This window comes from Nelumbo lutea, chromosome 1, assembly GCF_056320005.1.
Source record: "Nelumbo lutea isolate HS-2025 chromosome 1, American lotus-T2T, whole genome shotgun sequence".
In the NCBI taxonomy this organism is placed as follows: Eukaryota; Viridiplantae; Streptophyta; class Magnoliopsida; order Proteales; family Nelumbonaceae; genus Nelumbo; species Nelumbo lutea.
Window position 1 is genome coordinate 65190901 of NC_142684.1, and position 72089 is coordinate 65262989.

Genomic DNA, 72089 nt, shown 5'->3' on the forward strand with positions numbered 1-72089 from the left:
ACAAGTCTCTCTATGGCCTCAAGCAAGCCTCTGGAATGTGGTTTGAGAAATTCACATTGTCACTGTCATCCTTGGGTTACAAGCAATCACCATCTGATCATTTTTTCTTCACACTTAAGTTGGGATGCTCCTTTGTTGTTGTTTTGGTATATGTTAATGATGTCATCATTGCAGGAAATGACACCACTCACATTTTCACTCTTAAGCAACACCTAGATAATCTGTTTCGGATCAAAGATTTGGGCCCACTTAATTTTTTTTCTTGGACTAGAGGTATCTAGATCAAGTGCTGGCATCTTTCTCAATCAACAGAAGTATGCTCTTGACATCATCCGATACACAAATATGATGGATTGAAAATCTTCTTCTACACCCATGGAACCTCAAAGGCATTTCACCGACACCTCCAGTCTAGCATATTCAAATCCAGCCCAATATCGTCATTTGATAGGTCGCCTTATCTACTTAATAGCAACACGACCAAACATTTGTTTTGCTTTCAACTATTTAAGTCGATTCATGGAAGACCCCAAACAAAAACATTTTGATGCAGCTTTGCGAGTGTACGCTACATCAAAGGCACTGTGACCTATGGCATTTTCTTTCAACCTCCAGTCCTCTCTAATTCCATGGATTTTGTGATTTTGACTGGGCCAGTTTCCCCTTGACTTGTCGCTCCACCACAGGCTATTTGACTTGACTTGGAAATTTTCCTCTATCATGGAAATCAAAGAAGCAATACACTGTTTCTCGCTCCTCTGCCCAAGCAGAGTATAGAGCCATGGCCATTACTTCTTTTGAGTTAGTGTAGTTAAAGAGGATTCTTACTGAACTATAAGTCAATCTCTCCACACCTCCTACTCTTCACTGTAACAGCAAAGCCGCATTACACATTGTTGCCAACCGTCTTCTATGAGTGCACCAAATACATTGAAATTGATTGTCACTTTATCCGTGATCTCATCCAACGGGGCGAATTGACAACCACTCATATTTCTAGCACCTCACAGCCAACAAATCTCTTCACCAAAGCTCTCCACAGGTTGTTTTTTTTCTCTTTTGTCCAAGTTGGGCATCCAGGCTGCTCCAACTTGAGAGGGGAGTATTAGAAAACCAATCGAGAGCTGTAATCTGCCACGTGGCCACGTGGGCAAATTCGGTGACTCATCACCTCTCTCTCTCTATATATATATCTCTGTACATGTAAACTATACACAAGAATAAGAAATTTTTGGTAACTATATATAAGACGGTTTAGATATTCGTCCAAAACAATAAGATTCCTTACTTCACAACCAAGGCTGTCTCATTGAATGTCCGGCTCTAATAATATTCAAAAGCTCTAACGAATTTTCTACAAGTGACCTGGGGTTGCTGTAGGTCCCAGATAAGTTTTGTGTTGGGGAAAAATAGCTCTGCCATACCATCCTTATTGGATTTAAAAATCAAAAAACATGTATGTGCTGCTATGTAGCAGAGATCAAAAGTGACAACTTTTGCCAGTGAAAAAAAAGGGACGAACCCTGTCTTACTTTGAAAACATTTTTACAAGAGAATTTACTGATTCCGGGTATAGGTCACACAAATTGTTGTACTTTTACCTATCACGATGATCAGGCACCTTATAGGAACACTACTATTTACAGAACACAGAAGAACCACAAAAAAAAAAAAAAAATCTTGCTTCTGGATGTAAATCTACCCCATCCCTAGAAGTTGCTAAGTTTTGTTATGGAGATTAGTTAGTAAAGCTTTATCCTTGTGGATATATGGGCCCGGCAAATAGGACATGATAACAAGTCTCTTCCACAATCATAGCATGTCTGCAGAAAAAAGAGCAGCCAATGATAAGCAATCAAAAACTTGCAACGAAGTGCTAAATTCTGCAGCAGCCCTACCTGATGGCCACATCCAAAAGCAAGGTCCTTAGCATTCCAGAAGCATACAGGACAAGTCTGTCAAGCAAAGAAGTGACAATCAGAAGTTAAAACAAAGAGTTAGTTATATGATCCATAGCTCTAAAGCCAGCTAAACAGCTAAAGCTAATTCAGTAAACACAAATGAGTTTCATGTTTTTGAAGAAACATGTAAATTTGTATGCAAGAAACAGTTTTTCGGCAAGGATAAATTTTCATTTGTGTAGTCGGCAAACATTGCCAAGGACTATTACCCAATTATAGCCCTGTTTATCTGGGATATTGGGACGGATAGACTGGATACAGACCTCACTTTGGCTTTTCTTTTCCCTCCAAAAATGGCCATCTTCAGACTCAAAACTGTATTCTCATTCTTGCATCCTGATATTTTACCACTGCACCAAGCAATGTGACCCCTATATGGGCACAAATTGCTGAACCGTTTTAAATCTTGTGTCATCTCTGTGCTTGCTTGTTTTTATGCTTTGGTGGCTTTTTGGTTTCTAATTTAACATCAGTAGTCTTAAACATCACAGATCAGGTCACAGTGTCAGGGACTTTGATGAGTTCACATGCAAGTTTCAGTTCAATAGCTGATTCCTATATGGCCAAAACAAATTCTTTGAAAATCCAAACCTCTAAGTCACTTTTATCTGAAGTATTTTGCAGTATGGAAAAACCTTTTGTACACTTGTATAAGCCTACACACCTGGTTGTTGCGTTGACTTGCAACGTTACGTGAAGGATATTCTTCCGGAGGAGTACAAGTGCTGTTATATCCAGTACCATCTGCTGGAGTATAGGCATTGTTGTGATATCCAGTACCATACTCAAAGCTGCTCGATTGTGAGTACCTAGAACTGGAATTTCCAGAATTGTAACCAACAATTGGAGGAGGTATAGGAATCCTCTCTTGGATCCCTTTCCTGCGACTGCACAAAGACAGAGAAATGAATCACTTGTTTGTCAATTGGAATCTAAGTCCAGTCCTACCAAAAGTAGAAAATGGATTCAGTAACTATACCCCAGGAGCTGGAGCTCTAATGTTGCTTTGTACTGTGAAGGTATTTCCATCAGGGCAGACACAGCAAACTCTGTTTCCTTTTTGCTGGCAGGAATATTTCTTGACATGAGCTCTGTGAAGTTCACAAACTGCACAGAACAATCATAATCATGTAATGGCCCATGGAAATTGAATTAAATGAGTCATAAGTATTCCTAGACTCCTAGTTTAGATTTATCACCTGAAAGTTGTCAAATGCTCGAGCAGGAATATTGTCGTCAAACTGTCGCATCATGTACCAGGGTCCATCACCAACACCCACCAAAACAATTGACAGCGGGTAGTCACTACAAACAGGAGAAGTAGGCAATCATAAGGAATCCCAGATTATCTTAGATTATACAAAACTCTGCATGAATGTTGCATAAGATTACCTTGCTTTGACGATTGCATTAATTGTATCATGTTCCTGTGGACTCAATTGGCCAATTTCTGTATCAATGCTCCTTGTAACCTGAGGCACCATATTTATTATCATCAAGATCATCAATTATGAAAATTCATTGACAAACAAAATATAAACCAACAGCATTGCAAAAGCAGAAATTAAAATCTTCTCAAGTTATCCAAAAGTGACTTCAAATATCTAGGAAAATGACTCTAGGAGAAACTCCAGTAATCCTACTTTGTAATTCATAATTGAAAAATAGCATAGGGCAGACAAATGGCACAATGCCTGACCTGTCCATCCGCAATGATCATAAGAACATGATACTGCCCACCACTATTATCCACAATTTCAATTGCAGTCTCAATTATTGGAGCAAAGGATGTTGGCCCTATTGAAAAGAAGAGTAGAAGTCTTGATCAGAATATTTGACATCAAATGAACAAGAAAGAAAGTTGAAAGAAATTTACACCAACCTGCCAAGCGAAGCCGTGGAACTAATTCCCTATAACGTGTCAGTGCTTCCTCAAAGCCATTACAGGGCCTATTGTCTGGATAAAAGCTGAAAACTTCTTGGTCATGGGTTGATGCTGCAAGACGGGCATGATTGCTGCTCAGATCCAATAAAATCAAATAATAGTTAACTATAATAGTAGGTGAGATGCATAAATCTGTCATTTATGTTACAGTGAGCCCTAACCATCTCCAAAGCCAAAACAAGGAATAAGGTTGTCCTCATCAAAAGCTGAAAGAGTCCTTCCAATGATAGATATTGCCTGTTCATAGGGGTTTGGAGAGTCTCCCAGGTGATGCAGGCTCCTACGGTTGAACGATCTTGCACCTGTCCATTCATTGCTCTTTGTGAAATCAATTCCAACAATGAGATTGGAAGATTCCAGACCAGATTGGGCAAGAGCATCTGTCACCTAAAACAAAAAAAAAAAAAAAAAAAAGAGGGGAAAAATTTTAATCTAATGTAAAATATCAGAGAAATGGGAAAACTATTGGATGGTATAATCTTTGTTGCTAAAACTCCCAGAAAGAACCATTTTCAATGCACGAAACACAACAGTTTGAACATTATATCATGTAATGTGCTCAGTTTGTAAAAATGACTAATAAGAATAAAATAATGTGTTGTGCTCTTTTTGGCTTTTCTCCTTTTGTTCATTATATATTTATAGCAGGAGCAAACATGTATGTACCACAATACCCAGATATATGTAGAGTGTCATGTTGTGCCAGAGTCAGAGACTTCAATTTTCATTGTTAATTCTGTCTGATGCATTGCCAAGACCTGCTCTTGCCATATCAGGGCATCATAGAAACAAGATGCCACAATCAAATAAATTTCAATCTTTTTAGGTGAAAGTTTAAGACTCTTTTTGCTAAATGAGCTGCAATGGTAGCAAGAAGAAATAAAAGACTTGGTTGTACACATAAGGGCTACATAAATGAATAAGGCCAACTTTTAGTTTATCAACATTCACATGGTTCCAGCTTTTATTGAATTCAAGATTCAAAAGAGTTCTTATGGTTGTTAAACGCAATAGGAACAGATGATGTAGAAGAATCACTGTACCTGTTCAATGGAATTGTAATTGTCAGGAATCCTTGTATACCTTTTCTGTAGTCGACTTCTTACATCACGCTCAACATAGTTGCTAGAATAGGAGGGATAATAAGGTGAAGCATTAGGAATTGGCGGAGGCCCATAATCATACGAGGAAGGGTAGCGGCCACCCCTTCTGGACTGTTTGCCTCCCATTTAACACCAAGGAACCTTTTAATTCTGCCTTTCAGCTATGTAGCACTGATCAAACCTTCCATTCACGACCAAACCTGAAGATAGATTGACCTCAATTCATTAATTTTTCTGCAATAGCAAACCTCGAACAAAGAACATGAGAATGAAAATGATTCTCTTATGTAATTCAAAGTTCAATTTCTAAACAATTCCCCCCCCCCCCCTGCCCATAACCTTCCATTCACGACCAAACCTGAAGATAGATTGACCTCAATTCATTAATTTTTCTGCAATAGCAAACCTCGAACAAAGAACATGAGAATGAAAATGATTCTCTTATGTAATTCAAAGTTCAATTTCTAAACAATTCCCCCCCCCCCCCCCCTGCCCATAACCTTCCATTCACGACCAAACCTGAAGATAGATTGACCTCAATTCATTAATTTTTCTGCAATAGCAAACCTCGAACAAAGAACATGAGAATGAAAATGATTCTCTTATGTAATTCAAAGTTCAATTTCTAAACAATTCCCCCCCCCCCCTGCCCATAGAACAGAAGCCAATTAAGCCAATCAATAATAGAGAGATTCCATTAAAAAGAGAACATCATAGACATGGAGAAAATACTAGTCAAATTCTCTGAATCACATTGAAGTGTAGTGCTCCAGAACCAAGGATTAAAGCCCAATACAACATTAAACAAATCTATAATGATATTCCAAGGCAAAAGAAAAAAAAAGCAGATTCCAATACTTAGAATCTTCCAATCCAATCTATTCCAAACAAAAGGAGACTAAGAAAAAAAATCTAAATAAGAAAACAGAGGGTTTAATATATAAAAATAAGTAAGTAATTACCATTAACAGAGAGCAGCAGAAAGCGGAAAAACCGTTCAAGGATCTGATGCGATACTTACGAAAACTAAGACGAAGTGCTTCCAACTAAAACCAAGAGGGAAGATACAAGGAAAAAAAAATTCATGGGAGGGAGTGTTCGAGGTTATTCCCGTGATAGCAGGGTGGACACTGACTTGTATAGCTCTCACCTAAAAAAGTATTAATTTGAATAGAAACGATTCTGCGAAATTACTTCGAAATGAAAGTATTTTCACTTATTTATTTTTTCCTTCTAGAGTCTTGACCCCACACAACCAAACACCAAGCCCCGAGAGGAATTTTCAGTGGAAGGAAGAAACAAAGAAAACTGGCAGCTGTCGAATTGTCTGAAACTTTGATTGAAAGACTTCTTTTTTCTTTTCCATTGTTCTCTCTCTCATAAATTAACAATGGCACTTTTTTGTCAAATTGGATTAATAATCTCATACCAAAACAAAAAAAAAAAAGCGATTAATTTATTAAAATAAGTCGAGCAAACACTACAAATGAGGTATGGGTAATGGGTTGAAAGCCAGATCAATCAATTCATAAAAGAAATATAACGTGGGAACGAGTCAAGAGAGTCGAGACTGACGACCACCGATTATCTTCTCCTCCTCTTCATGGAGATTGATTGAATGGATTATGATTATATACTCAAAATGATTATGTTATCTATAATAAAAAAAATGATTATGTTGTACTAAAAATGTTAAGTTAATTTGGTTACAAACTAAAACAAGTCCTAGATTTTTTATTTTTTATTTATTTTTTTGGTGGGGGAAAGAAAACTTAAAACTTCATTACTAAAAGAGTGCTAGGACGATGCTAATCAGATGATGATTATTATCTACAAGATCACCGAAAAATTGGTTTTGGGTAGTCCGAATTGGCTGCACACAAAATCACGAATGAACGCGAATGCTGGTATGCGTAAGGTGTAACTCATGAGCCCATGTTAAATAGCAAAAAACAGGTAAAAGGTAAAAGATAAAGGGGTGATAGCATATAAGGGCAACTTTTGGGTTTAATCTTAATAAAAGTAATATATTTAAAAGATTTTCAAAAATAGGTTAATTTTTTAAAAATAAAATCAATAAAGGGCAAAAATACTGCTCATCTTCTTCTTCTTTCACCAAAGCCGCTGCCCGCCACCACCCGCCACTGCTGTTCACTGCTGCCTGCCACCGCCTCCGCCTCCGGCAACATTGTCGGAGGTGGCCGGAGGCAGAGGTGGCGGCGGCGGCATTGGTGGTTTCTCTGTCCAACGCCGCCACCACCACCTTTGCCTCCAGCCACCTTCAGCAACGTTGCCGGAGGCGGCGGCGAGTGGCAGTGGACAGTGGTGGCGGGCGGCGGCGGACGACAGCTCTAGTGAACAAATGGCAAGAAGAAGAAGATGAACCATGTTTTTGTCCTTTACTGATATTATTTTTAAAAAGTTAAATTACTTTTGAAAAATTTTTAAATATATTACTTTTATTGATATTAAACTCCAAAAGTTGCCCTTTTATGCTAGAAACCTAAAGATAAATGATAAAAAATTGAAGTTATGTGCCTACGTGGGAATGACTCTGAGGTTATTTTAAGGGACAGATGTCAAAAAAGTTTTAAGTACTCGTTTAACGTGCTTACAACATCATTCTCATTTAACGTGATTACAATATCCGTGCCCACCTGATCCGAACTTGTTTCAGTAATTTCATATATGGTTGTAAATACAGAAATACCGGACAGACATGAGACATCCAAATCCCAAATGCTAACTTTTTTCCACTTTTCAAAGGATTTATTATTTATTAATTATAAATTTTATGTACTCTGAACGAAGGAGTGATGCTACAATATGAGTGCAAGTGGTCTGACTGGTCTCAATCTTAACAGACCAAATCAGCCCTCACAACATCCCACACATCCCTGTCGTGTATTTAGAAGATTTCCCAATGATAATCTCAAAAATGATGATCAGGAGATATCCCCCTCTGGCCCTTTCCCCATAGAAAGGAAATAAAATAAAAATCCCCTATAGGTTTTAAAAGTCAAGAGAATGGTAGTTGGTGTTGTGATTTGTTGGTATTACCGGGTGGGTGGCATAGTTAAACAAATAATGACCATGTCAGCTATTTATTTGCTTGGTGTGGTCAATGTTTGACAAAGTCATTGAAAAAATCTAAACAACTAATCCTACTTGTGGGACACTTGTCCTTTCATTAAGAGACTGAATAAGTCTAGGTGATTGGTAAAATCTTGGGTAAGAATTTCCAAATTCCAATGGAAAAATTTTGTATTATTGAGTGCTAAAGGTCGCATTATAAATATGAGCCTCTAGTCTATCAACAAATACATAGAGAAAAAGAACCTCACTTGGACGATTGCCTACTTGGGTCATAAACACATCCTTTGATTTCATGTTAGAAGAATCAAGCAAGTGTCACAACCTGTTTGATTAATAGAACTTGCTACGCCATAATGACACTCTCCATTTAAACCCTCTCTTTTCTTTTCTGTTTTTCCCTAAGAACGAAAGGAGATAGAAGCCTTCCTTTCCTCTTCGAACCTGAGCAGCTACAAGGTGGGCATACTATTCAAATCAGTTGCGAGTTTTTTTCCGCTATAGACACCACCATTCGATCTATAGAAGTGGTCACTTCTTATCCTCAAATCTAACAGATTTGGAAAGAGGCAATTAAACACTATTGCTGATTGACTAAGGCGCTACACTCTATTGATCAATTTTTTTTTTCTCTTCTCACATCTGAAACCGAAGCCAGCATAGATTGATGAAGGGTTATATCCTTCAAGGCTCAAATCATCGGAAACGCAAGGTGTATCGGATAGGTAATTTTAAGAGACATATCAAGATATGTTTTAGAAACATATAGATACGAACGAAAAAATCAAGATACGCATGGATACACTAGAAAATTCAAAAAATCTTTAAAAAATATGAACAATAATAAAAATGAGTTTTATGTGATTATAACTAATTTATTTAAACATAAAAAAATCATTCTTTAATGATTTATATGAAGTATTGGGATATAATTAGTAACCATTGAAAAATAATAGAACTAAAATGTATGTGTATACATACTAATATTTATTAGTTAATATTTTTTTGAAGTCATTTATTAGTTAATATTTAGATGATATTTATTATGCATACAAGTTAATATATTCCCTAATTTTTAATAAATAAATTTAACTTGTATCCATCTTATTATTATATAAATATTAATAATCAAATTTATAGCATTTGTTGGGAAACATCCATCAAGGCAAGAAAGATTACTTTAAGTATAAAAAAACATGTTCTAATAAGTAATTGAGGTTGGCATAATGGTTAATTAATTAGTGTTGCAAAAGCAAATGACTTGGGTTCAAAAACTTCTTACCTTTGGTTTGTGATTTTTAACAAATTATTTGACTTAAATAATATTTAATGATATATTAAATGCTGTAATTAAAGGTAACTTAAATGAGCATTTAATTAAATTATATCATCATTTATTGACGTTTCAAACTTTAAGGCTTAATTAAAATTGATATTAATGAGAGAGAAGATATAAAGTAAATTTAAATTTAAAAAGGAGAAGGAAATTAAATCCAGCTGATACATAATGCATATCAGCCCGTTTTGGGTATGTATCGGCTGATACATACCCGAAACAGACCAATACAAAGCCGGTACGGTCCTGTATCAATTCGATACGGACGAAAAAATACGAAACCATTTAATTAGACATGTTCCGTATTTTGGAACTCCTCCGAAACGATACGTATCAGCCAATACGTTAAGAAATTTAAAACCTTGATGTCCTCAAACTGATATTATTTGCTCCAATGGCTACTCATCGATCATTGTTTCATGCATCTCTCTTTTTCCCATTCGGTGAGTTGTTTCAAGTTATCAATTATTTCTGTGATAAATAAAAATCTAGCGAGGGGCGCCCGTGCTAGCACGAGTGAATAATACAGAGTAATTGGGAGAATGAAAAATAAAGAAAAAGAATAATAAAAATTGTGGTAGTGGGATTGAAGTGAACTAATATATGGAAGATATATATTACATAAAAAGAAAAGAGAAGAAACACAAAATTTATATGTATGAGAACAGACCATTCTAACAAAGTCGTTAACATATAATTCCCAACAAACATACAAATTGTATATGCATCATAAGAGAACTATGTTACAAATTAAGTTATTAAACATATAATTCTCAAAATAACACGCTATTCATCCTGTGAACCAACCAATATTGTTTGTGGAACAATGCCTTTTATCACCTGAAACTATTCTCAAGGGTGTCAACTAATTGCTAATGTCGCAAATAAAACCTTTAACAACCGATATGAAATATGAACAGAAAGGGGTGTCAATGAATTGGATTTAGATGGCATGTACCTGGGTGAGAGTGCAAGCATCCTTGAGAGACGGCTGAAAGCTAACATGTAGATGGCTAATAATGGGTAAAGCTAAAACTTAAACCACCCACTGCAGGTATTTCATCCCGTATATAGGTTGTCAGATTTTATTTTGCATTTCTCTGAAAATTTTTCTTTTATTAATTCATATGTAAAATATTCAATAACTTGGCAATATTTTATTTACTTGATTTGATGCTTCTTTTACCAATTTAGCTCTGTTTTTATTTTGCTTATAACTTTTTTGTCACTATATAATGCTTTTTCTCTTGAACTAGTTTGTTGTCATTTAAGTTGGCTTTTTATTTCATTTAGTATTATGGTTGGCACTTGGCAGGTCAAGAATCTAGCTGAAAGGATGGCCAAATGGTTGAAGGTTGGAGGCTTTATTTTCTTCAGAGAGTCTTGTTTTCATTAATCCAGAGATTGTAAGCGGAAAAACAACCCTACACACCGTTATGAACCAGGATTCTACACAAAGGTGTGCATTTAATTATCCTATCGAGGCCATTTAGTTTTCAGTCCTAAATTATCATATTCTGGTAGAATTTCTAAGATAAATTCATGTTTTTTCTTTTGTATTGTCTATGCTACTTTTTATCCTTTGTTCATGGTTATGGTTGCTTTATATATATAGCTATGGTTGGAATTCAGAAGTTAATATTGATTTTATTCTCTATGTTCTAACTTCCAACCAAGTTACAAGTGTAGCCAGAAAATAATGATGTTTTTCTGTTTCATCTTTGTTGTCATTATGGGACTGTATATAGATTAGAAAACACAAGATCATAACTGGATGGTCTTTCTGACAAAGTTTAGTTTCAAAGAGCAATGTTTTATAAGGATGTTTTACTTATAATTTGACTTGCACTGCAGGTATTTAAAGAATCACACTCGGATGATAGGTCTGGAAACTCATTCGAATTTTCTTTTATTGGATGCAACTGCATTTGAGCATATCTGAGAAACAAGAAGAACCAAAATTAGGCAATGTGTTGAAGAAGTAAGGTATCCATTCATTCAAAGAAAAGATCGAAATGTACAACACATTCAGACAACCATCCCATTACAAACAGGCTTGCAAAATCAAAAAGGAACCTATAAAAGGAACTGTAAATATTCAGTTGTACCACAGACCAAGAGTATGGTTACTCCACAATTCTCTGCCACACTTTATCCTCTTGACATCTTTTGTTTTGGAACATCCTTGAGTTTCTTTCTTGCCAAATCGACCAGAAGTCCCTTACTATCTCTCAAGAGCAAATATGGTTGAATATTGATCAAGACCATCCAACCTTGGATATTTTCAAAAGATAAAAATTAATATCAAAGAGAAAGCCAAAATAGATAATCCCAAAAACATATTATAGATTATGAATTCTGGAAAGAAATTAAAGAACACTAAATCTAATTAATGGGTAATAAAAGGCACCCACAACACAAACCACAACAACAGAGAGAGACCTTGTTACATAAGAGACTTCAGGGCCAAGGAAAGATCATAAAACCTATGGAGAACAAAGACCTGGCACTTATGTGGAAAGATCTTGTTACCTTGGAAAACAGAGAAGATCATTACCCATGTGCTTTGCTTGATGACCCATAAAAGAGATAACTTATAAAATGAATTTCTAGATTTTATATTTCAACCATTGTAAGATTTCATGCTCCTATAAGAACTGAACACTTGTTCTAATCTACAAAAAGAAAAATGAAAAAAAATAATGACTGAATTCTCTATTAAAATGCTAATAATCCAAGTTGTCATTTCTATTACGAAATATTTAGTAATCAGCAATTCTCATCATCCCAAGTTACAATTTCTCTAGGGGGAGTATTGGGTGGTGGGGTTTCTTTGTCATGGTTTTTCCTTTGCTATAAGCCTATAACAAACTAAATAACAAAGTTAAGTATTGGTTTAGATTATAAATATAAAAAAGTTAGGAAAGCATACCCGCCTAAAAGGCATAACTAAGAAAACATAACTCCAAAATGCAGTAGTAGTAAGGTGGTAAAAGGAAGAAAGAGATGCAAAATAAATAAATAACTCCTAGCAAATTAATCGGTAAATATAATTTAACAATGCTAATATGGTGGGTATTAAATCAAATAAAGGAAGATAGAAAATGAGTTAGGGAGAGGCACCTTAGATTGAATTCCTAACTCAATTAAGGTGTTCCAATGGAGCCAAGAAATGTAGATAATCTGCAAAAATATGAAGGTCAAAAAGTGGAAAAATAAATAAATAAATAACTCAGAAAATTAAATATAATGGGTATTTTCAAAGTTTGTATAAACTGTAAAATCGAGGTTGTATCACACCTTTATGACACAACCATAGGTCAACATGAAAGAACAAACTTAAAAATTCTGATCAAACTTGAATTCATAACTCCATTGAGGAGTTTCAATGAAGCCAAGCAACGTAGATAGCCTACAAAAATTGAAGGCAATAAGTTAGTCAGTCATCACATAGAAGAGAACAACGTTCTAGCTTGTTAGCTTGGTGGGTCCCAAGTGGATGTACATGTTGTAGTGCTTGATCTTCCTATCAATCAACAATAGAAGCATTAGGAAAACAAAGTGTGTACCATGTTCATCTAATAGTGTTATGTTATGCCAAGTCTTAGGCGGATGGTGATAGTAGTATCGGTGTCGGCGGTGTATCATATTAGAGTTCTAATTCATTCCCACACAAACTCACATCTGGGTTTGCCTGGGATAACAACGGAGTCTTCATGTCAAGAAACTAAATTTAAGTAGGGTTTGTCTGGGATTCTGATAAGAAATCCTCGTGGGGAATTGAAGAAAACTGCAACTCAGCAACTCTACAAGCAAAGCTATTATACAATTTCTCCATAGTTATTGCTTTCGTCTGTGCCTCAGGAGTGTAAGTTTCTTGTTCTGGGTACTCTTATATTTTCTAGATGCATAGAATTTGGTTTGAAACAGAATTAATGGTTGTTGCTTTTCTGTTGTGTCTATTATGACTTGCCTCATCAACAGCACACCAGTTTTAATGGGTTTATGCTATTTTGGTGTTTCTATTATGACTTGTCTCATCAAACAACAAGTAGAATGTTTTCTTAGGTTATTTAGTATTGTTTTTATTCTCTCTCTCTCTCTCAATTTCTGGATGTAGAGTGTAGAATGAAGAGAGAATGAGTAGGAAACAACAAAACACCTAATCCATCAAGCCATATGTTAACCAAAATAAATCAGAATCCTAGCTAGAAAGTAGAAACATATAATGAAAATAATAAAAGCAGAATAAATAAATATTAAAATGAGGAAAGGAAAACTACTAGCCCCTACCCCTTATAGCCTCTTCAACTTGCAACTTCCTAACGTCACCCACTTCAATTCCATTTGCATGCCCACCTTAGCTGAATGCATGAATAACATCCTAAGATCATACACAAAACAGAGTATATAAAAAAAATTGAAAGGCAGAGGGAACCCAGCTTCATACAGCCATTTCAAGAAATGGAAAAATTGGAAGAAATCTAATCCTTAACAAACCCTTAAGCGAAAATGGGAACATACAAGGCTACCATTTTCATTGGAACCTAAAACAAAAACATCAATCCTAATAGACATGCAACGGTTTCAACTTTCTACCATTAGGTGAAGTCACAGTGAAGACTTGGAGAGAGAGAGAGAGAGAGAGAACCCAAAGTTGATTCCGATGCTGAAGGAGCTGGGAAACACCCCTGCAACAAATTAAAACCCATTGTTACTTGGCTCTAAATTTAAACCAGTTAGCTTGACTAACATTGGCATCACCATATGTTGTAATATTGCTTTACTACATTACTCGCCATCTGGAAAAATTGATTAACAAAAAACAAGTAGGTCGATTATTCATGCATCAGTAGAAGGATATATCAAGTTCAAGGACTAGCCAAAAGGTAAAAAAGCCATTCCAAAATTATGTAAAAACATACTTTTGTATGTTTTAAATGGCTACAAGATAGATGAAGAAGAAACCTATATATTTCATATACGCAAGTGTCAATAGAAAGCTAGTACAATCTAACATGTGATGAAATTATGTAGTAACTAAAAAGAAACAAGCCTAAATGGAGACCCTGAATGGCTACAAGAAAATAAAAGAAAAATGAGAGTAGTATGGTTTGGAATGACTATTTTTGTTCCTTATAAAATAAAAAACAATCATTTCACATCAAAATTGGGTTGTTGAAAAGATTTTTTGCTCACCCACTTAATAAGATCAAGAATGATGTGAAGAGATTTTTTGCATTTTGATTCTAATTGGAATATCTTATTTTCCAATTTAGACAGGAGCTATTTTTTCAAGAAAATTCAGGGAAAAGAAGGCTTCTTTTTTTAAGTGAGGAATGCTTTTTCACGAATTTGTTTGATATTTTTTGCAATGGCTAAGATTAGTAGGGTCTATTTGGTTCGTAGTCGGAATCAGAATCAGAATGGTCCATTCCCATAGTCTATTTGGTCCAGACAGGAATGGGAATGAGAATTGAAACAGCAAGAATGAGATTTCATTTCCTAGGGAGGGGCATGGAATGGCCATTCCCTCAAATGGGGGAATGCCATTCCAGCAGGAATGGAAATGAGATTCCGATTCTGCCCAACCAAATAGTTGGAATTGGAATAGCTCAATCAAGAGTAAAAATGACAACGATCTGTACAACTAGTACCTAATTGGATTACATAGCTTGTTGTACATAGTTTTGTTTGTGGTAGATCCATTTCCATTCTTACATATTTATCAAAGGGATAGTTTTATGTACAATGCAATTTGTCAGATGACTTGTAGGAGGTAGGACTAAAAACCTTGAGCTGACTTGGATGTTTCATTTGTTTTCTAGCTGCAACTATAGCTTTTCAGTGGTTGAACTTCTTTAACAAGACATCAAAGATGTCTGCCAGGTGCTTACATGGTGGTCATGCAAAAGATTACTGGAGGTAAAAACTAACTACCTTTTCTGTATAGGCAATATTGCGGCATAGTAGGAAGAGACTTCGAACTGTAATTGAATCCGAACTATCTTTCCTAATGTCAAAAGAGTTCTAAGATGAAGTGGAATGCTTTGTTTGATCAAATGAAAAGCATATTGACTGAAGAGGGAAAACATTTTGGTGAGTCAAATAGAAAGCAATTGAATTACATTTTTATTTTAGTGATTTAAAAAGGGAATGCATGAGGTACTGATTTTAGGAGACTTAAGTTCTGATTCTCTCCACCTGTCCAGCAAATATACCTATAGCAGTTAAAGTATATCTTTCCCATTTGATGGCCGGAACCAAAATGTGGTGGGGCCCATTTATCATAGTTGAACCCTTTAATCAAACACAAATTCTCAATTTCTTCTCAGACTATCCATTATAAATTAGAAAACAGAGCTGACCTACAAGTGACACCTAATAGAAGAATTTCTACCAATTTCAAACATAAGAAAGGAATAAACTATAAACACCTTGACCTTGCGTTAGTGGCAATTTATGGATTTAATCCCTTGGCCTTTGCAACTCAATAAAATATTAAATACCCAAAGTATTTAATACATAACCAAAAAACTGAAACAATGACTCATGTGAGCTTGATTGGATTTCATGGTCGGCATACTCAGTAGCCAATGAGCTTGAGTAGGATTGTTCATTTGAAGAACATATTCTAGTGAGATTTCATTCATATCTCCAGTCCTTGGATGTGTCATGTTGCAGGAAGCTGACAGACAAGGGACTAAAAGCCATTGCTGAGATTTGTTGCAACTTGAGAAGCTTACATCTTATAGGATGCAGATTCATAACCGATGGGCTATTGCAAACCCTTTCAAAGCACTGTTGTAACCTAGAAGAGCTGGGACTAGAGGGATGCAACAACATAACAAACACTGGATTGACAAGTCTTGTTGATGGGTGTCATTCTATCAAGTTTTTAGATGTCAACAAATGCAGCGATGTTGGGGATGTTGGGGTCTCGAGTGTTTCCGGGGCTTGTTCTTCTTTGAGGACTGTAAAGTTGCTGGGTTGTTATAAAGTTGGAGATGAGTCCATATTTTCATTAGCCCAGTGCTGCGATTGTCACTTCTTGGATTGCCACTTCTTGTCAATGTCTAAAACACTTGCGCATGGATTGGTGTTTGAATCTCTCTGACACTTCTCTGAGTTGCATCTTATCACAGCGTAGAAATCTAGAGTCCCTGACATTAGGTGTTGTGAGGAAGTGAAAGATATGATTTTCTAGGGGTTGGAGAGTGGGAGATTTCAGTGAGGTTTGAACAACTCTAAAGATTTAAGTTGAGGTCATGCCCACGTATTACAAAAAGTAGGCTGCGATCAGGCAAGTTTGTATTTTCTAGAAAGCTGTAAAGTGAACTTTATGGGAAGCAAACATTGGATCATGTACTACAAAAGTATCCAAATGTATCTCTCTAGAACCAAGATCACAATGGTTCAATAGCCATTGAGACCTGTCCAAAGAAGCAAACCTTGGAAGGTGGGTACCTATTTTTGGACTTTTAGTAGTAGGGCAAACATTAGAAGATCAAAAAATTTTAGATATACCAAAGAAAAGATTGATAGCAGAAACGAATTGAAGTTTTCAGATATTGAATTAATAAATAGGGGAAAGCAAACAACAGAAACTTCAATTAAAACAAAGAAAGCAGTTGGATTGTATCTGAGAACAGAACGATATTGTTATGGTGGAGTAGAAGAAGAAGAAGAAAAGAAAGCGAAAGAAAAAGAAGAAAGAGGAGGGAAGAAAATATCTACGTTGAAGAGGAGCATGCACGTTGAGGAAATGGGGGTTTTCTTCGAAGAACCCCTATTATTTTGTCAATCGTGCGCCTCTTGGCACACGTATGATATATCTTAGACGAGCTTTTTGGGGATTTTCGGGCTTGCACAAGCTTTTTGGGCGGCTCATCTTCTCGACTTCTTGTCTTTTTTTGCCAAGCGGAAAAAACTCAAAAATTAGGATTTTAGACTCTGACAGGCCCAGAAGACGCCATTGAAAGATTTGCTAAACACAGCTTTAAACTAGTGTTTTCAACCTATGGCTGACCCGACCGATTGAATCTCTCAAACTGTCATCAGGTCAAGATTTTGGGTTCGATTTTAGTAAAACCTGATGGACGGTCAAAAACCATTTGACCCAAATAGTTGGACCTTTGACTTGTTCAACCTAGTGACTGGGTCTAGGGTTATAAACTAAATGTGTATGTAAACTTCGGAGGCCATAACTTTACACTCCGATGTTCAATTGAGGTGATTATTATTATTATTATTATTATTTTTTATTTTGGATTACTTTTGAGATCTATGTGTTGCAAGGCATCGTATTTTCACCAAAATACATTTTTTTGGCCTCAAATTGAAAATTTTAGTATTTTTATAAATAAAAAACTTAAAACTGAATTAAAAAATCTAAATTGAATATAAAATAATACATATATTACATGTAGAACATAATTATATATTATTTATAGATAAAATACATGTTTATACATACCTATACACATTATATATATATATATATATATATGTCTGGATTTCCGTATGACTGATGTGCTATGGTCTGAGTTGGTCAAATTGGAGACCCATGATCTAGATGCAAAAATGATTCGACCTCTAGGTCAGTTTTTAAAACATTGATTTAAATATGCATATTATAGATAATGGATACTTACATATTTTATTTTATATTATATCATCTATTATATATAGAAATAGGCCCGGTCTTATGTTTCAACTTTCAAGCTTGGAATCTAACTCGGCCTTAAGCCATAGCCCTTACCATAGGTGCAAAACCTGGTCATTATCACCCCTAGGCTTATTGTGAAAAATTCCCTATCCATCAAGGTTTCTCTATCTCCCCCCTTTCACTCTACCGCAAAAAGCCTGCAATGAACCCCACTTTCACTATAAATTTATGTGTTGGTAATGTGGCATGGCCTGACTTGTTTGACTTGAGCGATTGAACTGGTGACACCTGGAGGCAAAAACGGTTCAGCCTCTGGGTCAGTTTTTAAAACATTGAGGTAAACTACTTAAACCTCTCCTATAATTTGACCTGTAGGAAAAGCTCTCTTGACATTTGGTGTAAAATTATTATAATGCCTATATTAATTATTAAATCAATTTAATTAGCTTATCGCCATAGTGCCCAAGGCTCAATTGGACTAAGATTCACTCTGCTCAATCTAAATGTCTAATAACTCCTTTTGACTTCAAATTTACTTGCATCGCATGGGTTCCAACTAATTTATGTTAAATTCATAGAGATGTTTCCATTATATTGCGGGATCCCATCCTTATGCAATGTGTGCACAGTTTTTTGCTTGCAAAAAAATCCTATAACAGCATAGTTTGGGAAGAGTACAAATACAAATACCTTATATATGGCATTTCACATTACATATTTCTATTTTCACTCTTCCTAACCTGAGCCTTATTAGAGCAATTTTCAAAACAAGACAATCAAGCATATTATGAAACAATGCTTGGATTGTTTGTAATGCTATGGGTTATCTCACAAAAACTGCCTTTGTAAAACAGGGTAAAATATAAAATCCTTCTATGTCCTTTTTTATAAAACATATAAACTTTCCTTTTTTTATACACATTAATGCTTAATTTGAAAGTAGTACAAATACAAATGTATACAATGCAAATACATATGAAATAATACAAAATACAAGGTTTTGCACTCTATATATTTGATGGAGGGTGATTTGACCCGACCTCATCATAGAAGGACACGTGGACATGACTCAGCATAAGTGACAACTCAGCGCGACCAGTCCGCCAAGCTCGGTACCAGATGACACTCGGATTACCCCGAACTCTCTCCTAAGGGGGGAGTGCCCCGAGGTCCCTCCAGGTGAGGAGTCCCGAGCTCCTCCCAAGTAAAGGAGCCCCCGAGCTCCACCTCAAGAAGGGAACACCCCGAGCTAAGATTCTTCTAAGGAAGCGTCCCGAGCTAAGGTTTTCCCAAGATAGGAACCTCCCGAGCTTAAGGCACTTCAGGGTGAGCTCGGGAGCCTCCTAAGTTAGAATAAATTTATTCCTGCTCAAACCTAAGTAGGCCACCTCGGGTAGAAGCACCTCGATATGGCACGTGCAGCTCGGCTCAGGGTAGCTCGGTGCAAGGCAGCTTACGAAAAAACGACTTGGCGTATCACAGGAATATCTCATGTCTGACAACCGTACCTGCCAAACCTGGAGCCCTGCACCCACGTCTCTCGCTAGGCGGCGTCGTGCCTGCCAACCCTGAGAGGTGTCCCCCGCTTGGCTGGGCCATACTTTGTAATAGTTACCTGCACAGCCCTGGCAAGTAACGACTGCGGCAGAGAAACAGAGGCGGTTATGCCTGATTTGACAGGCCACCGCTATATAAGAGCTCTAGCCCCCAAAGAACAAAGGTAATTGCAAATTGTGCATCTCCACTCAGCTTATTTCTCTGCAACTCTCTCTTTCTCAGCTCTCCAGCAAGTTCTGACTTAAGCATCGGAGTGTTCCCGCCGGGAGAGCTCCCTAGGAATCCTTCACCTTCTTCCTCGCAGGTATCTTGTCCGGTGCCAGTTAGGAGTGCTCGGATCGTGCACCATCAATTGGCGTCGTCTGTGGGATCCGCTTCAAAAAGCCTTCTTCCACTAAACTCTTCAACTTCAGTATCCATGGCTTCCTCCAGCAACGCCGGGAGCAACTCAGGCGCAAACACTTCCCCTGAACCTCAGCTCCCTATAGTGTGTGTCAGACAGTTCACCCTTCCTCTCTCTGTGGATGGGGTCCCGATGCTGAACGTGCCTCAGATCGTGGCACCGGTGAGCGCTCCGCTCCCCTCCGCGGTAGGCACCACTTTCACTGAGTCCTCTCTTCCCCCAGTAGCTGGACCAAACCAGCTTGAAGATTTGATGCATTGCATGCGAGCCATACAAGCTCAAGTGCAACAAGTCCAACAGCTTCAGTTGTACTAGCAACAAGCTCTACACCATGTCTACCAGCAGCAGTTCCCCCTGTTGCCTCTGAACTAGCCGCCGATTCCACCACAACATCCAGCCTCGCAGTAGACTAAGCCTCGCCGCCGGAATGAACTCCCCTCTAGTCGGGGAGAGACCTTTCGGGCCCAAATCCTCCTAGGAGCTAGATCTTGTCCCATGGCAGGAGGGAGAATCCAGTCACACCCAGCTCTCCGCGTGTGGTCAGGTCGGGAGACTCTCAGCCTCCCAGACCCGCATCACCTCAGCTTTCCGAGTTCGTGGCCCCACTCGTTGAGAACCAATTCGAGGTCCTGGCCGTGAACTCCAAACAAGGACCGATCCACAGTCAACGTTAGCAGTCCGAGCCACTCCTTGCAAGAACCGTTCCTGACAACACAGAAGTGAGCGATACCAATGTAGAGCCCGCAAAGAAGTAACGGAGACATCGTCGAGCTCGTTGAACTGTGACACACCACCTGCCCGAACTCAAAGGAAAAGAAGAGGTAAGCTCGGGCGAAGTGAATACCACTCCGCTCCTCTCTGTACCATCCCCTCTGTCTCTTGAACTCTTGGCTGTCCCAATGCCCAAGGACTTCAAAGTACCTCCCCTGGACAAGTATGACGGATCATTCGACCCGAATGATCACGTGGATGCCTTTTAATCGCAGATGCACTTGGCAAGGGCAAGCGAGTCCTTCATGTGTGTGACCTTCTCTACCATCTTCAAAGGTGTAGCTCGCACATGGTACAGGAATCTCGTGCCCGGGACAATAAAAAGTTGGGCATAGTTGGTGCAGGTCTTCACCTCCCACTTCGTCACCAGCAAAATATGTCCGAGAACCCAAGAAAGTCTCCTCAGTATAGTCCAAAGGGAAGGGGAGTCTATCCACAGCTACATCAAGTGGTTTAATGACGCTTGTCTACAGATACCCGACCTGGACCCCGCAGTGTGACTCACAGCAGCCAAGAGAGGCATAACGCACAAGGAGTTCAAGTGGCATGTAGTTGTCAACCGGCCTAAGACTGTAACCGAGTTCCTCAAGCTCGCGGACCAGTTCATAGGGACGGAGGAGGAGATTAACCAGAAGAATGAAAGTTTGCCTGAAAAGAGGAAAAGAGAAGTTGAGTCCTCAACCCATGGGGACAGCAAGAAGAAGAAAGACCTAGCTCGGGGTGGAAGGCCAGGTCAGCCTTTCCGAGCTCCTCCAGCAGAAAGGACCGACTATACACCTATGAACACAAAACGGGCCGAGATCCCCATGGTGATCAAGGATGCCTCATACGTTAAGTGGCCGCCTCGGCTGAGAGGGGACCCGAGTGTTAGAAATAAAAATTTGTATTGTAATTTTCATAAAGATCACGGTCATAGTACCGAAAGTTGTAAGAACCTCCACGATGCGATAGAAGAACTCATCGTCGCGGATACTTAAGAAATTTTGTACAAAATGATGATAAAATAGGACGACAGGGGGAGCAAGGTAGAGATGCTCCCGAGTCCAGTAGCAGACAAGGCGAGCAGCGGCAGAAGCAGCCCCCTGAAGAGAGGCCAATTCGGGGGACCATACACATGATTACCGGAGGATCGATTGTCGTGGGCTGCACCTCGGTTGCAACTCGGGCCTCAGCTCGTGAGATCGAAAGGGAAGAGCAAAACCCCCCAAAGCGGCCAAGGACAGAGGAACTGTTCTTCTTCACCGAGGATGACGTGCGTGGAGTCCTCTACCCCCACGATGACGTGCTTGTCGTGAAGATAAGGATCAATGATTTCGAGGTGAAGCGTGTCCTCGTCGATTTCGATAGCTCAACAGACATCCTCTTCAAAGCCGCGTTTGACAAGCTTCAGCTCCACGAGAGCAACCTTGAGCCCGCAAGTACTCCCCTGGTGGGCTTCAGCAGAGAGGAAGTCAAGCCCTTGGGGAGAATCACTATACCTGTGGAGGTCGGCACATAGCCTAGCATAGTGAAGCTCAACCACAACTTTTTGGTGGTCGCAACTCCCTCCCCGTACAACGCCATAATAGGTCGGCCCATCATCCATGCTCTACGTGCGGTGGTCCCCACCTATTATTTGGCGATGAAGTTCCCCATAGACTTTGGAGTTGGGGTAGCATGAGGCGATCAGCTCGAGTCTCGCTAATGCTACGTCACCGCTCTCAAAGGAAAAGCCAAGGTGGCAAATGACCTCGAGCTGGAGTGACCTGCGGAGCATTACGAAGAGCAAGCTGCACCTACGAAAGAGACTGTTTCCGTGCCAACTTCAACAAAGGACCCAACTCGGACACTCCAAATTGGCGCTTCAGTCGAGGAGCCTCTATGATCTCAACTGGTAAGTTTCTTACTTAAAAATTTAGATGTTTTTGCATGGTTCGTGGCAGAGATGCCTGGAGTAGACTCTAGCATCATCACTCACAAATTGAACAATGATCTTGTAGTTAGGCCCGTTAGACAGAAGAAACGCAACCTAGCCCCAGAGCGTTGGAGAGTAGTTGACGAGAAGGTCGGGAAGCTCCTCGCAGCCGATTTTATCAGAGAAGTTCATTACCCGAGCTGGGTGGCCAACCCTGTTCTGGTAAAAAAGGCTAATGGTAAATGGCGCATGTGTGTCAATTATACCGACTTGAACTGGGCCTGCCCGAAGGACTGCTTCCCACTCCCCAAGATTGACCGTTTGGTGGATGCGACCTCAGGGCATGAGTTTCTAAGCTTCTTGGACGCTTATTCGGGCTACAACCAGATCAGAATGGACCCTGCTAATGAAGAAAAAATAGTCTTCGTAACCGACCTAGGCCTGTACTACTATAAGGTCATGCCCTTTGGGCTGAAAAATGCCAGGGCTACATTCCAAAGACTTGTAAACAAAATGTTTTGAGCCGTTGATCGACAAGAAAATAGAATGCTATGTAGACGACATGGTCGTCAAAACTCAGTTTTCAAGCAATTTAATAAAAGACTTACTTTCTGTCTTTGAAATCTTGCATAAATTTAACATGAAATTAAACCCGAACAAGTGCGTTTTCAGTGTCACCTCGGGTAAATTCCTAGGTTACATCGTCAACCAATGTGGCATTGAGGCTAACCCTGAAAAAATTAAGGCAATCTTAGATGTGAGACCACCCCAGAAATTGAAGGAGGTTCAGAGGTTGAATGGCCGCATAGCCGCCCTGAGCCGTTTCATGTCCAGATCGGCAGATCGCTGCCTGCCTTTCTTCAAGGCAATTAAAAACAAAGGCTTCGAATGGACCGAAGACTGTCAACTCGCTCTCGACGAGCTCAAAAAGCACCTCGTCCGCATCCCAACCATGACCCGACCCGAGGTGGGAGATACTTTGGAGCTATACCTCTCCGCAAGTGACGAGGTAGTCAGCTCGGTACTAATAAAAGAGGTAGATCGGGTCCAACGGCCTATCTACTATGTTAGCAAAGAGTTGCAGGGAGTAGAGACGAGGTATCCAGAGATCAAAAAGTTGGCGTATGCTCTAGTTGTTGCAGCTCGGAAGCTTCGTCCGTACTTCCAAGCTCATACTATCACTGTTCTTACCAATAAGCCTCTAAGGCAAGTCTTGCTCAAGCCCGAGGTCTCTGGTAGGTTGACGAAGTAGGCCATCGAGCTCAGCGAGTATGACATCCAGTACAAGCCGCGAACTGCCATCAAGGCCCAAGCCTTCGCCGACTTTATTGCAGAATGTACTTTTAGCACCAAAGTCCCCAAGCCAAACGAGCCCGAGCACCGCGAGGGAACAACCAGCGCGGCTTCTCTCCTAGTTAGATTAAACCCGAATTGGGATGAGGAGCCCTGGATCCTCCACGTGGACGGCTTGTCAAATCAACAGGGTAGCGGGGCTGGAATCGTTTTGTACGAGCCAAGCGGTGTGAAACTGGAGTATGCGTTACACTTAGAGTTCGCTACGTCCAACAATGAAGCGGAGTACAAGGCATTAATAGTCAGGCTAGCTCTAGCAAATGAAGTGAAAGCCAAGCACATCATCATCTGTAGTGACTCCCAATTCGTGGTCAACCAAGTCACAGGTGAATATGAAGCTCGCAAGCCAACCATGGTCGCCTACTTAGCCAAAGTAAGGGAGGCTTTGCTCAACTTCCAGTCCCACTTCATCAAGCAAATCTCGAGATCTGAGAATGTTGAGGCCGACGCCCTATCCCAGTTAGCTAGCACAAGTGATAATACCATGAGAACCGTGTACATAGAGAACTTGCCTCGGCCTAGCATTCTCGGGGGGGCAGAGGAGGTCAGACCTGTCGTACAAGCAGAGCCGAGCTGGATCGATCCGCTCACGAGCTTCCTGCTGCACGGGACCCTCCCTGCAGATCGTAATGCTACCAGAAGGGTAGAGCATCAGGTATCCAAATACGTCATGATAGACGAACAGTTGTACCAAAGATCTTACACGTTCCCCTACCTGCGTTGCTTGCGACCTTTCAAGGCTGAGCTCATGCTCCGCGAAACTCATGAGGGCTTGTGCGGTGGACACTTGGGGGTTAGGGCCCTTGCCTAGAAAGCCCTACGGCAGGGATACTATTGGCCAACATTGAAAGCAGATGTGATTGAGTTTGTCAAAAAGTGTGACAAATGTCAGAAGCACACCAACATCCACCACCAGCCCGCTGCCGACCTAAAGTACCTCACCAACCCATGGCCCTTTGCACAATGGGGGATTGATATACTTGGACCATTTCCACCAGCGATAGGACAGAGGAGGTTCTTAGTGGTAGCAGTTGATTTTTTCACTAAGTGGGTGGAGGCCGAACCTCTCACAATGACCACAACGTGGAATGCGCAGAAGTTCTTCTAGAAGAATATAGTTTGTCGTTTCAGACTACCCCGAGTACTCATCTCTGACAACGGCAAGCAGTTCGAGGACATTAAATTCCAGAACTAGTGCAAAGATATAGGAATATAACAAAATTTTACCTCGGTGGCGCACCCTCAAGCGAATGGTTAAGCGGAGGTCACAAACAGAGCCATTCTTCACGGACTTAAGGCACGCCTAGACCGAGCTAAGGGACTGTGGGTAGATGAGCTACCCGGTGTACTATGGGCTTATCAAACCACGGTGAAAACCGCAACAGGCGAGACCCCCTTTAACCTCACGTACGGCACCGAGGTAGTGATCCCCGCTGAAATCAAGGTCCCCACGTTACGCCTGGAAGCATACGGCGATGAGGCAAACAAGGACAAGCTACGCACCAACCTCGACCTACTTGATGAGGTACACGCGGCCTACCAGTAGAGAGTAGCTCGGTACTATAACACCAGGGTCAAGAAGCGGAACCTCCGTGTCGGAGACCTGGTTCTTCGTAAAGTCATGGTACCTGAGCCCAGTGTTGGTAAGCTCGGGCCAAATTGGGAAGGTCCCCACCGAGTAAAAAGAGTGCTTGGGGAAGAAACGTATGAGCTCGAAACCCTAAAAGGGAAGCAGATACCTCGAGCATTGAATATTGTCAACCTAAAGAAATATTACCTGTAATTACCGAACTCCAGAGGAGTAAACTATAAGTCACTCCCCCAGCCTAAGGGCTGAAATGTTGAGCTAAGGACCTCGGTGCCCTGTCGCCTCTTCGGCATGGGCGAACTCTAGAGGAGTGGACTATAAGTCGCTCCCCCAGCCTAAGGGCTAAAGCGCAAAGCTAACAAAAGACCTCGGCACTACATAGGACCTAGTCGCCTTGTTGGCATAGGATAAGTACTTTTAATGCCTAAGGTGCAGGCAGCTCGGGTGTGAACCCTATGATGCATAGCCCACCCTGGCATACAGTAGGTTGCGCCCGTTAAGGACGACCGATGTTTATCTAAGTGGCCCATGTGCAGACAGGTCGGGTATATACCCTACAATGTTGCTCACATCAGCGCAGATCATGCGAAGTTGCCCCTACTAAGTACTGGTTGACAATTCGGGGTGATGATGACCTAAGAATATCCACTTCAGTTACCCTTACTTGTTATCTAGCTCGGTAGCTTAACAATTCAGGGAAACCCAAGATTCCGATTAAAAAGGATAATTGCACAAGAAAGTTAATCGCACAACACTTAGCAAAAAGTATCTTTTCATTGCAAAGATGTATTTCACTACAAAAAGTTCATTACAAAAAGAGGAGAGAAGAAAAGGAAGCTGAGCTCACAAGCTTGGAGTACAAAAACTATTCGGGGCGCTCATCACCCTTGCTCGAAGCCTCAAATGGAGGAACCAGCCTTGTCGCCAGCACCAGCTTTGTTGTTGACACAGGCCTCTTCGTTGTCGAGTGACTCATCATCGCTCTCCGCTTCAGAGTCCGGCTCTCCAGCGGCATCAAGAGCCATCTCCTTGGTGATCCGCGAGGTAGTGATGGCACTCATATTAAGCTGTGGGAACTCGCGCTTGGTTAGCCACCTACTAAGCTTGAGTCCTTTACGGTAGCCCTTCGATCCGGCCTCGATTAGCTCCCCCTCGAACTCCTCCAAGCTCTTGTAATCCGCGACGACCTTAACCTTAGCATCCTCAATGGCCTTGAGAAGAATTTCAGTTCTCTCCTTGACATCGGCCTCGAGGTTCCCCACCTGACGCATCAGACCTGACTTCTCTGACATTAGCGACGCTATAAGTTCTTCCTGAGCTTGCGCCCGGTTCTCCAGTTGGCTAATCTTGTTGTGAGCTAAATCTAGCTTGGCATGAGCCTCGCGAGATGAATTCTCAACAGCTAGAACTTGCTTTAGGTGCTGATCAGACTGATAAGTCAGGGCGTGCACGACAGAGTTCACCTGCCAAGAACATAAATTAGCACCAGCAAAAATCACAAATACAGAAATCAAAGCGGAACAAGACTTACCACCATGCAGTGGGTAGCTGCCCAAGCCCTGCATTGAGAAGGGGTCAGCTTAGCCCAGCTCGCAACTTCCTCAGAGTACACAGCCCCTTTGCTCTTTTGGAGGCTGCATTGTGGAGACTGGATACTCCGAGTTGTCTCCCCGCTCCCCGAAGAAGCAACAGTTGCCGAAGGGGCAGGTCTCGAAGATGTATCAGGTACACAAGGTGGGACCTTCTCAGTCTCCTTCTCGGTCTCCAAATCAATCACCGGAGGCGCACTAGTAGGCTGCTCGGGCTTAGGGATGACGGGCTCTGGAGACTCAGTACGAGCTCTTTTAGTAGCTCGCTTCTTCTTCTTTCCCTTCATCTACCCTAGAAGTTTGTTTGTGCTGAGATGCATGGGGGCTGCAACCAAACTTGGTGTTAGCAACATCAACAAAATAATATACCAACTACCAGAATGACTCTAAGCCAAAGACGACCTACCAGGACTCAAGCCAGCCTACACGAGCTTATCTTCGGTAAGGTAGTCCTTATAGTGGAAGTCGAGCTCCGCCCATGAATGGAGTGTCTCCCTTGTCTTCAGGTCCAACCTAACACCGGAGTCCTGAATGGCAGCCCTCCAATGGGTAGGAAAGGGCCACCCTGCGGGGTTACGAACTATGAAATAACTCCGCTTCCAGGCTGGAATTTTATTGGGTAGCTCGTGTAAAAGCTTATAACCCGGGCAAGGAGACAAGTAATAAGATCGCCTATGCTCGGGAAGGACACAAGAAAAGTTCTTCTTGATGGACAAGATAGAAGAGAAAATTTCGAGGTCGAGGGGCAGACAATACTCATAAAAAAGGGAGATCGTCCCTACTACATTCCAAATTGAGTTCGGGTGTAATTGGTCTATAGTGATGTTGAAGAACTTTAGGACCTCTATAATCAAAGGGTGCAAGGGCAATCGAAGACCAGCCACGAGCTACTCTTCGAAGATTACGATCTCATTATGATCGTGTTCGCAGGGAAAGTTACTCATAGGAAGGCTATAGGTGTACTCATCCGGGAGGTGGTAGCGACCTATCAAAGCCCTAAGTCTATCTACGGACAGCGTCGAGTGACCAACTTGAGCCGAGGTACCCTCCTCGGGCTCATCCAAAAGACTATCAAAACTAAGCTGAGACATAGCTATGAACTGAACTAAAACGAAAGAGAAAAGCTAGAGGACTCACCTAGAAAAACGATCGAACTGAGAAAATGGCAAACTGGGAAACTCGAATATAGGAGCCTAAACGCGACCTCTAAGCGAAGGCTAGTGAACTCGTGGCGAGGAAAAATGTCTCGGGTCCCCCCTATTTATAGCTATTATGTCCGAGAATCAACAGTCGAGATCAAGACAATCCAATGGCTCTCAAGAAAACCGGCTGCACGGCCCCCGAGTTGAAATTAGTTTAGCGTATTTTTTGACATCCGCGGAGTCTATAGATCGCATGACGTCCACGCGTGAACTATACACGATCCGAGTTATCTTTGATTGAGCCGAACGACGAACTGGTCCGACTGGCGAACTCTGACGAGGCAGCCTAGACTTCGGGCCAAATCCACCCATCACGTCGTGAACTCCCCACACTAGGTCAGGACCCCTGGCTCGGGGAGTGGGGGGCAATTGATGGAGGGTGATTTGACCCGACCTCATCATAGGAGGACACATGGACGTGACTCAGCATAAGTGACAACTCAGCGCGACCAGTCCGCCAAGATCCAGCGTGGCAACTCGGTACCAGATGACACTCCGATTACCTCTAACTCTCTCCCAAGGGGGGAGCGCCCCAAGGTCCCTCCAGGTGAGGAGTCCCGAGTTCCTCCCAAGTAAAGGAGCCCCCGAGCTCCTCCTCAATAAGGAGCCCCCCGAGCTCCACCTCAAGAAGGGAACACCCCGAGTTAAGATTCTTCCAAGGAAGTGTCCCGAGCTAAGGTTCTCCCAAGACAGGAATCTCCCGAGCTCGAGGCACTTTAGGGTGAGCTCGGGAGCCTCCTAAGTTAGAATAAATTTATTCCTGCTCAAACCTAAGTAGGCCACCTCAGGTAGAAGCACCTCGATACGGCACCTGCAGCTCGACACAGGGTAGCTCGGTGCAAGGCAGCTCGTGGAATAACAACTCGGCGTATCACAGGAAGATCTCCTGTCTAACAACCGCACCTGCCAAACCTGGAGCCTTGCACCCACGTCTCTCGCCAGGCGGCGTCGTGCTTGCCAACCCTGAGAGGTGTCCCCAGCTTGACAGGGCCGTACTCTGCAATAGTTACCTGTGCAGCCCTGGCAAGTAATGGTTGCGGCAGAGAATCAGAGGTGGTTATGCCTGATTTGACAGGCCACTGCTATATAAGAGCTCCGGCCCCCAAAGAACAAAGGTAATTGCAAATTGTGCATCTCCACGCAGCTTATTTCTCTACAACTCTCTCTTTCTCAGCTCTCCACCAAATTCTGACTTAAGCATCAGAGTGTTCCCGTCAAGAGAACTCTCCGGGAATCCTTCACCTTCTTCCTCGCAAGTATCTTGTCCGACGCTAGCTATGAACGTAGCCTCTGCCAGTTAAGAGTGCTCGGATCACACACCATCAATATTTGTATTTGTACTCCTTCCAAACTGAGCCTAAACATAGTAAAAATTTGGAAGGAGTACAAATACAAATATATAGAATGAAAAATTATATATTTTTACTCCTTCCAAACTTGCCTATACAATTGTAAATACCCTTCTCGAAGAGTATTCTTCTATGGTCCAGCTCTTTTGTCACTGTCAATAAATTCACCAACGTAAGCTTATGTCAGCATAAAACAACGATGATCTGCAAGGATAATCCCATCAAAAAAAGGTCTCTGAGAGGACAAATATCCGTCGCTTCCACTTTGAATGTCATTAACTCGACTGCATTCATTCTTTTCTGTTTTTAAACTGTTATCTTCGTCTCATATCTTCTAAATTAGAGCCACATGCCCATCTCTAGTCGATCCATAAAAATCATAGGAAAGTTCCACCAACTCTATCAAAATAAAACAGAAATCTTCCAAATTTTATTGTTTATTTGCCTTACCGAATAAAGGAAATACTAACAACATGACCAAAATCCTCAAAAACACAAATCCTGCGCCTCAACTCAACTAATTAAAAGCCAAAATGATTCGACTTCAGAAATTAAGTCAAATTTCAGTACGAGGGCAAAGAAAACAGCTTCAAAAATCTTCAATGTTCTTATTAGCTTATCCAACATGAAAGAAGTACAAAAACAAATGTGTACAACGTAAATACATACAAAATAGTGTAAAAGACTTAAACCTCCCTTCAAATTTTTCTTAAATACTGAATCCTCCCCTCACTTTTTAAAATGAACTAATAACTTGTGGACATTTTGATATACATAAAATACCCCTATTTCTTGGTTATCTATATCTGTCTATACTACTATAAAAAATGCAAATACGTTGCATTAGCTTTTGGACTTTTCAGGGAATATAACGTACCCTTATCTCTTGGTTTTAAATTTAAAAATAAATGATGGCAAAAGTGGTACTTTACTTTTTTTCAATGATTCATTGTCTCATTGAGAGTGTAATTTTGTAAGGTTTTTTCTGTCATTTTATTTCTGCCTTGATTTTTCTTCCCTTACATATTTATCTTCTTCAATGGAGAGAGAGAGAGTGTGGCTGAAACATCTTTGGAAATTATACTATCGTCTTCCTCTTATAATAAAACAACCCTGTTTCACAATTTTCACCAATTGGATCTAGAAATAAATTAGATTGACCAATTCAAGCTGATGATTTGATGTTTAAAGGTGGTCATTTACTTAGACATCTTTTTTGTTTCACATATTTACTAAAACCTACTCTCTTTTTTGTATTACTAAAACACTCTATGATTTGCATATGTTTTACTTAATTGATCCTCCATCAAGAACCATTTGTATTTCTATCTAGAAATGGTCACATGACCCCTTAAGGCATGCTGAAGATATGAAGGAGCATTGTGGTCCAAGGTTTTTATTCCAAAAATGGCCCTAATAATTTTCTTATCAACATTTTAGAAAACAAATAAACCCTCTTTCCATATGATAACTTTGTTTGGAAAAGGGGTGGACTACATGTGACAGGAGAGCCTTTAGGGTTTTTTTTTGGAATAAAAAAACCTTGGATCCATGTCCTTTAAGAGGTAAGGTGGACATTGCCAAATGGGGTTACAAAAGGTTCCTCGTGTGGGATTGAATAAGTAAAGTAATTACAAATTATAGGTGTGTTTTAGTAAAATGCAAAGTAGATGGTAGGTTTTAATAAACACATAAAACTATAAGGAGTGTCTAATTAAATGACCCTAAAAAACACTAAAAGAAACCAATGCCTGAAAAATGATTGGAATATTTCCTTGTGGATGGTGGGCCAACAGTTCAATCATTTTGTTCAAACAAGTTGGCCCACAACATTATTAAATTCATTAAATAATAAAACATAAAAATTTAAAAAATCAAAAAATTTATAGAAATAATTGGGTATGTCTATAATAATATCATATATTCATCATAATAAAACAAAATATGTATGATAAATGAAATTAATGTTATTAATAATGGAAATGGATAAAAAAAAAAGAGAATTAATGTCTAACATTTCAATCAAGTCAAATGAGTGGATGGTTCAATTGGTCAAGTTGTTAAGTTGTTGACCTAGCGAATGGCATGTTTTGAAAAAAAAATAGTGATTCAGGTTGAATTGCAACAAATCCACCAATACACCTTGCTTCAATTTTGAGGTGATCATTTTCAACCCGGTCTAACCCAAACATTCCAAGGTTGGGCCTATATTTCAGGTTTAGGCTCATTTGGGCTTGGGTCTGCATAAATCCCACATATTTCTTATTCAGGCTTGGCCCAACCACACATGCAAACATATCTCTATATGTTGTTTTATATATAAATATTATTTTTTATGGAATATAAAAATATTACAATATGACACTTTTAATAAATATTATGACATATAATATAAAATATTATATGATTTATCACCATCTCAAATCGCCACATGCATCACACATGCATATTTACTAGTTGATATAAATATTGCAATAAAAGAAAATAATTAAAGATCCATTTGATTTGCGGTTGTAATTGGAAACAAAATCAAAATTGAAATACCTTGGAATTGGAATTAGAATGGACTATTCCCCCTGAATGTTTGGTTCAAACAGGAATTGGAATAAGAATTGAAAGAAATTCTCATTTCTGACAATGACCACAATGACTCAGCTCATTGGGAGTCTGGATCTCCTACCCACACAAACTCTGCCCACGTTTATTGCAGTCACACATGGAGAACATCTCAACCTCTGCATAGTATTATGCAGGGGGAGATGTTACTAATTCACAGGGTAGTGTGTTGTAGGTAGACTTGGACAGAATTCTTGTGGGCAGGATCTGGATTCCTATTTTGATTGATTGGAATTAATAAGATCTAGTAGAGATTTGAGATATTAAGAAAAATGTTTACCCCTGTTCTTAGACCTTGTTGGTTGGCCCTTCAAGGCTTCAAAAGCCATCAACCCTTCACCCCTTCTCACTCTTGGAAAATATAGATCAGCTTAACCTTAAGCTCGTTAATTGCCAAAAAAACCAGTGAGGGCCCGGGCCTGAGCTGAGCATTCTAAAGTTGGGGCCCGAATATCTCCCATATCCAATTTATGCCCAAATCATTGATTGGTACATGTGATTGACAATGGGGACCAAGGTTTTTAAAATCAAAACAGACAATGATTCTTGGGTAGAATGGTCTGACGGTCCGAACTGAATGGATGGTCTGTTACTGACAAAAAATTATAAAATTTAAAAAACAGCTAAAAAACCGTTGAATGATTCAAACAATTTAAACGTTTGAATCAATAATTTACTGATCAAATCAACAGTTTTTAACCAAAAAGCAGTTCTAAAATAAAACGAAATTAATCAGATAACCAATTCCCAATTTTTTGATCCGATCATCTGATTTGATACAATTTTGAAAACATTGATGAGACTACTAATTGTTGGGCCCTACTACCTAATACATTTTTTTTATCTATGAGAAGATTCAGCGTGGTTGGAATTTTCTTCTCTTTACTTTCTTTCCCATCTTAACTTCAGGTCTTTAGCTCCCCTCCCCAAAAAATTGTGATGCGTGTATTGTTTTTATACCAACCAAAGTGAACACATTAAAATTAGTAACTGCTATCATCCTATCAATAATTGAATTTTTAGTAGATGATCTCCCACGAGGACTACCTCCCAGCAGTGGACACGTGGTATCTCCATTTTTTTTGGAGTATAATGAAAGACAATTCTCGAAACATCTTTAATTTTTGGGTCCCACTTGATAACTTCTTCTCCCATGATGGGTATTCCATGGTCCACAGCCCACTACACATATCTCCACAGCCACTATGTTCAGCTAACCCAATGAAAAAAACAAAAGTCTAACCTTTTCCGAGCTAGACGAAACTAACTTGAATTTTGATGAATTCTCATTGTCAAGCGTTCAACGTAGCACAACTCGATCCCGTCAACAAAAGGCAAAAGCAATATGAATTTGCTTGTTTCTGTCGTAAATTACAAAGACCCCCTACAATGGGGTCTGTGACAAAGATCCCCTGTGCTTTGTTTTGCGACAAAAATCCCTCCGTATTATGACCGTGAGACAAAGACCTCCTTCCGTTACGTTTTTGTTCAAAAATGTCATTACAATATTTTTTAATCCCCATAATACCCTTATAACAACTAGACGAAAAAGACTATTGACCTTTTCCAACCTTCCGATACTATCCTTCCGTTGGAACAACCCCACGTCCAGCAAGTGAAAAGATCTCTGGTTGTTGCTCTCTCTCCTGTGTTGGACAATGCCAAGACAGTGGGACTGATCTCTCTTCCAGGCGCAATGACTGGTCTTATAATGGGAGGCGCGTCTCCTCTGGAGGCCATTCAGCTGGAGATCGTGGTTATGAACATGCTCATCGGGGCATCAACTGTCAGCAGCATTATGTCAACTTACCTCTGTTGGCCCGCCTTTTTCACCAAAACTTACCAGTTGGAGACCAAGGTCTTTGCTTCCGAGTAGGCACCCAGCTGTGTTGCATTTGCATATATAGATGATAGCAGATCTCCTACGAGCAATTTGTTGAATGTGAGCTGATGCATGCAACTGCAGGGAGTTTTTGTTCAGTGACAGAAGCATGATTTTCTACCAACTTGTGATTTTGTGAATGAAATTTGCTGAACTCTTAAATTTCTGTAACCATTTAATGGAGGAAATCCCACAAGGAGTATTTGGTGAATATATAATGAATATATAGCTTTGTCTCTACTCTCTACAGCCTACAGGCTGTTTCTTCTTGGATTGCAGTGGAAACAGGACTTGGTGGAATTAATTAATTGACCCACCCACTCACCAAAGAGGAACAGTGTCTGTCTCCTGACAGTGAAGCCGACGTCCCAATTGCCGGTGACCTGAGAATTGTTGATGTTCAAAGATGAAATGGAGACCGAATCGACTCGGAACTCAGGTACATGAGGATGGAGAATGAGCCACACAATGAAAGTGATGACGCCGATGATGAGGAACACGGCAATAATTGCGGCGAAAGAAGGTAGTGTGCCGATGTTGCAGGGGAGGCGGCTCCGGCTTTGGCTCCACAAGTGCTGCAGAAGGTGAGTTGGGAGAGAGAAAGAATGAGAGAGAAAAAAAGGAAGGACGGACGTTGACTTAAACCATCCATGTGCTGCAATCGGTTACTTGATACTTGTTCACCCAGAAAGCTTTGTAATCAGTTACGACGATCTGAACTTCTCCATTGAATTGGCGAGAAGTAATAAAAGGAGGAATCAGTGTGTCGGTGAACTCATGGAAATTGTTACCAATGTATTCACCAGTCGAGAAAACTATGGCCGGGACGTTGTGATTTAGCGTGCACTGAGGGGCTGCTTCTTCATGACCAGCAAATGATTTCACCCGCAACTGGTTAACGCTTCCCATCACAGCTTTATCTCCTTTCCGAGCATAGGGTCGGATAGCCCATGAGTCATTTCCTACCGGTTCCGGAATACCCGTTTGAGATGATGAAACAGCAAAGATGGTGGAGGAGTTCGCCTGAATTTTAACATCTCCGTCGACCTCACAAAAATCCCATCTTCATTCCGACACATTGCACATTATCTTAGCCTCTTTTATCACTTCTTTCTCTGCAACTTCACACTGGAGAAAACGAGAGAGAAAAAAGTCCCTCTGCTGGGCAACAACCCAGTTTGCCCACCTAACTCAGTGAGTCACTCGTTGATAATTTGATATATGTGTATACAAGTTTTGCTTTGTGATAGGACTTAGAAGTCAGTTCAGATAGAGCTGGGCTCCATCAACTACAAGTCCCTCTGCTGGTTCCTCCGTCCTTTTATTTCCGAGAGTTGGAAAGAGAAAGAATGAAAGAGAACGGTGAAGGAGGGGAAAAGAAGAGAAGAAAGAGAAAGCAATAGGTTAAATAGGTTTTAAGAGAAAAAGGGCAAAAAAAGAAAATAGAAAAAGTTTAATGAACTATTTTAATAATCTATTCCGTCATCTGCCTTAATAGTCAAGAGGGGTCTTTGTCTCACGGTCATAATACAGCGGCCTTTGTGAAAAAACAAAGTACAGGGGGGTCTTTTGTTACAGACTCTATAATATGGGAGGTCTTTATAATTTATCCAAAATAAAAAGAAAAACAAAATTATATATTGACGAAGACTCCCTAAGTTATCGTTCAATTAAACTACTGATTCTCCCTAATTTATGAAATCAAAACAATGAAAAATCATCAAATCCTGTCATTTTCTTCTCACACTCCGGCCGGATTTTGATTCAGTTTGTTGAGGGTTGTCGCTCTCAATTTATTTGGAATTAAGACATACTTTTGATCGAAATTGGGCCACTAGTAGTTGTCAGCGCGGTTCAAAGTAAGAAATTATCAAACCATTTGGCTCAATATATAAGCTATCTGGGTAAGAAAATATCATTAAGTAACAACCACAGAGATACAAGCCACACAAATTAAAGAGACCAAACAAGCCACAAACACACAAACATGGCTAGCTAGTAGCTGGCTAGATGAACATATAAACACAAAGGAAGAAGGAGAAAGACACAGAGAGAGAGAGAGAGAGAGAGAGAGAGAGTGAGAGAGAGAGATGATCGTGGATTCAGGGACGGAAATGAGAAAGAACGGAGAAGACAGTCTGGGCAATGGTGAGGAGGAGGAGGACAATGGCAGCAACAACAGAAAGCAACGCCCATGGGCTGTTGAAGTAGTCATGCATCAGCTTAGCTCGCCATGTATTCCATTTGGTCTTGGTGTAGCAGTCAACATCCTTGAGGTATTGCGATAGATAACACTCATCTGCACTGTACACAACCTCCCTGCACAGCTTGTTGAAGATATTGGCGACCTCTTCATCGCTCCCCATAACATGATCGATTATCCCCTCGTAATGAAGAATCTCGACGCCTTTGGGGGAGTTCACAATACTGTCGAAGAACAGGATGTAGTCTGTGAAATAAAGATCCCTCTGGGGACAGCCTTGCTGCAGTCTATATATGGTAACGCATTTTTCTTCTTGCTAATAGGTAGTAGAGAATCGAAAAAGTTGAGGATTAGCACTGAGAGAGGAGGGTCTTCTTCTAACTTAGTCATCGAAAATAATTTCTCAAGCACAAATAACGGCAGCTGGTTCTCGAGCATGAACAAATCACGCTGTAGAATGGGCAACATCCAGCGCGCCGTGAACAGGGGATCAACCACTTGTGTCTGCATAGGTTATATATATAGAAGAAAAGGAATCTATCTATGTCAGCAGCTATATATATATATATATATATGTGAAAATTAATTAAATTCTTAAAGAAGTAAGTAAACAGTCAATACCCCTTTGATAATCAAGTGGTAGAAGCGCATCAACTGGATCACAAAGCAGCCGTCCAACAGCATCATCATGACAAAGTTATCTTTAGGGATGTTATGAAATTTCTCGGTGTAGCTCCTTCTTGTTCTGGACTCTAAGTCATACATGGCTTTGACAAGGGTCTTAGCTGTGAAGGTGCAACGCCCAGTAGCAGCAGCATCGTCATCATCAGCTGTGTCTCTGCAACTGCCACCATGTTGAATTGTTTTTCGTTGCTGTTGTTGACGTTGATCCAAGACAAGCAGGAGATAGCGAGTCTTGTGCTCGTCCATGGCTTCCCAATTAGGGATTCTGTAAGCATGGAAAGGGCCAATGGAGACAAGCTTGGGGGTGTAAGCTTGATAGTTGACTTCACGCATGTTTGGAGGAGCTCGGAACATGGTACACTTGGACTGGCTGTCTAAACGCTCTACCCAATATTCCTTATATTCCAATAATCCATTAATGTTGTCGACAGATCTGTGAAGCTCATCGCTCATCTCCACTTGCGCCTCTGGTGCTTTCTTTTTCATATCTTTCCACTCGTCTATTCTGATCTTTTGGTGTTCAATGGCATTCTTATTTGCTATCTTCTTGCCCTTTGTTGAGTGCCCCATCTTCCCCTCCTTCTCTCCCTCTCCCTCTCTCTCCCTCCAAACTGGTGATGACAGACAAGAGCTCTGAGCTCTGCTCTTGGTTATAACACTTCACGGCTAGCTTCAGGCTTGAGCGTCCCAACTATGAAATTGCTACGCTACTTATAGACACATGTGCGCAATCCATAAAACTAATTCAGGGTAGCTCCCAAAAACATGGATCATCGTTGATTATATTTACCCAAAGCCGTCACACACTCACACATATTAAAATATTGATATAATGGTAGGTATGTCGCGCGAGTTGAAATCAGCCCCCACAAGGTAAGTTTCCGACAATGTGCCACAGAACATCTCCGCCGTATATTATGAACATCTTCCAATGATTTCTCATCATTGTTGATATTATCATCCATGTGCTGTGGGATCTTGTGAGAATCTATCTTGTGAGAGGCTGATTTGACCGAGCTATCATCCATCACACCTGCATATCTGCCTTTCTCAGTAAATTACTATTACTTCCTTTGGCGTTTTCTTGGTCGTGTTTTGCATGTTAATCCCATTAATAATTAATGTATTAGTAAATGTTCCGATCGGCTGTGGGGCACGTTCTGTTGATATATATCAGTTCGTATCAGTCGATACATATTATATCTGGAAGCCTTTTGATATATTCTTACAAAGAATGTATCAGGGTTTTGACTGATTCAGGGGATAAAGAGATTTTAAACCAGTCCCTTAGAATCCTGCCCAATACGTGGATAGAAGCATATTAAGTGTATGAACCTTGCGTTCACAATATAACTTTACCCACCAGAAGACTTGATTGGCTGGAGACAGAACACGACAGTGTTTGATGTGAATCTCATCTTTATTGAAGATTGGCATGTTCATTCGCGATAGGTAGTCCAACCTTATAGTCTGTCCCCTAGGGACATAAAGCTTTATGTTCCGCTTAATCTTATTGAACACTTACTTTCTCCAAATTATCATTTTGGGGATTTTCCACTATAAAATATGGGCCAGCAATGGCAAACATAAACTAGTTCTAGACTGCAACGCCTGGTTCTGTTTGAAATACAACTGTGATTTTGCATTTCTGTGACTTTTGGATGATTAAATCAAGATTCAAAATATTCATACCTATAGGCTATCATATTGGGAGCTTCCCAATATGCCTCAACAGAAGGTGTATTAGGGTTTTGACCAGTTTAAGAGGTGAATGGACCTCAAAACAGCCCCTCTAAATTAGATTTAAAAAAAAAATTGAAAAAAAAACTATCAATGTATCTCTACCAACGTATCAGGTATATCAATATTTTGACACATGGATGAGTTCCATTTAATGGATTAACTAGGCTAAGTTAATAATCCTTATCAAAGAAATAAAAAATGGCAATGAAGGATTATGTCATTCACCAAATAACAACGATAACAACAAATATTTCTACCACAATTATTTGGTGATTGTAGGCTTGTTAATGCCGGTGTAATTAACACTTTGCCACTTCTTTCAATCGGGTCTGATCGGACCACATCCCTAAACGACACTTTCTGTCACCGACTTGCCTGTTTTTAATTTACTGGGGAGTAGCTAGGAAGGGAGTATTCCAGCAATGAAGATGAACCCAATGTGTATCAGAGTTAGGATAAATTTGATCAAATCAACTGCCAGCAAGTATGCAATTTATATGTTTTTTAACTATTAGCATAACGTGTTAACATTGTGCCTATTCCAAACATGTCACTATGTACTTTGAATTCAGCCACTCATATCACTACGATGAAGCCAAGAGTGAAAGTTTGTTCTGAAGAATAGGCTGATTTAGGCTGATTTGGGCTGGTAAAAAGTTGACCCAATCCATAAATTCGATTCAATCCAATTCAAGAAAACAGGGTTAGGGTTTTATATTTAGCTACCTGAATTCAAGAATAACCGATCCAATCCAATCCAGAAAAAGCTAGATTGGGTCATAGGTCAATCTGCTGACCCAATTGTTAGGTGTAATTGGGACTATTTATGTATTCTTAGAAGTATTTTTCTTTCATTTTTACTATTTAGTCTTTACTCTATTGTTTATTCTTTGAATTGTTGAATGTTTAAGCTTTTTTATTTTATGTTTGGAATTTTAAGATTAATTCCTTTAATTTTGATATTTTTCATGTATTTTTCTTCATTTTATAAAATTTCTGTTATTTTTAGGAATGACCCGAATTGATCCGTGAGTCAACCTTAACCCGAACATTTAGGGTTAGGGTCTAGTATTTACGGATCCAACCCAAAATCCAACCAACTCAAAATCAACCCATAGTGTCTTAACGCAACCCAAACCTGACCCATCCAAACCAACTGCCAGATCTAGTCATATCTAATTATGTCAAACATAACTCAGGCAAGGGTATCAACGGCAAGGATGACAGCGGTGATATCTTTCATTGCGGGAAGCAGCTAAGTTGCAGTGCCGGTTAATGGGTTTCAAAGGCAGTGAATGTGAAGGGGCGGTGGAGAGGGAGGGAAAGAGAATAACGGAAAGGAGTGGTAGGCACAGTTTAATTATTTTTGATAAAATTTTGGCCTTCATCTGCCGTAAAATCAAAAGTCCATCAGTTTCCAATTATTTCAGAATTGGTGACATGTTCGAATAGAATTGGAACTTGCATAGCCCTTATAAATAAGAACGTGAGAAAAGTTTTGACACCATGATGTACGTACAGTAGTAAAGGAGTTCGATTTTAATCAGGGCAAAATCCATTCGAGCACCCTTTACTACCTTGCATTTATTTCATTGAAAAATATTTCAAATACAAGGTCGAAAAAGGCTGTTAGATCGGTATTGGTACAGATTTTCCCTGATGGAAGCCGATCTCGTAGTAAAGGGCCATAGTTCGTGAACTCTAAGTTAACGGGCCAGCCCAACTACCAGAAAACAGAGCCCATCACGAATACACACTTCATGTAATGGTTAAGTGCGGGTTAGTTCAGCCCAAATGCTCCTACACAAACAGACACAATTATCACTCTATATACCATAATCACGTCATCTCACTTCTTTTTTTTTTTTTAATTATAATCACATCATCTCTCTCTACCAAATAAAAGAAAAAGAGAATGATCTGGACACATCCTAAATCGCCCATCATCATTCGTAATTACGAAAACAACTTTACATTTTAACAGAATAAAAATTGGTTTCTTCGTCATTTCGCCATGAATAAACCTAGAAAATAAGTTCCCAAATCACTAAATCACTATTATCACAATATCTGTGTCTAGGATATCAATTACCAAGTCTTTGTTTAATAATGATTGATGAATACAAAACAGAAAAAATAATAATAATAAAAAAAAAAAGATATCTTTTTAGTGGGAGACATGAATGGGATTACTTTATTAAAGTGGCAACAATTGCAAAAGTGATGTAAAGTGTAAACCACCATTTACAACTTACAAGTTATAACCCCTCCAATTCTGACGATATTTTTTAAATTATAAGAGACAAAGGAGTTTACATCAGCACCCCACAGAATATCCCAATTGTATATTGTGAACATTTTCCAGTGGCAAGTACAGGAAATATTTCTAATGTATGCTGAGATGTGCATATGGGGCATTGATGTGATCACGAGACAAAGATAAGAAAATGTTACCTATGATCGCATAACAATTCAGCAATGTTTAGTAATATTCAAATGGGCAAGGATTAATTGAACCTGATAGCTGTTCAGTAGGTTGTGGAACCAATGATAATGTTCCATACCAGTAATAAAATACATGGGACCCACGCCTTTCACAATGGGACCCATGAATCTATTAATGGCGTGGAACATTATCATTGGTTCCACAGCCATTGTGTTCAGCTAATGCCAATTCAATTCAAACACGCTATTGTAAATCAATTGATATGTATTGATCAAAATTTATTTGGTCGCTGCGGTTGCAAGTAATGCGGTGTTGACAAAGGACTTAAGGTTAAATGGGAGTCCAATTCCATTTAAGCATTTTAGAATTGGATCACCTCCAATACATGTTGTGGATTAGCTTACAGTAATGCTCTATAATTATATACTAGCGGTATATAATTATTGAGCTTCAAAATTATTCCTTTTTCTATAGCTTGTATATTATGAGGATTACAAAAATTAATTGCTTAGCATGGTTAGTTGTAGTGGAGACTTGAGATCAAATCCCGTTGGACCTAGGATTGGGGATTAAGTGTTTGGAGGATAGACTATCCCTATTGTGTAGCCCTACAAAAATGTTATTAGCATGAGATCAAAAACCAAGTTAAAAAAACAATTTCAAAATTGAACTAACGAAGATAACCAAAGGATCTTGTTAAGTGCTTTCTTATTATATTTTATTATTGAACCAGAACAATCTATGAAACAAATCAACATTAAATTAATAAAAAAAGAGAGAAAAACCTATTAACCCATGGAAATGAAAAAGGATTTGTTTAGACTTTTTCACAATAAGAAAATTGGTTAATCCCATGTACTAGTTGGGCAAATTTGGGTTTTAACATTAGTTTGGGTCCACTCTAGGGTTCATATTTAGGTGGGCCCTTAACCTAACCAATCCATATAATTTACACCTCTACTTTATAATATATAGCCAAAAGGGATTGATGAGAGAGGTTTATTAATAGGAAAAAGAGAGATTTAATGGAGAGGGAAGATGTTACAAACATTGACTATTAAGAGGGGAGGGGAGAGAGAAAGAGATAGAGATTCAAACTTATTCCTTTTTATATAACTTATATATTAAGAGATGTACATAAATCAACTACTTAGCATGAGAACTAAATGATGGTGGCCTAGTTGATAGGTTCTTTAGCTAGTTGTAGTGGAGACTTGGAATCAAATCCTATTGTGATGGGGGTTGGGGATTAAGGGTTTGGGGGATGGGCTGCCCCCTTTATATAACTCTATAAAGCCAAAAAAAAAAAAAAAGTGTCTAGCAAGAGATCAATAACCAAGTCAAAAAAAAAAAATCAAAGTTGAACTAATGAAGATAACCAAAGAATCATGTTAAGTGATTTCTTACTATGTTTTATTATTAACCAAAATAATCCATAAAACAAATCTCTATTAAATTAATAAATCTGGCAAATTTCTTAAACTACCTTTATGGTTTAACTAATTGACTAACTCACCCTTACTATTTACATATTATCTTAAAATACCTCTACTATTTCTAACAATTGTCTAAAACTTCCCTTGCCATTAACTTGCCATCTCACTCCGTTCACATGTGACATCATGTAACTAATATTTTTTTAAATTCCTAAAATACCCTTCCTATGAACTGCTCATCGTTGCAAAGAAACGGTGGCAAAAACCCCTTTTCCTTCCAATTCCTCTGTCCTGTCACTGTCTCCATCTTTTCCTTTCTCCCCTCTTCCCTTCCATCTTCATTTCCAATATGATATGATCCACCTACCATGGGCCATGCCTTTGGCTCTGTCTATTTTCGGATTGTCTAACTCCTTCCTTTCCCATCCACTCTTCTTCTTCCACTTCTTCTTCTTCTTCTTCTAGCCTCATCTGCTTTTTCTTTCCTTAACCAGCTTCTCCATTTTTTTGTGTTTTTCTTTCTGCATTTTCAGAAATAGAACATGTGCCTAGTTGATGAAGCTACCAGTTTCCGAACTAGAGCAACCCAATTGATCCATAAATTGGGTTCACAATCCTTCCACAAGCCTCGTACAGAGGGACCTGAATATTGTTGTAATCAGAAAAAAAAAAGAATAAAAAGGTTTAGTAAATTAAACAAAATAGAGGATCAAAACGCACTAAAAGAGACATAAGGGATGGAAAGGATGGTTACTGGGAAGAAGATGTTTGGGGCTGACATTAATGAGGTTCATAAGAAGCATTTGCCCCTAGTCCCAAAAAGAAGAATAAAAAGTGCTAGAGAAGAAGGAATCGACGACTTTCTGCAAGGTTAACTAGTTTGGCATCTCGACAACCTTTTTTCACCTCCTTGAATGACTTTGAACAACTTAAGCTCATGCTTGCAAAGATCATGAGAGGTGGTTTCATCAGGCAAGAGCTCGCAAATTTGAAGTAGGCTACAACTTAGATTTAAAATGTTGCAACTAATCATTTGATATCTCAATTTTGTTAAAAAAAGATTTTTCAAGTAGTTTTCTTTTATCTCATGTTTCTTTTTGATATCTTGGATGTTAGGATGTTAATATTTGGAGTTACCTTGGTTATATATTCATAAAAATTCATCTTTCTGACAATCTTTGTCATCATCATCGTATCAAGGGAGTCGTTCTAATGCACTTGCCCACACCTACTCGGCTGTAATGCCTCGATACCAACCTTTTGCATCTCTGAGACACCATCATAAAGCTGTGAACATCAGAACTCCGGCGATTGGACCGGTCCCGCTCACATTCAAGCCATGCATAATATTCAAGTAAAGGGTGTATGGCCTCGCATGTTGCGCTAGAGTCGCCATAGCGGCTTTCATCCTCCTTTTGAAAATGGTGGCAATGGCACCAAGTAACGATCACTTTGAACTTTGCTTCTTCTCCGCTCCCAAAAACTTTAACTTTGCGGCAATTATGTCGTACAGATCAGCACTTCCTTTCTTGTCAGCAACAGTGTCGCATCTTCTTCCAGCATGACTCTTTGTGACCTCTAGACCATCAAAGAACCTACAGCGGGAAAGGAAGATAGAAGGGAAGAGGAAGGGGGAAATTTTCATAGTTGGGTTTTATTTTCAAAATTTAAGGAATAGTGGAGAGGAAATTTGATATTTTGTTTCTTTTTGTTAGCACTTAAGAGTGATGTTAATTGTCAAAAACATATTAGGGGTAGTTTAAGACAATATGTAAATAGTAAGGGTAGAGCTAGTCAATTAGCTAAACCATAAGGTTAGTTTAAGAAATTTGCCCTAACAAAAATGAGAAAAACTTGATAACTCATGGAAATGAGCAATGGTTTCTTTAGAATTTTATATAAGAAGAAGATTCATTTATTTGTAAATTTGGGTTTTGACACTAGTTTGGGTCGAAGATAGGGTTTATATTTAGGTTGGTCCTTAACCTAACCCAATCCATCTAATTTACAGACCTACTTTATTAGAAAGAACCAAAAGGGAATAATAGGGATTTAAGAGGAAAAGAGATATTTAATTTGTCTTACCAAAATAATTCATGAAACAAGTATATATTAAATTAATAAAAAAGGAGAGAGTAGAAGATTGGTTTACCCCATGTACTAATATGGATTTTGACATTAGTTTGGGTAGCTGGGGTTCATATTTAGGTTGGCCCTAACCTAATCCAATCCATCTAATTTACACCCTTACGTTATTAGAAAGAGCTTAAAGAGATTAATAGAGATTTAAGAGGAAAAGAGGGATTTAATGAAAATGAGATGTTACAAACACTGACTATCATGGGGATAGAGAGAGAGAGGTCTTATTAGAGAGTACGTATGGATTTTCTGAGAGACAATAAAGACCCATAAGGGTTTTAATTTTGACTTGTTAAATTTTTAATGATCTAACTTAAAAATAAACATCCACATGAGAAAGGAGGGGAGGAGGAAGTATATGTGAGGTATATGGTGAGAGCTCCCCTCACCTCCCCTCTTTCTTCTTTTTGTTATATATATATATTAGTCAGAACCCTATGATGTGAGGGTTTTGATCAATGGTGAAAAAAATCATACAGATCAGGGCGGACAAGTCAAAGACCCAATAGGGGTAGGTTAGATTGTCATCTTTACTTGAGTTTTCAAATACATTATAGAAAATACAATTGAAAAGATGAAAGGCTGGTTGGCATCAGGTTGAGCCACTATAGGTTTGGGTTTGGTTAGGAAACTATATGTCATTAAGTTGGGTTCGAGTACAAATGTTGGAGAATCAAGTTACAATGAGAGCAAACCTGTATTGAATCTGACTTGTTTTTCACTATTTTAAAATTGGATTTAAATCGATTTTAAATTAATAATTTTTACTTTTATGAAATTTTAATTATTTAGTAAATTGTTATAATGTGTAATTTAAATTAACGTATTATGCTAAGTTTATTATTGTTTAAAATTTTGAATAATGTTATTAGTTGTTATTATAAAATAAGTATAATATTTTTGTAATTAAGTTTAACTATTATTGTTAAAATTAAAATAACAATAATTTTAAATTTTCTATTATGTTAATCATTTTTAAATGGAAATTAAATGAATAATTTTATGAAAACATTAGTTAACTAACTAAATAGTTTTGTAAACTATTATTATTAATTAATTTTAACAACATTAGTACGGGTAATGTCAACACATGGGACCCATATTGTATGTTATACCCGTAAATAGTTCAAATTATCTCTCTCTAATTGACCCATGTAAATGAATAAAAGTAATTAAGAGAGTACTTTAGAAGAAAACAAGGGTAGATTAGAGAGAGAGATATTTTAGGTAATTGGGAAGTGGGGATTAATAGGAGCAAGGAAATCCTTGATGATGTGGAATAATGAGAGGTGGAAAGGGGTAATGGAGAAGGAAGAGAGAGAGTTAAGGAGGAAGTAGGAAAGGGGAGAGGGAGAAGGGAGAAGCATGCTGACATGAATTGATTTGTTATATATATATATTGTTTAGATATGGTATAGTAATTACAAGGGAAAATTCCTGATTAGTACCCTGTACTTTGGGCCTATTGACTCGTTTGTTCCCGAACATTAAAATGTGACAATTCAGTACCCAAACTTTCAAAACATGTCAATTCAGTACCTGTTGTTAACCAGCTACAAACCTATCATTAACTAGTTGTAAACCAGCTGTTAAGTAGCATTTGAAAAAGACACAAATGCCCTTCAAGTGTCATCTAATTTTCTTTATAAACCATCTAAATGTTGACAAAAAATTAACAGTCCCAAATCCTTGCATCTTCTATTCAAGAAAGTTGGGGTCATGTATCAGTGGGCATTCTAGTGACCACAACTTTTTTAAATAGAAGAGACAATGATTTGGGATCGTTAATTTTTTTGTCAATGTTTGGATGGTTGATAAAGAAAATTAGATGACACTCAAGGGCATTTGTGTTTTTCTCAAATGCCACTTAACAACTGGTTAATGACAGGTACTAAATTGACATGTTCTGAAAGTTCAAGTACTGAATTGTCGCATTTTAAAGTTCGGGAACCAAAGTGTCACTAGGCACAAAGTATAGGGTACTAATTAGGAATTTTCTCCAATTACAATCCACACTTGGGGAAACTAGTAAGCATGCACATGCTTTGCACATGGCAATTCTAGATGATGATAATGATAGTAATAATATATCCAAAACTTTCTACAAACTTTTATGTATTTTTTGTTTTTACATTTTATATTTTTTAGTATTAATCAGATGTAGATTCCAAATCAAATTGCCACAAATTGGTAGGGATGCAAACAAATTGGATCGAATTTGAATCAAGGTATACCCGAATTTTATCCAATACTAATAATAGTATATCCGATTGCATCTCATAAACATGGATTTGAATACGAATCCAATGAGAAAGTTAGATATTTGGATCTGATCCATTCCAATTTAATTTAAAAACTAATAAAATATTAAAAGAAAATTAAAATATAACAATTTAAATAAAGAAATACAAAAAATACAAATATGTTTTCAACTATTTTCATCCTATATATACATTTTTTATAAAAAACTGCAATACAAATAATATATTTATAAATAAATAAATATCATATATATAATATATGTCATATATATAAATAAATAAATAACATATATATATTTATATATTGGAACGGTCCAGTTTTTTATTCGATCCTATTATCCAACCCGATCCGATCCATAGATTTGAACTGGGGATACCAGAATTCAACAAAAAGGATCAAACCATGATCCAATCCATTTGCTCCCTTATTGCTTGGCTAGATTCTTCATTTTCTAATGTTTTATTTTTTTGGTGTATATATTTTTTTTGTTCATTTATCAAAAGTCTAAGATCTAAATAGAGTGAATTGAATGTGGTAAAAAGTAATAGTTCAATTTAAGATTTAAACCTCACAATTAAATACGAAGTAAGTTAAAAAATGAGTATTTTAGTCAAAAGAAAATTTCACAATCTTACTCATATTTTTAATAGTAATGTAAATATAGAATTATAGATGTGTTCGTTTTTATTATAGTTTTTTTTTGTATTATTGTGTGTAAAACTAATTTTGAAATTTTACACTTACTTTTTGTTTAATATGATAAATATATGATATTATACATGTTTACGAATGCTTTTTTTGCAAAACATATGCATTTTTTATTTTTGTATTTTTATATTTTATTATTTATTTATGATGTTAAAGTTTAATACATTTAATCCAAAAGGTGAACTATTTATTATTAATTTTTATATTTCATTTTTGGCCAGTTCTAAATTATCCATTTCATTGTCATTATCAATAACAATAATTTGATTACATAAATGTGTAATATTTCTACATTTTTTGTAATTTTCTATATTTATTTTTGTTTTAAAAAATTTACTACCTAACTATGACTCCATAGATTGATCAATTTGATTTGGATGGTTGAATTGCTTAACCACCACTTGGATAGAGTATGGTTTTGTTTTTGAGTCAATTTTAAAATATATGGATTTATACTGTTAAAAATATTGACATATATCTACTGAGTATCATTTATTAGTAAAAAATAACTTGAAAATATAGGATTTAATAAGAGAGAATGATATTTAATACCTTAAGTATAAGATTTAATTAGAGGAGATTAAATGAGGTGGAAAGGAATAATTGAAATTACATTTTCAACCCTTACAATTAGAGATGGATTAAATACACAAATATGGACATTTTAGTAGCCATTAAAACTGACATTAAAGATATAATAAAGTGACTTTTATACGATTTCTCAAACAAAGAAATAGAGGGTAATTTTTGTCCAAAAAACTTTGACACTATATTCACACTTTTATATATAGTATAGATAATGTTAGAGTGGAGTTTCATGGAATAGGAAACCACACTAACCCAAGATATGGTGGATTTTGCATCTAATGTGATATTATATAGAATAGGAATTTTATATATAGGGACAGCTCTCAACAAGCGGAAGTGAAGCACTATGGTTGTTTTCCATTATCATTTTTTCCTTTGTCAATTTGTTTGGCAACATGCACACACCCCGAAGCCAGCCAAGTTGAGCATAATCCCTTTCTTTTTCAAGTGATCTTCTTGGAAGACTGATTTCCATTTGTTGTTTGCTCATCCAATGTTGCCCCCACATCATCCCCAGTGATTCCTCTTCCAACTGTTGATGGCATGGACAATGACCCCCTAACTTCAGACTGACCTGGCCCATCTAAAGAAGTTCAGCCCACACTTTCTCATACACCCTTGATGGCTTAACTAACCAACCTAGTTCACTAGGGATGCTAACCATGTCACCTCCTACCAATCAGGTCCAACCCATTTCCTTGCTGCTTATACCACGCTTAGCTTGATATATAAACAACCTCCCTCTCATCTGGACATTTTTGTTTGTCCTGCCCTTTAATCCACCATAACACCTACCACTACCTTTGGCTTATGTAGTACTCGACACCCCAATTATAACTTTATCATGATAGGATTGGCCCATGTCTCTCTACCTTCTCATGCATCTGTTGATCCCTCCTCATATGCTTAAGCCCAAAAACATACTTACTAGCTAGTGTCATGCCATGGTATTGAGTTGGCCACTCTTAAGACGACACGTACTTGGATATTGACTACATTACCACCTGGCAAGACCCCTATTGGTTGTTAAATGTACAAGGTTAATTTTGAGCCCAATGAAATGATGAAGTGTTGTGAAGTGTATTTGGTTGCCAAAGGGTACGTCCAGATAAAGGAGTTGATTATACTGTGATTTATGCTCTAATTACCAAAACCATACAGTCCATGCATACTCTGTTCACCATGACCCAATTTGGTAGTTTTCTTGTTGTGCATGCATATGTTGATGATCTTGTGATTGTTGATAATGACTCTTCTTGCATTTCTGCTCTCATGTACTATCTTCGTTGATGTTTCTCTATTGAGGATATTGGTATGCTCAAGTATATTCTTGGGATAGGGGTGTCCATGTCTACCTCTAACATTTTTTGAGTTAGTGTAAATACACCCTTGATATCCTTAAGGACAATGGTATATTGGGTTTCAAGCCTAGTTAGTTTCCCATCGGGCAACATCACCTTGTGCTAGATTCCAGCCCATCTAGAATAATATCGATGCATGGTTAGTCACCTCATTTACTTCACAATTACATTTCCAAAAACTACCTACTCTATTCATATTTTTAGTCAATTTATGAATGATCCTCAACAACAGCATTTGGATGCCATCGTGTGTGTCAAGAAGTTATTTCTTTACTGATTGTGATTTTCAATATGGGCCTATTTATGATTTAGATTGGGCTTATTGCCCATTCACCTGCAAGTCGGCCTTTGATTATTTCATTACACTTGGGTCATTCTTCGTTATCTTAGAAGACAAAGAAACAAATTATTGTGGTTTGGTCTACTATCAAGGCCGGATATTGCATAGTGGTAGCACCCATGAAAAAGTTAATTTAGCACAAGAAGTTCTTTTCTGATCTTGGACTTCCACATCATCAATCCATGCATTTGTATTGTGACAACAAGGCCTCTCTATACATTAAAAACAATCTTGTGTTTCATGAACACACAAAATACATTAAGATTGATTGCCATTTTATATGTAAGTATCTTTAGTTCAAGGCCATTGTTATGGCTTACATACCCACCTAAACTCAATTGACGACCTTCTTATTAACACTTTTATTCATGATCGGTCTACTTCATTGCTTCTTAAGTTGGGCATTTCCAATCCTCATGCTACAACTTGAGGGGAAGTAAAAGAGTAGTAGTTATGTTGGTTAGGTTGTTTGGTCCAATGTCCATGTTTATTGTCTCTCACGGAAGCTACATTCACTTTTGTTAAGTTAGTTATGGAGTCACATTTCATTGTATCTATAATTATGAATGTATATATTTTTTGTTATCTTCTTCCTTGATTCTTTCTCAGAGCCTATAGTATTACATACAAGTCATAGCACAATAAAGAGGGAATGGAGTGGACTAGAACAGATGGAGTGGACTAGAACAGGTGCATGGAAACTGATGAAGGATGATTTGACCCGATCTATAAAATGGCAACATGTGGACACTGACTTAATGTAAGCGACAACTCAGCATTGCGGCCCAGTACAGCTAAGTAACGGGCCCATAAAGCAGTTCACCACATCATATCGCGCAAAAGGAGGAGCTCGCCACGACGCAAGCTCCGGGTTCCCTGAGCTACCCCTAAGGAATATTCCGAGGCAACTTCAACTCGCAAGCTAAGAAAACCAGCTCACCCGAGCTCCCGAGCAGACAAGTCATCCCGATGACTAATTCTACTAAGGGTACTCCTAAAGTATTCCGAGCTCGCTACAAAATAGCTCGCGAGTGAGCCACACGAGCATTCCGCAGGAAGCTTCTATCTGACAAGCCGTACCAACTAGGCTGCGCCATATCCCTTACTAACGGCGCAATCCCTATCCTTTCGTCAGTCTGCGCCCACGTCTCTCAGTAGGCGGAGGCGTGCCTGTCACTTTGGTGACGTGTCACTCACCCGGGTAAGGAGTACGTCGCAATGGCCACCTGCGCAGCCCTGGCAGGTAACGACTGTGGCAGGGGGCCCAATGGCGGTTATGCCCAATCTCACAAAGAGCACCCCTATAAAAGCCCTCAAGGTAGAGGAGAAATTTTTTCTTGAGACCTCTAATCTCTCGAGTATAGAAAAAAAGCGTGACCTCCACTCTTAGCCTTTGTTTTTCCCTTTACTTCCTATACACAATACTAACTTAAGCATCGGAGTATTCCCACCAGGAATCTTTCCTTTCATCTTCTCAGGTGTCGTTCGTTGCCAACAAGGAGCCAGTCAGCAGTCAGCTAGGAGTGCCCGGATCGCGCTACATCATTTGGCACCATCTGTGGGAAACGCTTCAAAAGGCCTTTCTCTCTAAACTCTTTCAGTTCCTTCTTCTTCTTTGAAACAATCCAACATTCATGGCGTCCCCTAGCAACATCGAACAAAGCACGGAAATGGATAACTCTAGGGAACAACCCCAGCTTCCTACTGTCTGTATCGGACAGTTCACCGTCCCCCTCTCAGTGGATGGAATCCCCAGCTTGAACGTGCCTCTCACAATGGCACCTATCATGGCCCCACTCCCTACTATAGTCGGAATGACGTTCACCGAACCTTCAGTCGTGCCCCCAGTGGCCAGCCCCAACCTCAGCTTCAACAGCCTCAGCTCCAGCCTCAGCACCTGGCCTCGCAGCAAGCCAAGTCCCGCCGCTAGAGCGAACACTCTAGACGGGGAGAGGCCCCCCGAAATCTCCCAAAAAAAACCAAGCCTCCCCCCACGGCAGGCGAGAGAGACCGGCTACCCCGATCTCACTATGGGCAGATAGGTCGGGAGGACCCCGGCTCGGCAGGTCAGCGTCGCCTCGATAGTCGAAGTTTGGAACCCCGATTCTCGAGAACCGGTTCGAGATCCTGGCAACAGACTCTAAGCAAACCCCTTCTATCTGTAGCCATCACCAGCAGACCAGGCTACCCTCGGTGCAAACCGTTCTGGATAGCACGGAGGTGAGCAGCACGAACGCCGAGCCCGTTAGGAAGTAGAGGCACCGACGCTGAGCTAACCAATCTGTCACCCACGATTTGCCCGAGCTCATGGGCAAAGAAGAGGTAGGCTCGGCCGAAGCCAAAGCTCCCTTCCTCTCAGTTCTGTCCCCCCTGTCTTCCGAACTCTTGGCGGTCCCGATGCCCAAGGATTTCAAGCTCCCCTCTCTTGACAAGTATGACGGGTCATTCGACCCGAGTGATCATATAGATGCCTTTCAATCACAGATGCACCTGGCGTGAGCCAGTGAATCGTGCATGTGCATGGCCTTCTCCACTACGTTCAAGGGAGCAGCCCGCACATGGTACCGGAACTTGGCGCCCAAGTCAATAAGAAGTTAGGCGCAGGTCGCACAAGCCTTCACATCCCACTTTGTCACCAGCAAGCGGTGCCCACGAACTGAAGAAAGCATCTTCAACGTAGCACAAAGGGAGGGAGAGTCCATCAGGAGCTATATCAAGCAGTTCAATGACGCTTGTATGTAGATACCGCGCGTGGATCCCGCCGTACGCCTTGTAGCAGCCAAGAAGGGCGTGAAGCACAAGGAGTTCAAGTGACACATGGTCGTCAACCAACCCGCGACCATAACCGAGTTTCTAAAACTTGCGGATAAGTTCATAGCCACCGAAGAGGAGATCAACCAGAAGGGTGAGGGCGCACCCGAAAAAAGAAAGAGAGAAGAACCTTCCAGCCAAGAGGACACCCGAAGAGAAAAGGAAACAACTCGGGGTGCAAAGTCGGGTCAGCTGTTCTGAGCTCCTGCTCCGGACCGAGCTGATTACACTCCACTAAACACGAAGTGGGCCAAAATTTTGATGGTGATCAAGGACGCCCCGTACATGAAGTGGCCACCCCGTCTGAGGGGGAATCCCAATGATAGAAATAAGAATCTGTATTGCAGCTTTCACAAAGACCACAATCACAGTACCGAGAGTTGTAAAAACCTCTACGACGAGATAGAGGAGCTCATCCGTCACGGATATTTGAGAAACTTTGTACAAAATAATAATAATAATAATAGTAATAGAACAGGTCAGCAAGGGGAGCACGGAAAAGACGCTCCCGAGTCCAGTAGCAGGCTAGTCGAGCAATCGTAGAGGCAGCCTCCAGAGGAGAGGCCAGTTCGGGGGACCATCCACATGATAGTGGGAGGTTCAATCGTTACGGGTTGCACTTCAGCAGCAGCTTGGACATCGGTTCGTGAGGTCACCCGGGAGGAGCAGAACCCCCCGAAGCGGCCAAGAACAGAAGAGTCGATTCTCTTCATAGAAGACGATGCGTGAGGTGTCAATTACCCCCACGACGATGCGCTCATGATAAAGCTGAGAATCAATGACTTCGAGGTCAGGCGCATACTCATCGACTCAGGCAGCTCGGCCAACATACTTTTCAAAGCTACGTTTGACCAGCTCTAGTTGCAGAGAAGCAACCTGAGGCCCGCAGACACTCCTTTGGAAGGCTTCAGTGGAGAAGAAGCCCAGCCCATTGGGAAAATAACAGTAACGGTAGAGGTCGGCATGTGGCCTTGTGTGGTCAGATTCGAGCACAACTTCCTAGTGGTAGCAGCCCCCTCGCCCTACAATGCCATAGTAGGTCGACCGATCACCCATGTCCTATGGGCTATGGTCTCCACTTACCATTTAGCTATGAAGTTCCCAATAGACTTCAGGGTGGGAGTAGCGCGTGGTGACCAGCTTGAGTCCCGCAAGTGCTACGTTGCCGCCCTAAAGGGGAAAACCAAGGTAGCCGATGACCTTGAACTGGAGCGACCCACGAAGCAAGGCGAAGAGCGAGCCACGCCCACGGAAGAAACGGTCACGGTCCCGACCTCGACAGCAGACCCAACTCGGATGCTCCAAATCGGTGCTTCCGTCCAGGAGCCCCTACGATTCGAACTGGTAAGTTTTTTACTTCAAAATTTAGATATTTTTGCATGGTCCGCGGCATAAATGCCCGGTATAGACCCCAGACTCATAACTCACAAGCTGAACGCAGATCCTCTAGTTAGGCCCATTAGACAGAAGAAACGCAACCTAGCCCCGGAGTGGTGGAAAGCGGTCGATGAGGAAGTCGAGAAGCTCCTCACAGCGGACTTCATAAGAGAAGTCCAATACCCGAGCTGGGTAGCCAACCCCGTCCTGGTAAAGAAGGCCAATGGCAAGTGGCGCATGTGCATCGACTACACTGACCTGAACTGGGCTTGCCCGAAAGACTGCTTCCTGCTCCCCCGAATCGATCGTCTGGTAGACGCGATCTCAGGGCATGAGTTGCTAAGTTTCTTGGACGCCTATTCGGGCTATAACCAGATCAAGATGGACCCGGCAGACGAAGAAAAGATTGCCTTCATCACGGAGTTCAGACTATACTGTTACAAGGTTATGCCCTTCGGGTTGAAAAACACAGGGGCAACCTTTTAGAGGCTTGTAAATAAATTATTTATGCCGTTAATCGGTAGAAAAGTAGAATGCTATGTGGACGACATGGTCGTCAAAACTCAATTTTCACATGAATTAATACAAGACTTGCATTATGTTTTTGAAATTTTGCGTAAGTTTAATATGAGATTGAATCCAAACAAGTGTTTGTTCGATGTAACCTCGGGTAAGTTCCTAGGATACATCGTTAACCAGCGTGGCATTGAAGCCAACCCAGATAAGGTTAAGGCCATCTTGGACATGAAACCACCCCAAAAGCTGAAGAAAGTTCAGATGTTGAATGGCCACATAGTCGCCCTAAGTCGTTTCATGTCTAAATCGGTGGACCGCTATCTGCCATTCTTTAAGGTAATAAAGAGCAAAGGGTTTGAATGGACCCAAGATTGCCAGATCGCGTTCGACGAGCTCAAAGAATACCTTACTAGCGTGCCGACCTTAACCTGGCTCGATGAGGGCGATGTTTTAGAACTCTACCTCTCGGCGAGCGATGAGGTGGTCAGTTCGGTACGCATTGATAATTGCAGCTGAAAAGCTCCGCCCGTACTTCCAAGCTCATATTGTTATCGTCCTTACTGACAAACCTCTGAGGCAAGTATTGCTTAAGCCTGAGGCCTCTGATCGGTTGACGAAGTAGGCCATTGAGCTCAACGAGTACGACCTCCAGTACAAGCCGCGAACTGCCATTAAGGCCAAGCCTTAGTAGATTTCATAGCCGAAAGCACATTCAGCTCTGAAGTTCCTAGTCCGGTTGAGCGCGAGGCTCCCACCTCAGGTGAGCCCGAAGCTCCCGAATCGGTCGAGTCTGAACCCCATGAAGTAGTAGCCAGTGTGGCACCTCTCCTAGCTCAGCTAAGCACGAGCTGGGATGAGGAGCCCTAGATCCTTCACGTAGATGGCTCCTCGAAACAGCAGGGCAGTAGTGTCAGAATAGTTCTGCACGGTCCAAGCGGCATGAAACTGGAATATGCGCTATGCTTCGAGTTCGAAGCATCCAACAATGAAGTAGAATACGAGGTGCTAATAGCCGGACTAGCCTTAGCTAGAGAAGTAAAATCCAAGCACATCGTTATCTATAGCGACTCCCAACTCATAGTCAACCAGGTCACGGGTGAATATGAAGCTCGCGAGCCAATCATGGTCGCCTACTTAGCCAAAGTTAGAGAGGCCCTGCTCAACTTCCAGTCACATTTCATCAGACGGATCCCTAGGTTGGAGAACGCCGAGGCCAATGCCCTGTCCAAGTTAGCCAGCACTAGCGACATCACCATGAGAACCATGTACATAGAGGACCTATCTCAGCCTAGAATTCTCGGGAGGGCAGAGGAGGTCACTCCCATCGTTCGAGCAGAGCCAAGTTGGATTGACCCACTAATGAGCTTCTTGTTACACAGGACCCTCCCTACAGACCGCAAGGCAACCAGAAGGGTGTAGCGCCAGGCAGCTAAATACGTTATTATAGACGAGTGGCTATACAGGAGATCCTACACGCTCCCCTACTTGCGTTGCTTGCGACCTACCAAAGCCGAGCTCGTACTCCGCGACACTCATGAGAGTCTGTGCGGCGGACACTTGGGGGGCAGGGCCCTTGCCCAGAAAGCGCTTCGACAAGGGTATTATTGGCCAACAATGAGGGCAGACGCCATTGAACTCGTTAGAAAATGTGACAAATGTCAGAGACATGCCAATATTTACCACCAACCCGTTACTGACCTCAAGTATCTCACCAGCCCATGGCCCTTTGCACAGTGGGGCCAAGTGGGTAGAAGCCAAGCCCCTCGTGACCATCACAGCCCGAAATGTCCAAAACTTCTTTTGGAAGAACATCGTATGCCGCTTCAGACTACCTCGGGTGCTGATTTCCGACAATGGCAAACAGTTCGAGGACATCAAATTTCAAGATTGGTGCCGAGACATGGGGATCCAACAGAACTTTACTTTAGTCGTGCACCCTCAAGCAAACGGTCAGGCAGAAATCACGAACAGAGCCATCTCCGCGGACCAAAGGCACGACTGGACCGAGCTAAAGGATTGTGGGCAGATGAACTATCCAGTGTCCTATGGGCCTACTGAACCACGGAGAAGACTGTCACGGGAGAAACACCCTTCAATCTCACCTACGGCATCGAAGCAGTGATTCCCGCAGAGATCGAAGTACCTACACTACGCTTAGAAGCATACAACAATCAAACAAACAAAGATGAGCTACGTACCAACCTCGACCTACTCGACGAAGTAAGGGACCTCGCGTACATTAGGACCATAGCCTACCAGCAGAGAGTAGCTCGGTACTATAACGCCAGGGTCAAGAGGCGAAACCTCCGTGTTGGCGACCTGACCCTTCGTAAAGTTATGGTGCCTGAGCTCGGTGCTAACAAGCTCGGGTCCAACTGGGAAGGTCCTTACCGAGTGAAACAAGTGCTCGGGGAAGGAACATATGAGCTCAAGACCCTCGAAGGGAAGCAAGTGCCTTGATCATGAAATATTGTCAACCTGAGGCAATATTATCTGTAAAAATCAAGCGGACTATGGGTCCCTTCCAAAGCCTAAGGGCCAGAAGACCGAGCTAACATGACCTTGGCACAAGAAGACCCCAACTGCCACTTCGGCCTGGGAGAAATCCAGGAGTGGACTACGGGTCCCTCCCAAAGCCTAAGGGCCAAAACATCGAGCTAACAAAGACCTCGGTGTGAAGAAAGACACTTCAGTGGCGAAGGCAAAGTATGAAATATCAAAAGCGTAAGTAGCTCAGGTTTAAACCCTGCAAAGCATAGCTCGTCCTGACACGTTGGTCGAACTGAAGAATAGCCAACCTCGAACATATGTTGTAATTGCTCCGCGGTATACCCCAGGGGCCTTAAACGTGACAAATCGGGATAACGCCTACCGAAGAGCCCTACTTCAAGTATGTAACTTTAACAGCTCAAATGATGAGATTGTTTTAGTAAAAATAAAGGGAGTTCATCATACTCAGAAGAAGGAAGAAACTTTCATTGTCAAAAAATATATATATATATAACAAATGCGGTAACCGAGCTAAACAGCTCGGGAAAGGTTTGATCATCATGGGGCACAATCGCCCAACTGAAAACTTGTGAAAGACTGGGTTTACGGCACTCGGAAGCCACAGAAGCCCAGAGAAATGCCACATCAAGAATCTGCCTCCTCATCCTCCTGAGAATCAGGCTCTTCTTCATCCGCTTGGTCCGCTGTCTCAGGAGACAGACCCTTCATAGTAATGCCATCGAGGTTGAGCCCGGAGAACTTCTTCCGAACCAGCCACCGGCAGAGCTTAAACCCTAAGCAGTACGAATCCGAACCCTACTCTGCCTGGAGGTCATGAAATTCCTGGGAGTCTTTAAAATTCCAAACCGCTTTCTCTCGCTCAGCCTCCACCATCTGATCAAAGTTTCGGGTCTGATTCAAAAGAGTGGACTCTAAGTCTCGCACCTACTACCTGAGAAGCTCCCTCTCCCCCGCCATCCTTGACGACTCCTCCCTATAATATGCGCTCTCTTCAGTAAGCCGAGCGATTTGAGCCTCCTGATCATGGACGAGCAGCTCCTGAGACTCGCTCCCCTTGTGGGTGTGATGGAGCTCGCCTTGGATCCGATCGAGCTCGACCTAGAGCTTCTGGTTGGTAGCAAGCTAGTCGAGGGCGTCAACGCGATGGATGCGCGTCTAGAGAGCCATGGCATGGATGGCAGAATTTACCTATCGGCGAAAAAGAAAGATCAGAAGACAGCGGGAAATGGAAAAACAAGAGAGGAAGAGGGAAAAAGGTTACTTACCACCATGCAGTGAGCAGAGGCGAACGCGGAGAGATCCCCGAGCTCCATGTTTCCCCACTGAGCGATTTCATCATTGGTAATTGCCTTCCGACTCCTCCGGCAAGCTACTAGATAATCTTTTACCCCTTCCTAGTTTCCCACTGGGAATCAGGGGTAAGGATGGGGCTGAAGGGGGTTAAAGGGTACCTCCCCCGACTGAGGGAGCTCGCTTCCCCCAGGGTTAGTCCCACTAGTCCCCTCAGGAGGGGGCATCAAAACCTCGGGCGAAGGAGAGGGCAGGACTGACTCGGTAGACCTGAACTCAATGCTTCCCGAAGGCGGGGTTTGGTCGGGGCGCGTTCTCTTCATCTGGCGTCTCTGGCTGCCCGAGAGAAGGTGGCATGAATCGGCACTAGACATGATGGTTGTCATAAGACCACAAGGCATTAGTCCAACAATAAACAAAATGCATATGTACACAATAGTCACAAGGCACTACGTGACCTAAAAGACTGACCTACCCGGGCTCAAGCCTGCCTGCACGAGCTTCTCCTCGGCTAAGTAGTCCAAGCAATGGAAGCCTACTGATGCCCAGGACAGCATCATTTTCCAAGTCTCAGGGTCCAGCTCGGCCCCGAGGTCCTGGATAGCGCCCCTCCAAGCAGTGGGAAAGGGCCACCCCTCGGGGTTACTGACCACAAAGTAATCCCGCTTTCAGGCGGGAATCTTATTCGGTAGCTCGTATAAGAGCTTATGGCCGCGACGGGGGGAGTGGTAATAAAAGCGCCTCTCCGGAGGAGCCCCAGGAGCAGCATTCTTTATCCAAAGGAAGGTAGTACTCGTGACACAGGGATATAGTCCCAACCATGTTCTGAACAGCGTTGGGATGAAGCTGGTCAAAAGTGACATTGAAATGATTCAGCACCTCCACTATCAAGGGTTGCAGGGTGAGACGCAAGCCAGCCTTGAGCTGTTCTTGAAAAATCACTATATCATTGGGACCATGCTCCCAGGGGAAGTTGCCAGCAGGGAGGCTGTAAACCAGGTCCCCAGGGAGGTAAAAGTAGCGGATCAAAGACCTGAGTCTCTCCGTTATCATTAAAGAAGGGCCAAAGGTATCAGGCTCCCTCCCCCTAGATGTAGGCGCCGTGTCACCAGAGGCTTCCCAAGTCTCCAAAATATGCTCCCAGGCTCCTCCCAAGCTTGAGGGAGGATCATCATCCTGGCTATCGCCCCTGTGATAGGTATGATGTGGGTACCTAGACATGGCTGATAGCGACTGGGACTCACCAGAGTAAGACGGAATGGAGAAGATTGAGGAACTCGAGTAGGCTAGGTGAAGAATGCGACCTTAGAATCCAAAAGATGGCATGGAGGAAGATAGGGCCCGAGGGGGGCCCCCTATTTATAGCCCCCGTCCTTTCAAACTGATGGCCCGGAACCGCACGCCTTTTGAAAATCAAAGGCGATTGGTGGCACATCTTCCACGATTAAGGTAGTCGCAGCCGCACTACGTTCGGAATTAAAGGCCATCTCAGCACGTTTTCAGAATCCGAAAAGTCAGGAAAGTCAAAAGATATCTTGATTCCCGCAAATGCATTTAATGGGGGTAGTCAATCAAGTTTGAATTTCGGTCAAATCAATCCATCGCGCTTCATAAACTCCCCGCGCTAAGGCGATACTCTTAGCTCGAGGAGTGGGGGAAATTGATGAAGGATGATTTGACCCGATCTATGAAATGGTGACACATGGACATTGACCCGATGTAAGCGACAACTCAGCATTGCGGCCCAGTACAGCTAAGTAACGGGCCCATAAAGCAGCTCGCCACATCATATCGCGCAAAAGGAGGAGCTCGCCATGACGCAAGCTCCGGGTTCCCCGAGCTACCCCCAAAGGGATATTTTAAGGCAACTTTAGCTCGCAAGCTAAGAAAACCAGCTCGCCCAAGCTCCTGAGCAGACAAGTCATCCCGAGGACTAATTCTACTAAGGGTACTCCTGAAGTATTCCGAGCTCACTGCAAAGTAACTCGCGAGTGAGCCGCACGAGCATTCCACAACAAGCTTCTATCTGACAGGCCGTACCAATCAAGCTGCGCCATATCCCTTACTGATGGCGCAGTCCCTATCCTTTCGTCAGTCTGCGCCCACGTCTCTTAGTAGGCGGAGGTGTGCCTGTCACTTTGGGGACGTGTCACTCGCTCGGGTAAGGAGTACGTCGCAACGGCCACTTGTGCAGCCCTGGCAGGTAACGACTGTTGCAGGGGCCCCAGAGGTGGTTATGCCCGATCTCACAAAGAGCGCCCCTATAAAAGCCCTCAGGACAGAGGAGAAACTTTTTCTTGAGCCTCCAATCTCTCGAGTATAGAAAAAAAGCGCGACCTCCACTCTTAGCCTTTGTTTTTCCCTTTACTTCCTATACACAGTACTAACTTAAGCATCAGAGTAATTCCACCGGGTAAATCCCTGGGAATCTTTCCTTTCATCTTCTCAGGTGTCGTTCGTTGCCAACAAAGAGCCAGTCAACAGTCAGTTAGGAGTGCCTGGATTGCGCTACATCAGAAACCTTACTAGCCATGCCATACCATAGAGAGACTATGGTTTCACAATTTTTATTTTATGCCTCATGATTACATGGGTGGATCTGTGTAGAGCTTAGTGTGGGCAATTGCCTCCATTGAGATTCCCCACTCAAATAAATTAGTTGGAAGTCAAAATAGAAATTTTAGAAATCCTAATAGGTTAGGCTATAGCTATGCTAAAATAGATGTTTTAAATAAGTACACAAAAGTAGGGCACAAATTGAGTGCTCTTGAGGAAACTTGAACAAAGAAAATGTTTAAGGGTTTTATTTTTCTGCTTGTTGCCGGTGCTAATTTGCCAAAGAAAATAAGTGTAACAGAAAGCTTAATCAAGGAAAAAAGAAACAATGAACAACAGGTATGTTTAGTTTCCCTCTCTTTTTTTTTCATACTCTATTGTCATTCAATCTTGTCAGTTCTATTATTCTTTCTTCAATCTTAAACTTTAATGCTAATGGCTTATTTCTTTTTCTAGTTAACTAATAACTTATAGCTTGCACACATTAAAAATAATGAACAAATGGGATGTGGCTTGCATAGTTGGACACATTGAAACCATTGGAACAAGACAAAATCTTTCTCACTTTTTGAATAGCAATACTAATTAGAAAAAGACAAACAATGAGAATAGCAATGCTTACTTTTCCCCCTTTTAGAACAAGACAAATCTTCACTTTTGCGCAATTCACAATGAAAATATGACCACTGATTTCAAGAAACAAAAGCAATGAGTATATGACCTATAGCTAAGTTGTACCTTGCACATTCATTACAAGTCTCCAATAGGCATTGGTTTGGTCTACTTGGACCTAGTTCCCCCCTAATCCACCCTACCCACTTGTAGCTACATATACTTAATGATGTCTACTTGTAATACTATCACTTTTAATTATTAAAATTCCATTTATTTTTCAAAAAGAAAAATCAATGGGTACAAAGATTGGCTAAAGATCTCTAGTAAGCTATGTGCATCTTTTTATACTTAATACAAATTACAAATTGCATATAATTATCAAAAAAGATATATATATATATTATGCTTGAAGCAAACTTAATAATTCAAGCATATGGTGACAACCAATGAAATGACAATTCATACTTAATACAAATTGTAGCTACTTATTTGTCATTCATTATTGCTTTTTTTCTTTATTACAATTTTCCCTTATTGTATCACTACTTTCCCTTTATTTTATTTTTGATGTTTATGTTAAGCTTCTAAAATTTTCTTATAACAATACAAATAACATGTTATTTCCAACCCCTAAGAGCTTTTTCTTTGATCATTAACTCCTGAGAGCTTTCTAAACCTCTAACTATTTAGAAGCCTGGCATATTGCGTTTTGGTCTTTTTCCGTTTGATTTGCAAGAGATATTAGCCACCAAAAGACATTGCATCGAAAAGGCATGCAAAGCCCATTTTGGACTATTTTTGGGAAGCTCCAAGTGAAACGTTTCAGTTTTTTTTCTCAACTTGTCTTCGCATAGAAAGACACACGGAAAGGAATGCCTTAACCAAATGGTCTTCAAGCTATCAAGATCTTGATGCAAAAGCTCTCTACATCTTTTGATTGTTAGAGCTTCCAAAAAATCTTTCAAAAAAAAAAAACTTGCGAAACGGCCCCCTAGTTAAACCGACCATCTTAAGCCATCTTTCAAATCATTTTAACTCTTCTAAGTTTTGTTCATATTCTAATTTGGGTATGAATGATTAAGTACCAAAACAAGCAAGATGAAGGCCTTGTGAACTATTTTTGGTTTGATAAAAATCCTTCTATTCATTAATATTAGTTATAATTTAAGGGTAGACATCAAAATTGTGCTAGAGTAGCATGTCCTTATACCATAAATTTCTATGACTTCAGATACCTAAACTTCATATTGAGGGTGCAAATAGGGTACCCGATTTACAAAAATGAATTGCTTTTGGTTTTATGTTTCTTGTTAGCCATTTAAATTATTTTTACTTTTATGATTTATTTTTTAATGATTGTGTTTTACATTTATAATTGATGCTGTAAAATTAATTGCTTATTATTTTCCTTGGATTAAATATTTCAGATTATTTTACTTTTATGCCCTTTATATAAATTATATTTAGATATTATTTTAACCTACAATTGAGATTATAGTTGAATAAGCCATTTAGTTGATTGTTTTTATCGGTGATGAGGGCAGATTTGGCCCTCCAGTGAAATTGTGACACCTGGCACCTCATGCAAACCAAGTGCTGCCTCTTGACAACTGGGTAGCTTGGGCAGCTTGGCACAGCTCGGGTAGCTCGGCATAGCTCGAGGAGCTCGGTATAGCTAGGGGGAGCTCAGCATGGGCAGCTCGCCACAGGCAACTGGCCACTCTACAGGTAGCCTGGCGTCTTACAAAGAGCTTGCCACTTAGGGGCAGCTCGGCACTTACAGGTAGCTCGGCATAGGTAGCTCGCCAGTTGGGGGCAATTCGGCGTATCGTAGGAAGATCTCCTGCCTGACAACTGTACCTGACAAATCCGGAGACCTACGCCCACGTCTCTCGCCAAGCGGCGCCGTGCCTGCTAGCCCTGAGAGCTGTCCCTTGACTAGCAGAGCCGTACTCTGTAGCAGCCGCCTGCACCCGCCACCTTAGCTTTGGCAGTAACGGCTGCGACAGAGAGACAGAGGCGGTTACACCTGACTTGACAGAGGCTGTTATCCCTGATTTGACAGGACACCACTATATAAGGACTCCGACCCCAAAGACAACGGGGAGAGAATGAAAAAGTGGAGGTAATCCTTGCTCTCTAGCTCTCTCATTTCTCTCCAAGCTACCTATAATCAGAAAGTTAACTTAGGCATCGGAGATTCCCCACCGGGAAAATACCCCCATGTCCTCTAATTCAGTTCTCGTAGGTTCCTCAGCTCCCGCTGCCTACAAAGAGGAGGAAAAGATGGAGTTCTCGTAGGTCCCTCAGCTCCCGCCGCCTACAAAGGAGAGGAGATCGCCTCATGCAAAGGGCAGATGGGTTGCGCTACACCAGGGAGCTCAACCATCCCCTGAGTTACAGGCCGCCTAGGAGCAGGTCAAATGATGAGTCCACCAAGGTAGCTCACCGCCAGGGAGCTCGTCACCAAGTAGTTCACCACCAGGGAGCTCGTCACCAAGTAGCTCACCTCGAAGGAGCTCGTCACCAAGTAGCTCACCTCGAAGGAGCTCGTCACCAAGTAGCTCACCGCTAAGGAGCTCGTCACCAAGTAGCTCACCACCAAGGAGCTCATCAACAGGTAGCTCACCGCTAGGGAGCTCGTCACCAAGTAGCTCACCACTAGGGAGCTCATCACCAAGTAGCTCACCACCAGGGAGCTTGTCACCAGGTAGCTCACCACTAGGGAGCTCGTCATCAAGTAGCTCACCACCAGGGAGCTCGTCACCAGGTAGCTCACCACCAGGGAACTCGTCACCAGGTAGCTCACCACCAGGGAGCTCGTCACTAGGTAGCTCACCACCAGGGAGCTCATCACCAGGTAGCTCACCACCAGGGAGCTCACCACCAAGTAGCCTACCGCCAGGGAGCTCGTCACCAGGTTGCTCACCGTCAGGGAGCTCGTCACCAGGCAGCTCACCACCAGGGAGCTCGTCACTAGGTAGCTCACCACCAAGGAGCTCGTCACCAAGTAGCTCACCGCCAGGGAGCTCATCACCAGGTAGCTCACCACCAGGGAGCTCGTCACTAGGTAGCTCACCGCTAGGGAGCTCACAACCAGGGAGCTCGTCACCAAGTAGCTCACCACCAAGGAGCTCCACCATCCTCTCCTGGGAGCAGGTCAAATGGCGAGGCACTTAGCCAAAAAAAAATTGATACATCACAAACAATTGGTACGTGACTAGAAACTGTTGCATCAATTGGCGCCGTCTATGGGAACACGCTACAAAAAGCTAAGTTCTCATCCTATAAAAGCTAAGTTCTCATCTTACAAAAGTTAAGTCATCTTCTCCTAGAAAGTTAAGTCCTCACTTTTTAGAAATTGAAGCTCTCGCTCTATAGTTTACATTTTTTATGATTTCAAAGACTATGCAGGGAGCTAACCGACTAAGTAACTTTACTTTCAATTCAGATAAAGCCTCATCAGTCCTCTTCGCAAGGTCCCCCCTACAAAGATGAGCTCTTCATGGCTTCCACGAGAGTTGGCGGCCAACAGACTACATAGGCGCCCTTACCGGTCAAGTCTTCCAAGGCTCCCGTGTGAGCTGGCGACCTAAAGTTAGTAGTGGTGCCCCCGAAGGTCGAGCTCCTAGTAGCTTCTTGTAGGAGTGGGTGACCAGCATTACGATGCTGATGCAGTGCAATCATAGCTCTAAGGCACACACCTGGTCAGCTCGGCACCCTACAGGTAGCTCAGCACCTGGTCAGCTCGGCACCTTACAGGTAGCTCGGCACCTAGTCAACTCGGCACCTCACTGGTAGCTCGGCACCTCGCGGGCAGCTCAGCACCTGGTCAGTTCAGCACCTCACAGGCAAAGCCAACAGGCCACATTACTACTTAAGACCCAGTTGCCTCTTCGGCATGGGCAAAGTCAAAGAAGAGTGGACTACGAGTCACTCCCAAAGCCTATGGGCCACATTACTACTTAAGACCCAATCGCCTCTTCGGCATAGGCAAAGTCAAAGAAGAGTGAACTACGAGTTGCTCCCAAAGCCTACGGGCCACATTACTGCTTAAGACTCAGTCGCCTCTTCAGCATGGGCAAAGTCAAGAAGAGTGGACTGCGAGACACTCCCAAAGCCTATGGGCCACATTATTGCTAAATACCTAGTCGCTTCCTCAGCATGGGAAAAATCAGTAAAAGTGAACTATAAGTTGTCTCTAGAGCCTAAGGGCTACACTACTGAACTGGCGAAGACCTCCTCACCTTACAGGCAGCTCACCACTTGCAGGCAGCTCGCCACATACAGGCAGCTCCCAAAGCCTAAGGAATTGGATCAGCACTTACTAGCTCGTCGACTTATGGGCCAAAAGAAGAAATCTACTCCCTTCGCTAAATTACTTTGAGCTCGGGAGCGGGGGGCAAATGATGAGGGCGGATTTGGCCATCCAATGAAATTGTGACACCTGGCACCTCATGCAAACCAAGTGCTGCCTCTCGACAATTGGGCAGCTCGGGCAACTCGGCACAGCTTGGGCAGCTCGGCATAGCTCGGGGAGCTCGATATAGCTAGGGGCAGCTCGGCATAGGCAACTCGCCACAGGCAACTGGTCACTCCACAGGCAGCCTGGCGTCTTACGAAGAGCTCGCGACCTAGGGGCAGCTCGGCACTTATAGGTAGCTCGGCATAGGTAGCTCACCAGTTGGGGGCAGCTCGGTGTATCACAGGAAGATCTCCTGCCTAACAACCGTACCTGACAGAAACGAAGACCTACGCCCACGTCTCTCGCCAGGCGGCACCGTGCCTGCCAGCCCTAAGAGCTGTCCCTTGACTGGCAGAGCCGTACTTTGCAGCAGCCGCCTGCACCCGCCACCTCAGCTCTGGCAGTAACGACTGCGGCAGAGAGACAGAGGTGGTTATGCATGACTTGATAGAGGCTGTTACGCCTGATTTGACAGGACACCACTATATAAGGACTCCGACCCCAAAGACAATGGGGAGAGAATGAAAAAATGGAGGTAATCCCTGCTCTCTAGCTCTCTCATTTCTCTCCAAGCTCCCTACAATCAGAATGCTAACTTAGGTATCGGAGAGTCCCCGTCGGGAAAATACCCCCGAGTCCTCTAATTCAGTTCCTGCAGGTTCCTCAGCTCCCACTACCTACAAAGAGGAGGAAAAGATGGAGTTCTCGCAGGTCCCTCAACTCCTGCAGCCTACAAAGGAGAGGAGATCACCTCATGCAGAGGGCAGTCGGGTTGCACTACACCAGGGAGCTCCACCATCCCCTGAGTTATATGCCGCCTAGGAGTAGGTCAAATGACGAGTCCACCAAGGTAGCTCACTGCCAGGGAGCTTGTCACCAAATAGCTCACCACCAGGGAGCTTGTCACCAAGTAGCTCACCACCAGGGAGCTCATCACCAAGTAGCTCACTGCCAGGGAGCTTGTCACCAAGTAGCTCCTCACTAGGTAGCTCACCGTCAGGGAGCTCGTCACCAAGTAGCTCACCACTAGGGAGCTCGTCACCAGGTAGCTCACCACCAAGGAGCTCGTCACCAGGTAGCTCACCACCAGGGAGCTCGTCATCAAGTAGCTCACCACCAAGGAGCTCGTCACCGGGTAGCTCACCACCAGGGAACTCGTCACCAAGCAGCTCACCACCAGGGAGCTCGTCACCAAGTAGCTCACCACCGGGGAGCTCGTCACCAAGTAGTTCACCACCAAGGAGCTCGTCACCAAGTAGCTCACCGCCAAGGAGCTCGTCACCAGGTAGCTCCCCGCCAGGGAGCTCATCACCAGGGAGCTCGTCATCAGATAGCTCACCACCAGGGAGCTCGTCACTAGGTAGCTCACCGCCAGGGAGTTCGTCACCAGGTAGCTCACCGCCAGGGAGCTCATCACCAGGTAGCTCACCGCTAGGGAGCTCGTCATCAGGTAGCTCACCGCTAGGGAGCTCGTCACCAGGTAGCTCACCACTAGGGAGCTTATCACCAAGTAGCTCACCACCAGGGAGCTCGTCACCAAGTAGCTCACCATCAGGGAGCTCCACCATCCTCTCCTGGGAGCATGTCAAATGGCGAGGCACTTAGCCAAAAAAAAAAATTGATACATCACAAAAAATTGGTACATGACCAGAAAATGGTTGCATCAATCTGTTATAGATAGATTTTTGAAAAAGAAATCAATATCAAAGCTTTAATCATCTTCCTAAGAAGCTAATCATAGGGATGATATGCAAAATTGTTCAAAACAATATCTAGTTGAGATTAACTTAAAAAATCTTCTAGTAGATCCATGGTTACGAACTAAAATTTTAGATTTACACCAAATGATCGAGATAAGATACGGAGAGCATAATTACAAAAGGGACCTTATAAACCTTGCCATTATAATTTTCCCTAAAGAAAATTTGGAAAAGTATTAAGAATCTTTCATCATTCTTGGTTTAATGAGTTTAGCAATTGGTTAGTATTGAATAGCAAAGGATGTTGCATTTTTCTTGTATTGTTATTTTTTTAAGCTAGACCTTGGAAAGCAAAGGAGTGGAGATTCAATTGTTACTGAGGGTTTATAAATTGGAATAAGAAAGAAAGGTTTTATATTCATGTTGGAGGTCCAAATAGTGCTAACAACCAAGCTTGGAAAAAATTCCAAGATTTAATGAATCAAAGCCAACACGTTGAATTTGATTTGTCTAACTAATCAGATTAAGCTCGGAGCATATATCAGGCTCGCTGAACAGCATCAATTGATTGCATTTAGTTCCTTTTGTGCCAAGTGTTGGCTTTTTGTGGCCATGATGAATCTAAAAGTTCTATTAATGAAGGTAATTTTCTTGAACTTTTCAGGTTTTTTTGTTAAAAATAATGAAGAAAACAACAATATGGTTTTAGAAAATGCTCCTAAGAATCATTGATTAATTGTTCCTAATATTAAAAAAAATATTATTAATATGCTACAATTGAAAGTACTAATGCAATAATTGAGGATCTTGGAGATAAATTATTTTCCATTATAGTTAATGGGTCACATGATATATCAAATAAGAAACAAAGGACTATTGCTTTATGTTATGTAGACAAAAAAGGAAGTGTTGTTGAGCATTTACTTGGTATTGTACATGTTAATGATATTATTACTTCATCCCTTAAGGTAGCAATTGAATCATTATTTTCTAAGTATGAATTAAGTATACCGGGAATTCATGGACAAGGCTACGAAGGTGCTAACAATATCTAAGGAGAGTTTAATGGTCTTAAAAATTTACTTTTGAAAGAAAACCTATCTACTTTCTATATTCATTGTTTTGCTTATCAACTACAACTTACACTTGTTGTTGTAGTAAAGAATCACATTTAAGTTGTTGCACTTTTTAGTTTAACTGCTAATTTGTTGAACATTGTTGGAGGTTCATGTAAATGTCATGATATGCTCCAAGAGAAACAAATTGCAAAAGTTAGAGAAGCATTGGAAAATGGAGATATTCGTGATGAGTGGGTTTAAATCAAGAAACTAGCTTAAAACAACCTTGTAATATTTAATGGGGTTCACATTGTGGTACACTAATGAGTTTAACTCTCATGTTTTTTTTTAGTGATTTATGTGTTTGAGATTATTGTAGAAGATGGTTCAAATTCATAACAAAGAGCTGTAGCTAAAGGCATTTTAGATCGATGTACTTGAGATTATTATAGAAGATGGTTCAAATTCATAACAAAGAATTGAAGTTAAGGAGCTTTTAGATCTAATCCAATCATTTGATTTTTTATTTACTTTACATTTAATGAAAAACGTCTTGAAAATCACAAATGAATTATCACAACATTGCAAAGGAAATATTAAGATATCCTTAATGCTATGAAACAAGTTAAGGTTTCTAATGAACGATTACAAATGATGCAAGATAACGGTTGGGAAGATTTATTGAATGAAGTTTCATTATTTTGTGGCAATCATGATATTGACATCCCTAGTATGGATGAAATATTTGCAGTTAATGGGAGATCACGACACAAAGATCAATAGATTATAAATTTATACCACTATCATGTTGAGTTATTTTACATTGTTATAGATATACAACTTCAAGAGCTCAATGATCAATTCACTTAGGTAAATACCGACTATCTTCTTTATGTAGCATGATTAAATCTAGATAATGCTTTCTTTACTTTTAATAAGCAAAACTTGATTCTCCTTGCTCAATTTTACCCATGTGAATTTTCTCCAATTGATCTTATCACACTTGATAATCAATATTGATATGCGCAATGCTATTGAATTTTTAAATTTGATAAGAATTATTGGCTTTCAAAGAATTTAGTTGAGACAAGAAGGAATTTTGTTTATCCATCGGTTTATAATAGAAAGGGCATTTTCTACAATGAAGATAGTGAAAATCCGACTATGTAATCAAAAAGGAAATCATTGGATGATTGCTTGGTCACATATATTGAAAGAGGTATTTAATAGCATTAATAATGAGTTAATCATGCAACGCTTCCAAAATATGAAAACTCGTCAAGGGCAATTGTGAGATGTATCTATTTGTCATAAAATGTTTAGAGTGAAAATATTTTAATCTCATTTTTATTTTAATTGCTCAAATATTATGACAAAGTTGATGTTATAATAATGTCTGCCCCCGTTGACCAAAGGTCTTGGATCTGCCACTTCCTAATTAGAGAATTGCCAAGTAACTATCTTGGTTAGTGGGTGATGACAATTAAGTACAACCCCTATACATTAATTTGGCTTCTATCCTATTGCTTTGGAATGCTTTAATTGTAACCCATTTCAATGATAGTAAGTTATACTACGTAACAATTTTTTATTCCATATAAGAAGTTTCATTAAGATTGATTTTGTGTTATGACAAACTAAATTGTGTAATTATTCAACTTGTGAAATTTAACAAATACTAAAGAGTGACTTAGGGGATCATAGGTGATGAATGAACAAATATAGGTTGATTAAACACGTTTAGGTGTTTAGGTGATTCTCGCTTTTTTTTTGTCTTCATCCCATACAATTTCCACTTTAGAAATAATTTTGTGGTTAAGCTTTTCTCCAAATAGAGTTTTTTCTAATTTCTCTCCTAACTCTTGTGGAGAATCTTCCTCCATAACATTAAACACCACGTTATCATCAAGGAACAACCAAATTGTACTAGCACACATCAACTCGACGTCCTGCATATCTTCTGGCTATCCATCCTTTCCCCTCAATGCTCTAACAAAGTCTTGTTGAACTAAGATGCCTTTCATCCTCTTCTTCCATAGGGTAAAGCTACCTTTACCATCAAACCTCTCAATCTAGAATTGAGTACTTGTACCTTTTGTTGCTATTATCTCTTAAACACTAACTTAGAGGTTTTGATACGACTTTGTTGGCCTTACAATGACCACCCACAAGATAAAATCATAAAGTATTTAAAATGAAATAGCAACCAAGAGAATCTAATAGTAACAAATATAAAAAAAAAAAAATCCAAGTAAAGACAAATAGAAGAAAGAACCACTAATAACACAAAGGATTTATGTGGTTTGGCCTTATTGCCTATGGGTGAGCAAATGGGTAAGTTCTACCTTAAACCAAATGGAACCAACCTTGATTTGGTCTTGAACTGATTCTAACCAATTTGTTATGGTTCCAAATAAACTGATCCTCAAGCCAATTTCAAGGTCTAGGGGTTTATCCTATTTGAACCAAATTAACCTATGTTTACCCCTATTACCGCTTACATCTACAAGAAAAATGAAAACCGTTATTCATTATAAAAGAAAAGGAGAAATAGTATAGATACCTCATGATTCAACCCAAACCAACCCTTAACTCTTCTACACCTATTCTCCCTTTCCTATCTAAACTTGAGGAACAAAACTAAAGAAAAGAACTCTCTTACACCAAGAGCAGTTCTCCTCCTCTCAACCTCTTTTTTTTCTTATTCAACAAGAAAAAGTGCGAACTTCTTTTTTTTTCTTATCTCTCTTAAACCCTAGATAAAAAAAGAAACCTTTATATATAAAGCTCACCTTAACCTAAAGAAGGGGCCACACCTACTGTTAGATTATAACCTAATCCAATGGTTGAAAAATAAGACACATCCACAACAAGAAATCCATACAACCATTTCACTCATGAGCTAGCTTGATAAGAAAATATCATTTCTCCATTTACCTACTTAGCATATTTATTATATTTTTTGTAAAA

General features: G+C 40.8%; 2 protein-coding genes and 1 pseudogene across 3 annotated transcripts; 1 reads left to right on the forward strand and 2 right to left on the reverse strand.

The window, feature by feature from the left end:
• Positions 1 to 1503: 1503 nt before the first annotated feature.
• Positions 1504 to 6614, reverse strand: LOC148874975 (E3 ubiquitin-protein ligase RGLG2-like). Of its 2 annotated transcripts, none has more exons than XM_088965935.1 (11): positions 5972 to 6614; positions 4950 to 5209; positions 4068 to 4293; positions 3844 to 3957; positions 3661 to 3758; positions 3354 to 3433; positions 3161 to 3266; positions 2941 to 3068; positions 2626 to 2848; positions 1899 to 1955; positions 1504 to 1823 (listed from the first exon to the last, which is right to left on the reverse strand). In XM_088965935.1, exons 2-11 carry the CDS (start codon positions 5133 to 5135, stop codon positions 1743 to 1745), a joined length of 1299 nt encoding a protein of 432 aa, XP_088822061.1. In that variant the 5' UTR covers positions 5136 to 5209; positions 5972 to 6614; the 3' UTR covers positions 1504 to 1742. The 2 variants fall into 2 exon arrangements, with proteins under 2 accessions (XP_088822061.1, XP_088822062.1); XM_088965936.1 differs by having other exon boundaries at positions 6031 to 6168.
• Positions 6615 to 36211: 29597 nt separating this feature from the next.
• Positions 36212 to 37848, reverse strand: LOC148874976 (UPF0481 protein At3g47200-like). Its single transcript, XM_088965673.1, has 2 exons — positions 37135 to 37848; positions 36212 to 37017 (listed from the first exon to the last, which is right to left on the reverse strand). Exons 1-2 carry the CDS (start codon positions 37765 to 37767, stop codon positions 36730 to 36732), a joined length of 921 nt encoding a protein of 306 aa, XP_088821799.1. The 5' UTR covers positions 37768 to 37848; the 3' UTR covers positions 36212 to 36729.
• A 17304-nt stretch (positions 37849 to 55152) lies between these two features.
• Positions 55153 to 69116, forward strand: LOC148874977 (uncharacterized; annotated as a pseudogene).
• The last annotated feature ends 2973 nt before the right edge of the window (positions 69117 to 72089 follow it).

What these genes read in the sequence shown, in the direction of transcription:
- LOC148874975 (XM_088965935.1), bottom strand. Translation starts at nt 5,135, where the DNA reads ATGGGAGGCAAACAGTCCAGAAGGGGTGGCCGCTACCCTTCCTCGTAT. An exon ending in TTGTTTTGGCTTTGGAGATG is followed by an intron (nt 3,958 to 4,067) that starts GTTAGGGCTCAC and finishes CCCGTCTTGCAG; the next exon opens with CATCAACCCATGACCAAGAA. An exon ending in CAAGTCAACGCAACAACCAG is followed by an intron (nt 1,956 to 2,625) that starts GTGTGTAGGCTT and finishes TTTGCTTGACAG; the next exon opens with ACTTGTCCTGTATGCTTCTG.
- LOC148874976 (XM_088965673.1), bottom strand. Translation starts at nt 37,767, where the DNA reads ATGGGGCACTCAACAAAGGGCAAGAAGATAGCAAATAAGAATGCCATT. An exon ending in ACCACTTGATTATCAAAGGG is followed by an intron (nt 37,018 to 37,134) that starts GTATTGACTGTT and finishes TAACCTATGCAG; the next exon opens with ACACAAGTGGTTGATCCCCT.